General features: G+C 36.7%; 4 protein-coding genes across 5 annotated transcripts in view; 1 reads left to right on the top strand and 3 right to left on the bottom strand.

Moving 5' to 3' along the window:
* Nucleotides 1-30,178: 30,178 nt before the first annotated feature.
* LOC137708527 (O-fucosyltransferase 13) lies at nt 30,179-34,147 on the bottom strand. 2 transcript variants are annotated; one of them, XM_068447623.1, is made up of 6 exons: nt 33,894-34,147; nt 33,456-33,535; nt 33,051-33,121; nt 32,866-32,954; nt 32,371-32,592; nt 30,179-31,008 (listed from the first exon to the last, which is right to left on the bottom strand). In XM_068447623.1, the coding sequence occupies exons 1-6, from the start codon at nt 34,022-34,024 to the stop codon at nt 30,276-30,278; spliced, it is 1,326 nt and encodes a 441-aa protein (XP_068303724.1). In that variant the 5' UTR covers nt 34,025-34,147; the 3' UTR covers nt 30,179-30,275. The 2 variants fall into 2 exon arrangements, with proteins under 2 accessions (XP_068303724.1, XP_068303725.1); XM_068447624.1 differs by lacking the exon at nt 33,894-34,147 and having other exon boundaries at nt 33,051-33,144.
* Nucleotides 34,148-35,814: 1,667 nt separating this feature from the next.
* LOC137707606 (pentatricopeptide repeat-containing protein At1g52640, mitochondrial) lies at nt 35,815-37,675 on the bottom strand. The gene has a single exon (XM_068446513.1). It carries the CDS (start codon nt 37,514-37,516, stop codon nt 35,939-35,941), a length of 1,578 nt encoding a protein of 525 aa, XP_068302614.1. The 5' UTR covers nt 37,517-37,675; the 3' UTR covers nt 35,815-35,938.
* A 2,435-nt stretch (nt 37,676-40,110) lies between these two features.
* On the bottom strand, nt 40,111-42,645 carry LOC137707607 (uncharacterized protein At2g34160-like). Its single transcript, XM_068446514.1, has 5 exons — nt 42,438-42,645; nt 42,220-42,268; nt 41,203-41,265; nt 41,052-41,116; nt 40,111-40,343 (listed from the first exon to the last, which is right to left on the bottom strand). Exons 1-5 carry the CDS (start codon nt 42,558-42,560, stop codon nt 40,248-40,250), a joined length of 396 nt encoding a protein of 131 aa, XP_068302615.1. The 5' UTR covers nt 42,561-42,645; the 3' UTR covers nt 40,111-40,247.
* A 22,283-nt stretch (nt 42,646-64,928) lies between these two features.
* LOC137707921 (glyoxylase I 4-like) overlaps nt 64,929-66,368 on the top strand; it is a 1,572-nt gene continuing 132 nt past the window's right edge. Inside the window, exons 1-3 of the mRNA XM_068446864.1 lie at nt 64,929-65,225; nt 65,364-65,469; nt 66,098-66,368. The exon at nt 66,098-66,368 is cut by the window's right edge and continues 132 nt beyond it. Of these exons, the coding sequence (XP_068302965.1) occupies nt 65,071-65,225; nt 65,364-65,469; nt 66,098-66,355 (519 nt within the window). The 5' untranslated portion in view covers nt 64,929-65,070 and the 3' untranslated portion in view covers nt 66,356-66,368. The remainder of the gene's footprint in view (nt 65,226-65,363; nt 65,470-66,097) is intronic.

Here is a 66,368-nt window from a genome sequence, read left to right on the forward strand (position 1 = left end):
AAGTCAAGAGATGTGAAACCCATATCCTGCAAGTGGGTTTACAAGATAAAGCGTCGTCCAGATGGGTCAATCGAAAGGTACAAGGCACGATTGGTAGCTCGTGGTTTCTCTCAACAGTACGGACTAGACTATGATGAAACGTTTAGTCCAGTGGCGAAGCTTACAACAGTACGAGTCTTACTTGCACTTGCAGCTAACAAAGATTGGAATCTATACCAAATGGATGTGAAGAATGTTTTCTTGCATGGAGAGTTAGATCGGGAGATCTATATGATGCAGCCAATGGGCTTTAAAAGCGAAGCTCATCCTGAGTACGTGTGCAAGTTAAGGAAAGCACTCTACGGTTTGAAACAAGCACCAAGAGCGTGGTACGGTAAGATTGCAGAGTTTCTAACACAAAGTGGTTATTCAGTAACACCTGCAGATTCCAGCTTGTTTTTCAAAGCCAATGAAGGAAAGCTAGCTATTGTGCTAGTGTATATGGATGACTTAATCATAACCGGTGATGATGAGGCAGAAATTCTTCAGACGAAGGAGAATTTATCAGTCCGTTTCCAGATGAAGGAACTTGGTCAACTCAAGCATTTCTTTGGTCTAGAGGTTGATCGCACACAAGAAGGAATATTTCTCTGTCAACAGAAGTATTCCAAAGATTTATTGAAGAGGTTCGGAATGCTCGAATGCAAGCTGATCTCTACGCCGATGGAGCCAAATGTCAAAATGAGTGCACATGAAGGAAAAGATTTGGAAGATGCGACGATGTATCGACAATTGGTAGGTAGTCTGATCTACTTAACCTTGACTCGACCTGACATTTCTTATGCAGTTGGTGTGATGAGTCGGTACATGCAAAATCCAAAGAAGCCTCACTTGGAAGCAGTTCGACGAATACTAAGATATATGAAGAGTACAATTGACTATGGTCTTTTGAACAAGAAAGGTGAAGACTGCAAGTTAGTTGGTTACTGTGATGCTGACTATGCGGGAGATCATGACACCAGGAGATCAACAACTGGGTATGTGTTTAAGCTTGGTTCTGGAACCATCTCTTGGTGTAGCAAGAGACAGCCAACGATATCTTTGTCAACCACAGAAGCAAAGTATAGAGCAGCAGCAATGGCAGCTCAAGAGAATGCATGGCTGGTACAGTTGATGAGTGATCTACATCAACTAGTAGATTATCCAGTACCATTGTACTGTGATAACCAATCGGCAATTCACTTGGCGGAAAATCCAGTCTTTCATGCAAGAACTAAACATGTGGAAGTGCACTACCACTTTATCAGAGAAAAGGTTCTACAAGAAGAGATTGAGATGAGACAGGTCAAGACGAATGATCAAGTTGCGGACTTGTTCACAAAAAGTTTAAGTACAGGCAAGCTCGAAAATTTTCGCTGTCTGCTCAGCACAGTGCAAAGAATGAGAGCTGACATTGAGGGGGAGTGTTGAGAATCAATGTCAATTGTAGGTGAAGTAGGTGGATGTTGTAGGTGAAGTAAGTGTGTGAGGTTGGTGAAGTAAGTGTGTGAGGTTGGTGAAGTAAGTGGAGGTTGTAGGTGAAGTAGGTGGATGTTGTAGGTGAAGTAAGTGTGTGGTGTAGCTTTCATTTGGTTTGCTATAAATACCCAAGTCCTCAAGCATTGTATATCATCCAAGGAAAAACAAAGCCTAGAGCTAAATAAGAAAAGCTTTGCTAATTAGTTTGTTTTGTGAGCTTTCTTTAAGAGTGTGCTCTATTTTCTTCTTCTTGGGATCATTAGGGTTATCTTGGATACTCTTCTTATTCAACAGAAAATCCGTCGAAGCTCGTACACAAACTCGGCCAATCTCGACCCCATTTGATCCTATTTGTGGTAAAATCCTGTTTCCCTTATCCCTCAACATCATTTTTATGATTTTAACTTCCTGTTTTTACTTAGTTTTAGGTCCAATCGGAATCGGGACAAATCCCGATCATAATTTTCTGGCGTTCTTCTCCAATCAGCACGCGGACCTTCAGGCCGTTTAGGACACCCACGGGCTTTGGGCCCGTAGACCAAACCCAGCCCATTATATTTCTTTTTAATTGATTTTTTTTGTTATTTATTTCAATGACCCAAAGGGTCTTGGGTCTTTTTTATTTAGAAAAGGCTTAAAGCCTGGCCCCGTGTGTGAGGCCTTTGGGTTGTGCAGTGCGTGAATGTGTGCGTGTGTATGTGGAATGTGTATGTGTGCATGTCGTGCATGCGTATGCATGCTGTGCATGTGTGTGTGTTTGTGTAGTGTGTGTATGTGTGTCCGTGTGAGTGTGTGTGTGTGTGTGTGTGTGTGTGTGTGTGTGTGTGTGTGTGTATGTAAGCATGTGTGAGTGTGTGTGGTGCACGTGCGTGTGTGTGTGTGTGTTGTGCCATGCGTGTGTGTGTGTTGGTTTGGGCTTAAGCTCAAACCACCCCTTTTCACCCTAACCCCTTTTTAACCAAAAACCTTAGGACCCGAAAACCCAAAATCTCTCCTAAGCCAATTTCAATGTTCCAAATCCGTTTTTGGTGTCCATTTCCTGGAATTCTACCGTTTGGGTATAGTTTGATAAATTGTACATTTTTTTGCTTAGGTGAACTTGCTAGTGGGGATTTCCTTAATCCTTTTCCACACAACTCTGCTGCTACGGAGTATCTGTGAGTGGACCCCTTCTAAAATTACATGATTTCATAGTTTAATTACATAAATGAAAAACATGCCTTACGAGTTTATGGATTGATTTTATGTTAAGCATGTTTATTGAATGTTGATTATCGTCTCGTTATTTTGTAAGGAATTAATTGTTGGCTTATATTGAGCTATATTTTAATATATCGTATTTTCCATAAAAACCATGAACTGGTAGACTATCTGATGGATGATGATAGGATGCTAGAACATGTTTTAGAAACCCCTCTTTATAGTATAGATGATGGATGACTTTATACTATGAGGTGGTTATTTATGAGAGGCGTAACTATTTGTGCGTACCTAGTGGACACTGTACTGCCTGGGGCGAGGATCTGGTGTTGGCAGTTAAGCCGGGAGAAATAATCCCTAGCTACGGGCTGAAGGACACGGAGCAGGCATTGGGCCGGGAGTTGGTAATCTCTGGTTACGGGCGCAGAGACCACGGTGCTAGCATAGGGCCGGGAGTTATATTTATTCAGTGATCTTACTAGCAGCACACCATGCTTACGAGATGATCTGTGAGACGATTGATATTTTGATTTCCGCGATATGTCTTTTGAGATGTTTTTGGCATGCTAGGGTTTTTAGTAAACCTATCACTTATTATGCTAGTAGTTTTCTTGATATAAATTGTGGGGGTTAGTATCTTGATAACTGTTTTATTATTATTGTATATATGAACCTGGTCCACTCACCTTTATTTTGCGCCCCCATTCAAGTCTTAGAAACGAGGACTACGACACAACGTATGAGGCATTTCCCTACCAGTATCGGCCTATCATTCACTTGTGTGATATCTTGTAATGATCTTTTCTTTGTGATCTTGTTTTAGAGCTTATTCTATGCACTCTAGCTATTTTCTTAAACTCTGTTTAATTCACTTAATTTCCCCTATGATTATTTATTCATGTATATTTCCTCTTAATCATTACTCTTGTATTCAATAAATGGCTTTCGTCACCCTCGGGGGTCGGCCAACACATGCCTATCAGGGTATTTGGGAAATATCGGGGTCGGGACGTGTCACAGACAGCCTGCAAAAAGCTTGTTGGTTCTTTGAGAGGGTGAGATTAGTGGTATAAGCTTTATGGTGAGGTGAGAGAAAATCATAGGATAAATAAATGGATAGAGGATGGGAAGTACCTGACAAGGACTGGACCACTTTCGTAGAAGATGTGGGAGCAGGCCTGGACGGGAGAGAGACCTCGACATGAAAGTCCTGCAAAAAGGTAGAGGGTTTGGTAGGTCGTGTTCCACGGCGGGGTGGAGTTGGTGAGGCTGGTTGTGGTGTGGATGGAGAAGGTAGGGTTAAGGTTGGAATGGCTGGGGATGGGGAAGGCGCAAGGATATCTGAAGGTGGGGAAGGTAAGGGTAGGGTGTCGCTTCGAATCATTTTAACCTTGGTGGTGAATTGGGTTTCGACCAAATGGACAAATTGTACAAGGAGCTGTTGTGTGTTAGATTTATGTTTCATCAAATAAATCCATGTGCTCCTGGTGTAATCATCAACAATAGTGAGAAAGTATTTTGCAACAGAAAATAGAAGGAACATGATAACCCCACCCCCCCCCCCCCCCAAAGATATCAACATGTATCAATTCAAAACATGATTTAGTGGATATGGAACTCAATGAAAATGGTGTTCTTGTTTTCTTGGCTAATGGGCAAATGACACATTTATTGGAATCACAATATTTGTGTTGGAAAAAAAAGAAATAACATGGAAACAGTTTGTGATGGATGTCCTAGGCGTTGATGCCAAAGATGATGGTTGGATGTTTGAATGGTGTTGCATGTTCCTTTCTTTGGTGGATTGAGATAGTATAGTCCCTCCCGTTCAATTCCCATCCCAATCATCTTCCCTGAGCGTAGGTCCTGTATAACACAAAATTGTTTTAGGAAGATGGTAATATGGAGGGAATCATGTGCAAGCTTGCTAATGGATATCAAATTTAATTTTAAAAATGGGACACACAAAACATTATCAAGCACAAGGTTGGGAGAGAAGACAACTTGTTCAATGTGGGTGACCGTGGCAAGAGAACCAGTGGGTAGTTCAACATTATGGTTTGTAATAGGTCTTGATGTCGTGAGACAATGAGGGTTGCAAACAATGTGGTCCGTTGCACCACTATCCAAGATCCAAATATTTTTTTTATGCCATTATGCATGAAGGAAAAAGCTTTACCTGAAAGTTCTTCATTATTCGAGGAATTACCAACTTGATTTGCAAAGGAGGATCTGTTTTTGTTCAACATTGCGAGTATATACTTGCAATCTTCCTAGGAAAAAGGGAAGTTTCGCATCCCATCCTTTTTGTCGTACATGGCAACTTGGTTGCCCTTGGAAGTGGATGAGTGGCCTTGTTCAGTTTCAGCAGCTGCTTTGCATTTGTGGCAATATTCGAAGGAATGACCTTTCCACCCACAAAAGGTGCACTTGAGATGAGCACGGCAGTTTTTGGTGCTATGATTTGTCTTATTACATTTTCCACAGCAAAGACCACCATCCTCTGGTTCAATTTCTCGCCCACCATTCTTCACAGCAAAAGCTGTCGCTTCAGGTTAGGAAGGATACTTTCCACTTGAGACTTCTGCATGTCTCTCATGGCGAAGGACAAGAGAGTAGGCCTTGTTCACCGTAGGTAAAGGCTCAAGAAGGAGGGTATTACTACGAACAGTGGAATAAGAATCATTTAAACCCATGAGAAATTTCATTGTTTTCTGGGTTTCAACATAAGAGATGATTTCCTTCTTCGTATCACAACTACATGCAGGAATAGAACATAGCACGTCACGTTCATCCCACAAGCTTTTTAATTTGGTGAAATATGAACTCACCGTCATGTTACCTTGCACACGGTTATGAATCTTGTTTTCTATGTGAAACAATTGAACAATAGTCACATGAGAAAACCTTTCTTGCAAATCAAGCCACATCTGCCTTGCATCCTTGTAGCTGATGACGCTACCTGAGATTTCTTTTGACATGGATCTTAAGAGCCATGTCTTAGCCAGATTATTGCATCGATTCCATTACTGCAATTCTTCATGTTCATCTTCACTTGGCTTCTTGATTGTCCCATCAACAAGCCTTAATTTGTTCTGGACCGGTAAGGCCATGGTCATGGATTGAACCTATGTACTATAATTGTCTTCCACTAATGGCTGCGGCACAAGGACTGCACCAGGTTGGTCCGAATGGTGGAGATAAAGTGGATGATTAGGACTCTCCCACTTTGGATGCGAAGTCATGCCTAAGGAGGTTGACTTCGTGTCTGCGCTATCACCCATGGCTATGTTTTGCTAGGGTTGTTTTGGTGTCTGTGTGTTTGCTTTTTATTTTCCCAGATATTAATCGCTCTGGTACCATCATAAGAAGCATAGAATAGGATTATGATTTTCGATATATTTCATTCAACAACTAGGCTTACAGCTTTATACAATGATACAGTCAATAGGATCCTAAACTATCACCTATAAACAAGGCTTGATCAGAAACTAAACAAGCAAGTAAATAACTACAATATCAATTTACTATATTGACTAATTAATAGAGATATCTTCCTTAACAATTTCTTTTGTACGTCGGTCGAATCCGCCATTATATTGGATGCACGTCTTTTACTTTCTTGTATGGGGTGGAAAACTAGCCCTCGTTTTGAGTCATGCTGCTGAGAAGCACTTGGGCTTGCTTTATTATTGCTTTCTCCATGTTCAGCCACACCAATTGCTTGTCTGCCTCCAGCTTCATTCTGTCTAGATTTACGTTTTGCTAAACGAACGCCCCACATCAGGATGATCTACTCGTGATGGGTGTTGCCACTCAGACTGCACACCTCTGTGTTGAGAGCTTGTTAAATGCTCAATGATATCTCTGTACTTCTTCTTTTTATTCAAGCCTTCCTGATTACTTGGAAACTTAGAGTTTAAATCTGGAGAGGATGGCCTACCCGAATCAAAATTTGCCTTTCCTGCACGTTTCACTTTACTGAATTCAGAAACCCGGTTCTCTGAAGTGCTCATTTTGTTATCTGACTGCTTCAAAGAACTTTTTCTCTCAAATTGCTTATTAACTGTCGTTTCCTCAGGCAAGGGCTCACGAAGCTCGTCCAAGTCTGAAAACTCTCTTTGGAGTTTACTGCCTCTGCCATTAACGACAGTGGATGCGGCTGCACCATTTCTGCTGTTACCGTTTGGTGAAGGACCCAATAACAGGCTGGAAACTTGTGCACTTCCCTTGATCTTTCCAGCCATATCACCGTCTTTCTGATAGTGGGGATCCAAGGGCACTGACTGTTTGCCTCGGGTACCACCTTCCTTAGAATTTCTTGGAACCTTTCTCTCATTAGCATAACCATCCTCATTTTGAGTATCTCTATGAAATTTATCTTTTTGCAAGAGGAAACCGTCATGCATTTGAGAGCTCCTTTCAGAGTACTTCCCGCCATGCCCTAAACTCTCGGCATATCTATCTGGTCTTTCAAACAAAAGAATAATCCATATTTTAAAGACAAGAAAGATGAGTTAAATTGTTGTATAAAATCTCCATCTTGCCATTTAATTTATAAACATTTGTCAAATTTTCTTGAACAATCAGTTGGATTCTAAGCCTGATGGGCCAATGGTAAGGAATTGTTCTTATAAGGTTATGTTAGTTCCAACCAGCCAAAAAACATTGATTTTCTTCATCATCAAACAGCCACAAGAATATTATATTTAATTACATATTAAAATGTCAACATTCTCTAGTTTTAACTGGACAATTCCTTCCATGCAGCTTGCAATATGGCATGGAAGTCCACACCCAATCGGTTTCTGACAACTAAAAAACACCACTAACTACATTTAGCAAAAGAACATAGATCTTAGATGCTTTTTCAAGCAGTTCTGAGCACTGATTCTTCAAGCAGTTTTGAGTGCTTCAAGAACTTCAGTATGCTTCTTTAGGAAGCACTTGGTGTTTTAATAAAAACTTCAACATTTTTTAAAACACACGATATTATTTAAATTAAAGATATTAGAGTGAATTAAATTTTACAATGGGCTAGCTATAATAATTTGGTTCAAATTTGCATTTACGAGAATCGAACCTAAGACCTATATGGTATAGTAGTATTTATCTTCACATAGTGCTTATGAGTTATGAAATTCCAAACAAGCCTACATTCTCAAAGAATTTATTCCGCAAACCAAACGGAGATAGAAATGGAAAATTTTGGATAGGCAGAACACTTGGTGAGAAATCAGTGTGATAACTTAGAGCAATCAAAACAATCTTCTCATCTCCTCTGACACTCAAATTCCAGGAGCTGAAGAGAGAACTACGATTTCATGCCAAGCATACAAGCGTAATAACTTCGGAAGGACAAGATCCAGCTCATGATGCAGCAACTCCTCATCCTCTTCAGACTTTCAACTTCTATTTCTTTTCCCCGGAATGCACATAAATCAAATGATGATAAATGTATCTAGATCATAAATCTACTAAAATGAAGTTAAAATAAAAAGTCAAGATTATCCCAAAACCCAACTACTCAAAAGTCTCCAGCTGCACCCTTTCGCGTCTTTCCAATCCTATTTCCTCTCCACTTTATTCTTCTCTCTTTTCCGTTCCAGCTAACCTCTCTCCTCCAATCCTATATTTTTTTTTTTGTCAATACTCCTCTAATCTTGTTTTCCGCGACTCTCTCTTACTCGATCCTCTTCCTTCACAACCCAATTCCAATTCCCCTTCTCTGCCATGAAGAAAAAATTGCACAAAATTGCAAAAAGAATTGTAGAAAAATTGCATAGGTGAAATAGAAAAATTGCAGAGATGAAGGAAGAAGATAAAGTGTGAGAGGAAGAGGAAAAATTGCAGATATGTATGAAGTAAACATACACAACAATAAAAACAGCATGCAGATATACACAAGTGGGTAAGCAACATTTGAGCCACCATTTTTTCATTAGTGTTTGAAAAGCATATCCTATTATCTATCTTCCAAATTTAGGGTATTCTCAAGCCACTCCCCGGCAACATCAGATAAATTTTCGTTTTACCTTCCATCCATTCAGCATGTACTATGTTAATCATCAATTTTTTTTTTCTTATGCATTCTGCAGTGCAATATAAACCCTATATGTTTCTAATCTTGTGGTTCATTAAGAGCTTGAGAAAATGGTCGAGAAGACGTGGTAAGTTTGCGACATAAGAACGACACTTACTATTTCCCAGAGGTTAGTAGTTCAAAACCACCAAAGTTTCGAGTTAAGATCAACTAATGGTTGAGCACCTAAACAACAACAACAAAGTCTTATCCACTAAGTGGGGTCGGCTATCTGAATCCTTAAACGTCACTACGCTCGGTTTGTAATGGTTGAGCATCTAACTAAATAAATTATCCAATGGCAAATCTTATATTCTTATGTGTTACTCCGAAGCTGCATAAGTTATAGGCCTTCATATAATCAACGGCATCTGATAATATATGTAAAATTAATTATTAAAATACTTGTTTCATCAATATCAAATATTTTAAATTACCCATACAAGCATTTTATGACATCTAATGGGGATCACTTTGCCATTATTCCCTGACCATTCTGTTCCTCACCACCAAATCTGAAATCATTGAACAAACAATCAAAATCATAGACGCTAATTACCCAGCAGTATAAAAAAAGGGTTAACTACAGCATTAGAGGAGAACCATTGCATAATGAACTTACAACAATTTTGGGTGACAGCTGTCCATTCAAAGCTCCATTCAACTGAGGTGGTAATACAAATTATTGAACATCGATGAACCAGGATGTAACTTTCATATGATTAAAAAAATCGTGTCAATTGCTCTGCAGATTCACAATGAGTAGGTGAAAAGTGAAAAGAATACTAGCTCTTGTTGAGGATGTCACTATTTTCTTCATGTTTGACATTTGTTTTAGACATTATGCATACTTCTCACCTTTCTCCTTAGTCTATGGGTTTTCCCCATGCCTTGATAAAACCGGCGCAAACAAACCTAAACGACTGATTGTAGCATTTCTAGTGCAAAACAAAACCAAGGTATCAAAGCATGAATCGGCGAGAGGTTTAGGGCGAGACGGAATTGGTGTGGAATTGGAATTTGGAATTGGCATTGAATTGGGATTTCTAGTGCACAACAATCCTACTTATATTGCTGGACTTTAACCGGTCAACTAGTCATATATATTAGACTGGACTAACATGAGTTCTTGCAATTCAATGGAGTAATGAAATTGATTAATGTATACAAAGTAATTGATACTTCTAGTTGACAAATTAGGAAACGTGAAATGCAGCTCCAGAGCATGCATAGAAAGCAGCTTCATTTTTTAGATTTATAACCTAGGTACATTTATTGTCATTTGATTTATTTGACGGTCAAGATTTAACACTGCAAAATCTATCAAAATCCATAGAAATGTGTTACATGAATCTTCCAAAATCCATATGGATTTGTAGAAGTCTATATAATCCTATGAAATCCATCCCTTATCAAAATCTATTAAAATCCTCTCAAATCTTAAGTTGACTACATCCTCTAAATCTATAGAATTGTAAATTTAATAATCATATCAATCACACAAGAGTGTTATATATACAGATATGTTTGGTAAGGTGCAAGACAACAATACTTGTCATATAGGTATACAATCACAGAATCATAATAGGAATCTTAAATCTATGAGGGACCGGATTCTTTGGTGTCTCTTTTAACAAAATCTAGTGCATAAGGTTTAGAATATGTAAATTGGCACGTTGCAAGTGATTTTCTCACGAGTACTTTTATAAATAAGAAGGTTGAAATTTTGCTAAAGTAAAAGTTTAAGCGCTTAGTGGAAATCCACTTGCAATTGCTTGCTTCCTCTGAAAGCCCTTGTAAGTTCAACTTTTTTTGCCAAACTTGGTTAAAAGAGCTTTTGATTTATCCGAAAAGGCTTTGTATATACATCAAAGAGTCCCGTAGTCACTCACCGTTGGATTTAATTCAACGGTGGAGAAAAAAATACAAAATACAAGTCCCGTAGTCACTCACCGTTGGATTTAATTCAACGGTGGAGAAAAAAATACAAAATACAAATCTACCGTTACCATCGTATTAGCATCGAATGGTAGATGACCACAATTTTCTTTGGAGAGTAAGAAAGGTGAAGTACAACTGATTTAGGTTCTTATTGTGTGGCTCAGCCTAACTCTCCATCTCCCTGTAAAATATATGATCGTATTATAAAAAAATAAAAATAAAAAAAAAAAAAAAAAGGTGAAGTACAATACTCGTGGAACAAGAAGTCCTAACTGATTAAGAAGTCCCCATAGATATCAACTTTAAGGAAGAAGAAAATACGTTAAACACAAATCCAATTTATAATCTTTTCCCCCTTTTTGTATTTCTTTTCGGAAATTAAGTCGTTTCCTATTCAGATTTTTATATTCCCAGTTAGTTGTTTTTGTGCGTCTTTGAAACACTATATAACATAGCGTAGAGACAGGAGGGAGGTCGTAGTAGATTTAAAGATATTTGTGCCGCCATGAAAAGAAGAAGTAGATCCCAGTCGTCCGTTGGAGCACCGGTCTCTGAATATGTCCGCCCAAAACTATCAAAAACATCACCATCATCAAAAGTGATGAGTGCTACTCATATTGCTGATATCCCCGATGCTTTGTTGGCGGAAAGCGTGGAAGGAGAAGATTTACTTTCTAGACTGACACCGTCGTCATCGTCGTCATCGTCAAGGGTGCTAACTCCGATGTTTGAAAGTGTGGAAATTTTCAGGTCGACGGGCCGAGGGCCCACTCCAACAACACCGATACTGTCCCCACTTAACCACCTGCACAATCCTCAGGTGTGGGGTTTTATCACAAAAGGCCTCAGTGTTAATTAGAGAGGGGTATTTCTATTTAAAGCACTCTTCTCTTCTCCCTCTGTCCGATGTGGGACTGGGGGTTCCAACACTCCCCCGCACGTGAGACCCCACTTATGGGTCACACGTGAATTTCCACACATCGGCAACCACGTGGAGCCATGTCGGGACTCACCCAATCACGCGGGGCCAATGGGGACCCACCCAAACACGTGGCATCTTTGGCCTACGTGGACAATCACGCGGGGCCAATGGGGACCCACCCAATCACGTGGCAGTACGGGCCCGTCCCCTGGCTCTGATACCATGTGGAAATTTTCAGGTCGACGGGCCGAGGGCCCACTCCAACAACACCGATACTGTCCCCACTTAACCACCTGCACAATCCTCAGGTGTGAGGTTTTATCACAAAAGGCCTCAGTGTTAATTAGAGAGGGGTATTTCTATTTAAAGCACTCTTCTCTTCTCCCTCTGTCCGATGTGGGACTGGGGGTTCCAACAGAAAGACTCAAGAGTTTCCACGGATTGAAAGAAGGTCCATTTGTGGCAGGGACGTATAATGATTTGGTTTTGTGCTCCGACCACAAATATTTTGCTCGTTCGTACTACATATGCAATCCACACACCTTGAGCTGGGTTGCGCTTCCTCCTGCCCCTGCCCGATGCAACGAGATTGCACACGTGGGATTCGTCTGCGATGTGCCCTACTATAACTACGAGGAAGGCGATAAGGAGGGACGACATGTCGTGCAGCTTAATGCTCAGTACAGGTGCAAGGTTGTTAGAATTCTTCCTCCTAGTGATGAGGAACTTACCTCCGATAAGTTTATAATAGAGGTATTCTCTTTTGAGACGGGAGAATGGAGAGAGTCATTAATATCATGCCCGCGAAAACTTCATCATGTTATGTTTGATCGCTTTGGCTTTGCTTGCAACAGAAGGTTGTATTGGTCAAATCACGTTGAGGGCCGTCTTCTGGTTCTTGGGTTGGATCTGTTCAACGACAATAACATCACTATCACTAGTAAAGACAGCAGTGTTGATGATGAATGTCGTTTCACTGTATTTGATGAGCCTATGGATAAACACTCCATTCAGTGCTTAGGTGATCAGTGTGGAGGGCGTCTGCATCTGTATGAGTTGGACATTGTCAGGAGAACTTTGTATGTTTGGGAGTTGAAAGAAGAAGATAATCAAGGAGATGGGAAATTGTGTTTGAGTGAACACAGGGTTTGTTCCTTGGACCCCGAAATGTACCACAATAATGCGTATCCACTTATAATGGCAAGTGTGGACCCGAATAACAAGGATGTTTGGTATCTGCGTGTGAATGAAGATGTTGTTATGTGCAACATTCAAACAAGGGAGTGGTCAATGATAGCTGAAAAGAGTGAAATTATTACGAGTATATACTTCTTCCCGTATGTGCTGCCGTGGTGGCCAACACCCGTTCCTAGACTACCACAGCAGCGTGCTAATCAGCTAGCCCGTGGAGAGGAATTAGCCGCGAGCTAGTACATAGCAAGAAGAAAAGTACCGAAGTTTTTATTTATTTAGTAAAACTGATATCTGTTGGTCAGCAGTGGCAACTAGTTTCTTTCTGTGTTGTATTTTTTTCTTTATTTCGTTTTTGCTCGGCGGTCTCCTATCTGTCTGTGACCACATTTGTGAATTGAAGTTTAAGTAATAACAGCAGTTTACCACTGAAAGCAGAAAATCTCAGTATTTACCTTGAGGCTTGCTTGAGCAATTCCATATTTGCTGCTGGATCTGGATGTTTTGTATTTGTTTTTGTTTTTTTTTTTTTTCCTTCTCTTATGGCCTTTCTTGATTGGTTCCATATTCTCCGCCATAATCTTCAATTTCAGAAGAGTTTCGACACCGAATCCCAAAGAAGGAAAACAAAAAACCTCCAAGTGTACCGGATTTCTTAGCCCTCCATCCATGAAGGCGCCGGATGACCAACTTGGTGACGCTAGCTAGGCCGCAATCAATGCAGGGATGATATACAGATAAACAAGCACAAACCATTGTGACCTCAAACCCAAACAACATTCTCAGGATGTTCATGTTTGTGCACAGATAAAAGCAGGATGATGCAAACAAGTCTTGCTTCAGTTTTTTGGTCAATGGAAACTCCATTAATAGAAAAAGAGCTTAACTTGTAAGAACATAATCTTTCTGCCAACCTTCAAGGACTACTAAATCGCTCGTACTTGAATGGGTGGCTGACTGACTGTAGCAATATTCAGGATTAAAACTATGTTGGGAAGTTAAAAACATATAACACTTGATTAGTTAAGAAGGGTATATTTATGGGAACTTTAACGAAAAGCTAATATTATTCACTTTATCCTTTATTTTGTCCTCTTAGTCAAAACTTAAAATTTTCTAGCCTTTTTTTTTTTAGTATTTCTTATATTCAATTGAGTAAATTTCAGTGATTTATAAAGCCTTAAAGTTTGAAGGAGTTTAATTCAGTTTTATAAGCTCCACGTGTATTTCAAGTGAATTCTAGGTGGATTTAAATAGAGTTTGTGAGTTTTTTTATCATTGATTTTGATAGATTTCCATAAATTTTGTAAATTTCAATATTGTGATGTCGTGAAACTTCTACGGTTCAAAATCAAATTTGCATCTGATGAAGAAATTAGAGGTCGAAATCACAACCAATCAGTATTCTTTTCCAAACAGCTAAATCAGACCTTGTATCAGATCTTGTAGGAGCCCCTCTGTTCACAAAAGAAAACAAAAAAAATTACAGCAAAGGTACTTTCCCGAAGCTGCTTGATTAAAATATTCACTATTCTTAACTCCAAGTCCTCCTAAATGTTTGGGATTACACGTATTGTCCCATGAAATGAGAAGTAAATTTGAATTAGTTCGCCCATAATCACTAGTTATAGGGCAAAAATCGGGGGAAACTTGTTAAAATTTTATTGAGTTGAAATTGTAGTTTTGGAACAAGGAAATACGACCGAATATGATTTGGGTATTGAGTAGGATCACTTTCCCAATACGACAAACAAAATTAAACTTCCATCCCAATAATAGAGAAAATTAGAATGCCTTGCATTTTTTTAGTACTTTAGAGAGAAAAGCTATGATCTTTTGCCTTCTAATTTGTCGATTTAGTTTGTGGAGAGAGTTTTTTATTCGGTATTTTTCTGGGGTATATTTTTTGAATTTTAAAATTCAAAGATAAAACTGATATTTACCTCCTTAGTTTTCAAATTGCAAATAATATTAGTTTTTAGATTTTGTAGGCACTTTTTCTATTTGGAATGGCATTAAAATCCCTCCTGAAGTTGCTGATTCTTTTTTTGCAGCTACGGATATGGAAAAAGAAAAATTGGAGGAAGTCAAAGAGCAAAATTGCCCAGTTGTTTGTGATAAACCAAAGAAGTCTGAATTAACTATGCTTGTTGCTGTAGTCTCTATAAACATTAACGTGCAGTACTCACTCTATTCATTAAGTATACAAAATTATGTTCTTTAAGATATCAGACGATATATGTAATGTACCAAATATATATTTTTTTTAAATAATATAAACGTACCAAATACGTACCAAACAATATATGTCATGTACCAAATATATATATTTTTTAAATAAATATAAGCGTACCAAAAATATATATAAACGTACCAAATGCGGAGTTTATTAAATAGGTAATTTTGATTTCACAACTCAACCATCGCAATGTGGTGAAGCTGTTAGGCTGTTGTTTGGAGACGGAAGTGCCCTTACTTGTATACGAGTACATCACAAACGGGACTCTTCCAAGCCATATCCACATTAATAAATGAAATCGGTAAACTTCTTCACTTAGATTTTCATGGGAAAAGAAATACAAACGTACCAAATATGTACCAAAAAAATTATTAAAATAACGTACTAAATATATACCAAGAAGAAATATAAGTTTAATCAAAAGCACTAAACAAAGAACAAATAGAAAAGCATCCAAACGAAATAAATGGACAATTTCTTCTACTAATAATGTTTTTTATCGTTTATAGCCAAAATTGGCTACTCAATTCATAAATGTCAGTTTTTATAAAAAAATTCAATTATAGCAAAAAACTCAAGTGAATAGACTTATATACCCTCTAAATTAAATTCTAATTACCATCTAGAACCTAATACCCTTTCAATTTTTTTGCATGGTTGTTCAATGAGGAAGGGGATGGAAAAGGTCGGGCACCAGTTGCGGGCATGTAGAACAAGCCGATGAATATATGGTCAGCTGCGGCATTGAAAAATCGAAAGTTTTTACATATGAAATTTTATTTTTTATTTTTATTGGCAATCGATTAAAAAGTGTATATGCTCCATGTTAAGATCGAATTTATAAGTTCCCTTTCTTGAAAGAAAATAAACCATGGGTGAAATCATACTCCGTCATTGCCATCAAAACCTTAATATTAAAATACCAATTTTGGCTAAAAATGATAAATACTCACATGATTGAATTCAAATGCACATATTTGAAATAAACATTGAAAAAACACTGAATCACTAGCAAATATAGAAGGAAATTTATATTGAATTACGATAGAAATTTCGTTTGAAAGCATTGGTGTAAAGAAGAGCATATATCACGTTTCATGTGGTAATTTGAAAGACTCTTCACTGAAATTGAATACTACATATTTATCTACAAGATTTTAGGAGTTTTGATATAATATCTAGGAATTAAAACGTAAATTAAATATAATGGGAAGTGGGGTAATTTTCATTATAAAAAACGCTACTTCTAATACATATGTGGCACCTAAATTGTAGGAGGATGTTTAATCAAAACTTTAACACTATATATGTTTGGATGAAGAAATTTAAGATTACTAGGGAATTTCAAAATGAAGGGAGTTTATTTTCTAGAATTTGTGAATTTTCTTATTTGGTTAATCTAAAAGAATAATGAAATTGAATACGGAATTTGTTATTTTTAAACTCTTAATTATAGAAATTGAGAAATAACAATTATTTATAGGGGTGGAAGAAAAATACAAATATTCCAAACCGAATCGAAAAATTCCCAAAGCCAAAACGAAATAGTACCAAACCAAAAATCCCAAAAATTTCGGTACCCAATACTGAACCGATCCCGAATTTTCGGTATAGGAATCGGTCTCAAATTTTCGTTCATTCGGTAATCTCGAACCCGAACCGAAATAAAAAATTACATATATAATTTAATTTTAAATATATATTTGGAATTGTAACAGCCGCCGAATTCAGTTGAGATTAAAATATAAATCAAACTACTCAGAACTCGCTCACTCTCTCTCTGTCTCTCAACATACTCACTCACTCTCTCTCACCTCAAACTCAAACCTTAGTACCTCACCACCCTCCTTGCTGATTTGTCTCTCCGTTTTCGAATTCGGCCACACAAGTGACTCACCTGAGTCACCTCTCTCTCGACTATCACCTCTCAGATCTCTCTCTCAATCTCTCTCGACTTCTCATCCCTCACAGTGGAGGAGCCTTCCTTCACAAATCAAGAAATAGAGGCAGAGCCATAGCCACCGGCACCGCTCACCTCTCAGATCTCTCTCTCGACTTCTTCATCCAGATTCCAATGCATTGTGCACCGATTCTCCCCCAAATAAGGTAAATTTTGGAATTAATTTAGGGTTTGAAATTTAATTTAGGGTTGGAATTCTAGATTAGGGTTTGTGAAATTTATATTTAGCACTTGTAAGTTACAGTATATTGAGGGTTTAGGGGTTGAAATTTAATTTAGGGCTTGAAATTTAATTTAGGGTTTGAATTCTAGATTAGGGTTTGTGAAATTTAGCACTTGGGAATTTCCTATCAAATTTGATTCTTTTGGAGGTAAAATCAAAATCCCAATTCAGGGACTGAACTAAAACCCTGCCAATTTTCTCTTCTGTCACAATTGAAGCATAAATTTGATGCCTTTTGGCCTTTCTTTTTCATACATAAACAATTTATTTGTACTGAATTTCTACTCCAGGGAATGATAGTGCCTTGTTCTTGTTATAATAGTTTTTTGGTAATTGGATTGTCAATACTGTCTGTGAAGTATGGTGTTCGTTGAACTTGGATCTGGTGGCGTGAGTTTGAGTGGCTAAGTTATTTTCTAATTTGTGAGTTTAACTCATAATCTTTATTTGCTACAATGGTTGAATTCGGTATCAGTGCATTGATATTTTCGCCTATGGATAATGACAGGGCTTCGATCAAAGATAGAATATATGGAGTGCAAGTTCAGTGCAAATGGAGGCTCAAATGAGTTAGGGGTAACGATTAGAGACCAGGAAGTACCAAAGAGCGACCGATTTCGCTACCTAGGATCTATTTTGCAAAAGAACGGAGAATTAGATGGAGACCTCAACCATAGAATACAAGCTGGATGGATGAAGTGGAAGCGTGCATCCGGCGTGTTGTGTGATCGTCGTATGCCAATAAAACTCAAGGAAAAATTTTATAAGACGGAAATAAGGCCGGTGATGCTATATAGCACGGAATGTTGGGCGGTGAAGCATCAACACGTATATAAAATGGGTGTAGCGGAGATGAGGATGCTTCGTTGGATGTGTGGGCACACGAGAAAGGATAACATTAAGAATGAGGATATCCGAGGTAAAGTAAGAGTACCCGAAATTGAAGGAAAGATGAGAGAAAATCGGTTACGGTGGTTTAGACATGTGCAATGAAGGCCTACTGACGTTCCGGTTAGAAGATGCAACAACGAGACAGAGGTCCAAGGCCGAAGGGGTAGAGGAAGACCTAGGAAGACTTTGGAAGAGACTCTAAGAAAAGACTTAGAGTACTTGGATCTAACGGAGAACATGACACAGAACCGAGCGCAATGGCGTTCTAGAATTCATATAGCCGATCCCACTTAGTGGGAAAAGGCTTTATTGTTGTTGTTGTTGTTGTTGGATAATAATGACAGGGCTTAATTCATGCATGGCAGTGTATTTCCATTATTGTTGAATGTTTCTTATGGGACATTGCCTCATTATTTTCTACCTGCATTTATATCTTTTCTTATGCAGACTATGATTTACCTTTGACAGCAATTCAAACTTTTGTGGTGAGAATGCATGTTTAGGAGCTTGCATCATTTGTTCTTGTAAGGTTCTGTCTAGTTTACTTAAAAGAAAGCTAATTTGATTATAGGTGGAAGTTTCATTAACTTCAAGATTGTACAGTTCTAAATCATGGGGAAATGTATGCATTCTCAACAAGTGAGATCAGGACGCAAGTTTCATTATACTTTATAAAAGTAGTATTGATCTCCTGGAATTGATTATCTCTATAATTGTTTACAGTTTCTCACACAGAAAAACACATGAGTGTGGATGCAAATTTCCATCTTCTTCTTCTTGGACAAAATTGCACCTACAAAACAAATTGCACCTTTGGCCGAAGAACCTCCAATGCCAAAGTTAGAATTTTGAGGGAAAAGTGTTTGGAGAATTTAGAGAATTTTGCAAGAGGATCCAACTTGGGTTTTGGAGAAAACAAGGTAGTATTTATAGGGGTGTGGCCGGCCCCCTTTGGAGAAGTGGGAACCGGCCACCTTTTGTTTTTTTTTTTTTGGTGTTAATCACCATCAATTAGCTAATTAATAAATTAATTGGGTAATAAATCAATTAATTAGCTAATTAATATAATTTGAAAGGAATGATTTGGGGGTTACCTTGTGGGGAAGATTTGATGAGGATGGATGAAATAGGTTTTGAATAATTACCTATTTTGAGCACTTTTGACCTTGATTGTCCACTGCTCGCACGTAGGAGTTCTGGTATTCAACAAGGGTAATTTTATCTTTTTACCCTAGAATCCACGTGTCGACTCCATATTTATCTCGATTATTTTTGGCTCCACAATGAGCACATGCACAAACATACATTCTCTCACACTTATCTTTTGCTTTGCTTCTTACTTTTTTTGTTACTCCTTGATCAAATAAGTTGGCTTTATTGGAATCTATATTTCTTACATTGCTTTTCTAATGGATTCTGTCACCAAAACCTAGCTACTTGACTGCCTGATAGCCCAAAACTATTTCGGGCTTCCTGAAATTTGGGATTTCCAAAAATTTGGTTTGTGATCGGTCTAGAAATTAGGATTCCCGAAAACTTCAGTTTGGGAATCGGGACATGATTTTTCTGTTCGGTATCTCATACAAAACCAGCCCTACTTATTTACATGGAATTTGAGCTTGGGAATTGGAGGTCCCAAATTTCAATTTTTTTTTCATGCGTAAATTCTAAATTTCTATGGTTATGAATCCAAACAAGGGAATTGATGCATGTCAATTTATAAATTCTGACTTTTACCCAAATTTCAAGTTTAATTCTCTCATCCAAACATAATGTAAAAGGATGAACGTTTAATCTCAAAATTTTAAAAATTAGGCATCTGTATCAAAGCGCCCCATATTATTAACTTCTTTTGTAATGTTAGAGAGGTCAATTTTTTAAACCAAATTTTGAAAAGTATATGACATGGTTGTTGATGATTGGATTATTATTTAAGTATTGATTAATGTGACACATCATATGATTTACAAATTTGGAAGAGATTTGTCAATGTGTTGAATACAGGTCTGCCATATGTTATTATACAATAGTAGAAGTTGTTTTTTTGTTCAAGTGTCCCTTCACTTGTATAAGGACATACAGTGTATCTACCTATGTTCCGAGCACCCAAAAATAAAAAATAAAAATTTCTTGTTCAGGTTTGGTCTAACGTATATGGATTAGACCATCTCTAACGAATAAGAAGGCAGAACGAGCAAAATTAAGTAAACTGAAGCTCCACAGATATGCCAAATCTATGTGGATTGACAAATCTATTGTCTGTTGCCAATTTTGACATATGAAAAAAATCTCATGTCAAATTGTTTTTTAAAATGTTTTGTTGTGCGGATCCTAGTAATGCACCGATTTTTTTATAGGAAAAAAATATGCATTAAAACGAGAAACCACGCTTACAAACATTGCCTGAAGAGTTGAATAAGAAGGCAGAACGATCAAAATTGAATACAATACTCCCAATAATGACTATTGCTACTAATAAGCATCTTCTAAGCAAAGGCATCCACTAGAAAATTTGCTTCCGTGAAGGTATGCTTCCAAATCACTGACGAACAAGCCGAAGCGAACCATTTAATGTCATCTAAGCAAGTGCGAAAATTCCATGGAGGTTCGATAGTCCCTTGAAGCGTCCCAATGCTGAGCTTGGAATAAGAACATTGTTAAAGCCTTTCCTCTTCATATATGTGAGACCCTCCTCTAAAGCTCTAGCCTCCACTTCATTGATTGTTGCACCATTCAAATTGAAGGCCCCTGCTCCAATAACAAAGCCCTCTTCATTTCGAACCACAAAACTAGCTCCAGCCTTGACATTGCTGACAGAACCATCAAAGTGAAGCTTCACAAAGCCTTTGTCCGAAGGATGCCACTTGGGAAATTATCAGGGTTCTAGCAGAAAACGCCCTATAGTTAGCTTTGAAAAACTCTTGACCAATGCTTGAAGCAATGATATGTTTCCTTGTAGGATAAAGAGTCTGCTGATGAAAAATTACGTTATTAAGATCATTCTATATCTGCCAATCCAAATAGAAAAGAGAAATTAAACCAAAGACTACTACTCCTAGTAACTCACGAAGTTCAACACAAAACAAGGTCTACTTGACTAAAAAGAGAAATTAAACCAAAGACTACACTCCTAATAACTCACGAAGTTCAACATAAACAGAAAGACTCCAAATAACTAAAGAAGACTACCGTGTTTTTTTTGTTTTTTTATGTAACACAATAGAAAGAAAGAAAGAATAAAGGAAAAAAAAAAAAAGAACTACACAAACAAAAATGGAAAACGGAAAAATGAAATTAAGTAAAGCACAATTAAGATTAAGGGGCAATTCTTGGCAACAACGCTAACAACTTGATGTATATTTAAACTAACCTAAATAATAGATTAATTTAAACTAAATTAAATTGCAAGAGCACGAATCCATTGTAGTAAGATGTGCAAATACAAGGTCAATCCCACAAGGATTGCTTTAATACCAATTTAACCAACTAATCACGCTAGACTTAATTAAATAAACAAAGGATAAATTGAATTGAATAATTGAGTGATTGACTAAGACTAAAATCAACAAGAAAAAAGAAAAAGACAATTAATTAAAATAAGGGAAAATTAGGTTCACATCCTTCTTTTTGTTACTCCATTGATTAAAATCCTATTCATTTTGAATTTTTTATCAAGGTCCTTGGGTATTAATAACATCATTAATTATTTAAATAATAAAATATTTTTATTTTTAAATATATTTCTTTAGTGTTAAAAATGTTACAATTAGTATATTTATATTTATGGCTAAATTTTTTATCATACATTTTTATTTTTAGTTTGTACCTATTTTTAATTTGCAAATATTTTTTTATTTGTACCAATTTTCTTTTCATTTTTAATTTGTACCCATATATTAGTTTCTTTTTGCACTCATATTTTTTTAAAGTATTATTTGTGTTTGTAACCATGTGTATACCGTCACGTGACATTGTATATTTAACAAATGATAGAAAAATTACATATGGTATATTTATATTTTATGCCTAAACTTTGTATCATATATTTCTATTTTTAGTGTACCCACTTTTAATTTGCAACATTTTTTTTTAATTTGTAGTATTTTCTTTTTAGTTTTATTTTGTACCCATGTATTAATTTCTTTTAGTACCTATATTTTAAAAAAATCATTTGCACTCATAATTTTTAATCTTTTATCTGTACCCTAATTTGTTTATAATGTACACATTCTTCTTTATTAATGTACCACTTTGTTATATGTGAAATGTACCAATTTTTTTATTGTGACCGTTTCTAATAGTATTATAATGAGGGATTTTAAATTTATAGGATTATAAATCTTATAAAATATCAAACAATTAATGTCAAAACTATAAAAATATTAATATTAATAGTAATATAATGAGGTGTACAAAGTCAAGGGATCTTGATCAAACTTTGAATACTATTAAGGTTTTAATAAAAGAATGTTAAGGATTAAGGACCACATTCAAAATATCCCTTAAAATAAACATATACAAAACAAGAAAACCTAAGGTTATGAAAAATCCTATTTACTTTTCCTAGCATTCCCGGTAGCATCCATATAACATCATTGTAAATCACAAACTTGTAGTCATATAGCTTCTATCAACTGATAAGAACATAGAGGTAACAAACAAATGATATAGCGAACTATGGGCTCCAAAGCTCCACAGCTCCATGGCCTCATCGCTTCATGGCTTCATAAACTGATAAGAACGTAGGAGGCCTGATCAGTCGCTTTAGTTTGTTACGTACAAAGCAACAGTGTTCATGAGTCTAGAAATGATTCGCAATCCGATAAACTTTCCAAGAGTATCTGCGTGATGCGCTAAAGGAAAATGTGCACTTAAAAGGCCTTGTACCAATTAAAAAGTAACATAAAACGGTACAGAGAAGTAAATTTACTTGAATTAGTTTCGTTGTTCTCGTCAATTGATTGAATCTGTGTGTTTATATCAGGTTATAGAAGGTGGAATGATGAATGCAGTTACTATGCTTGATTACCGAGAAGGCTAAGCTATGCTAAAGGGTACATTTTAGTCTTTGAGAAGGTGACCCTGAAGAAAACTCATGATGCAGTCAGTTCCGTCACTCGAAAAGCTGCTACACGCACGTCCCAACAAGGACTACAAGTGTTGAATTTGTACATTTTTTATCTCGATATTTTTGCAACCCTGATAGTATGAACATTCACTATAATGCATGACCCAACTTTATATTTTTCAAATTTTAGATTCTACATAAATTGTGTATGCATTATATTCATAATTGTTAAATTATGTGAATTTGATATTTTCCATGAATTGCATCAAGCTCCCTTGAAACCCGACGCGTATAGTGTCCAAACCTAGAAAATCCACATCACCTAAAGCGAGACCACGACTTAGCCGTGCAATTTTCTGACCAAATCCGACATGGTATCGTAATTTTGATTTAATAGCATTGAATTTCCCAAAGAAATTTCATTGAATTTGGGTGAAATTCCAGTTTGAATTTCTTAGGTTTTTTTTCCCCGATGTTGAGGTACTCTCTCCATCCCCCAGAACTTGCTTGCCGTCAAACCTATGACCTTGTATCGAGAAATTTTTCCCAAAACACGGCCGCCTGCAGTGGCTGCACTGGCCTTCATCCCCGGTGACTGCACCCAGCTCCAACTTGGGTGTTTTTTTTTTTTTTTTTTTTTTTTTTTTTTTTGTTGAAACCTTAAGTCTCAAATCTTTGGGCTGACGTTCTCGGCCCGCAGAACAAAAAAAAAAAATTTAAGAACAGGGCTCATATGATGCGGCCCAATCCTTGGCTCGACCCAACACTGGGCCGAGGGGCCATACTGTCCTGGCGTTGTGTGCCACACCAAATCCCAGCTCTGCTGGCGCATCTATGTTCCCCTGTATCGCATCACACATGATCTGACCCCCGTTTAGGCCACCCTTTTGGCCCGAATCCTTTTATGCAACCAGTGTACTATATTACGCCAGCAGCCCACTATTAATATTAGGGCTTAACCAGTTGGCCTGAAGCCTGAAGCCTGCACTCGAGAAACATGCACCCGAGAAACCCTAGCCCAATTTTTGGGCCTGGTCACACGGACCAACTTTGCTCAGCCCCCCATGGGCTTTGGCTTATATTTTTGGGCCTCGAGCTTCATTGTTTCATACTTTTAGACAATTTGGGTTTTATATTTTTTCTTTCACCACACTTTAAATTTTGGCCCGAAGTCCAAATACTTAATCCAATTATAACTATAGACCCGAAGTTATGTTTGCATATTTTTGTTGCATCTTTTTGTGTATATATTTGTGTTTGCCTGTAGGAACATATGAACCTGAAGTTCATAATTATTTTGAAACCTGAAGTTTCTTATAAACATGCCTTATTTGAAAACCTGAAGTTTTCTTTAAAAACATCACCCATGAAAACCCGAAGTTTTTTCATGCAAAATTAAACCAATGCATGTCTATTAGAACCTGTATGTTCTACTCCTATGTGAATGGATTGATTTTTCTCCATTACACTCATCACATCTTGTCCATCTATTTTGTGATAGGAACATGTGTCTCGCCATTGAAGAAGAGACGAACAATCATGTTGGCGAAGCTGAAAAAGCCACTACTATGATCTTTATCCAAAGACATCCATGACGCCTTGCAAACTAAATACCTTGCTGAAGAGGATCCACATGCACTATGGGTCGCTTTGGCTGATCGTTTTGATCACCAAAAGGACATATTCTTGCCTAAAGCAAGAGATGACTGGCAACATTTATACTTCCAAGGCTTTAAGTCTGTGAATGAATATAATTCTAAAATTTGTCGAATCCAATCACTTCTCAAGTTTTGTAATGAAACTTTGACCGAAGAGGATCTCATGGAAAATACCTATTCGACCTTATCTGCTTCTAATATTGTCCTGTAGCAACAATATAGAGCTCAAAAGTTCACTAAGTTCTCGGATTTGATCTCTGTTTTACTTCTCGCTGAAAAGCAAAACCAACTGTTTATGAAGAATCATCAAGCTCAACCTACTGGAGCGACTATTGTGCCTGAAACACACTATAGCACAAACCAACGTCCAAAACACCAAAAGAGGTGTGGTAGGGGCGGCCAGAAGCCACCCCGCGAAGGTCAACAGAGTCAAGGCCCATCCAAATGAGGAAACAAAGCCCAGAAGCGCTCAAACCTCACTCCCAAGGCCCCGAACTTCAAGAATAAGGGCAAAGCACCTAAAACCATGGATGCGGATATGTGTTATCGCTGTGGTTCAAAGGACCATTGGTCCCTTCTTTGCCAAGCTCCCCAGAAGGTTGTAGCTGAATATCATTCTCGTCGTAAGAAGTTTGAATCAAACTTCGTGCAAGTGGACGAACCGGAGACTACAAAGATGGAGGTTTCTGACTTTCAAGAGGATACCACCCCCATGGAAGATTAGAATCTTAGACATAAACAATTTTAGTTAGTTAAAATTGCACAATCGGGCCGAATTCCACCTAATGGCTGAACTCCCCTTTGTTTTTTGGTTGATTTTTGAACAATTTTCCTTTATGTTTGGATTATTTGTTGGTGATTTGTTTTTGGATATTAAGTTTTCTTAATTACCATCCTTGAATAAATTAAATTATTTTGAATTGATATTTGTTTTTAGAACTTTTATGCATGTGACCGATTCAAATTAATTTTTCATTCTAGGTATGACTAGTGGGGAAGTTAGTTGTTTGGCAAATAGTGCAACCATGCACATAGTTTTGCGTGAACGCATCTATTTCACTAACTTCATACCTAAGAATACAACTTTGACAACCCTCTCAGGCCCATCCAACCTAATAGAAGGATACGGTAAGGCACGTATAATGTTATCCAATGGTACAATCTTGACCATTTCTGAGGCACTCTATTCTCCATGTTTCAAAAGAATGTTGTTAAGTTTGAAAGACATTAGAGATAACAATTACCATGCTGAAACCCACGTAGAAAACGGAGTTGAATTTATGTGCATAACTTTCTACGAATATGGCTAAAAGCGTATTCTAGAGAAGATGGAGCGTATCCCGAGTAGTCTATATACTACGACCATACACCCCATAGAATGCCACTATGTGGCCGACCCTACAACTGGGACCGTGCACGAAATTTACACTTTGGCATGATCGCTTGGGACATCCTGGACGAATAGCGATATGTTGTATCCTCCAATCATCACACGGGCATCCACTAACCCGAAGTTTAGGTTCGATCCAAGGAATCGCATGTTAAACATGTTTTATGGGAAAGCTTATTACTAAGCCTTCTTATGACAACATTTGTTCGAATCCTCCCATTTTTCTACAACGGATTCAGGAGGACATTTGTGGACCGATTCACCCTCCCTGTGGACCATTTAGATACTTTATTGTTTTGGTTAACGCTTTCATACGTTGGTCACACGTGTGCTTGTTGTCCACAAGAAACGCTGCATTCTCCAAACTGTTGGCTCAGGTTATCAAGCTCAAGGCTCACCACCCTGATTATCCGATCAAATCTATTCGATTAGATAATGCTGGAGAATTCACATCTAAAACGTTTGATGACTATTGCATCTCGGTTGGGGTTTAAGTTGAATATCTTGTACCCTATGTTCACACCCAGAACAGCCTGGCAAAGGCTTTCATTAAGCGCTTGTAAATGATTGCTCGATCGTTGATCATACGTACCATGTTCCCGATCCCTACTTGGGGCCATGCAATATTGCATGCCTCAAAGTTAGTATGCCTGAGGCCTGTTGCGACACAACCATGTAATGCTATTCAGTTGGTTACCAGATGCGAACATGACATATCGCATCTACGCGTTTTTGGTTGTGTGGTATATGTGCTGATTTCGCCGCCCTTACGTACAAAAATTAGGCCTCAGCGAAAGATGGGAATCTATGTCAGATATAATTCTCCTTCGATTATTCGTTACTTAGAACCTTTGACAGACGATCTGTTTACCACTCGTTTCGTGGATTGTCACTTCTATGAAACAATCTGCCCGTCGTTAGGGGGAGATAAGAACGTCAACGTTCCTGAAGAACGATGCGAATTATCGTGGACGATCCTCACTTTGTCTCATTTAGATCCCCACACCGCTTAATCTGAAACTGAAGTGCAGCGCATATTAGATCTCTAGAGCATAGCTCAGAGCATGCCAGATGTTTTCAACGATCTAGCGCGCATGACAATATCACATATTCCAGCTGCGAATACGCCTGCAAAGATAGATGTACCAAATGTATGACGAACTTCCCTCTTGGAGGCTTGGGACGCCAATCTTGGTGATCCACATCCATTAGCGGCTAGCCAATCATCTGCCCTTACACAAAAGCATGGCAGACCTCTTGGTTCAAAGGATTCACACCCCCAGAAGAGGAAATCCACGGCACAAAGTCCTGAATAGCCTATTGTGAATCTGACTATTGCTTACTCATTCTATCCAACTTATGAGGAAATTCTAGATTATGGAAGGGTCCTTGAAGAGACGAATCCTCCTCCCAAAAATCGTGAGATTTCGATCTATTATGCTAGCTTAGATGATGTATGGAGTAAAAATGAGATGATTGTTGACGATGCATTAGCATATGCAGTAGCTAATGAGATCATGTTGAGAGATGACATTGAACTGCGCTCCGTTGATGAATGTCAACGTAGAACTGATTGGTCAAACTAAAAACAAGCAATCCAAGTCGAACTCGATTCGCTTGTGAAACGTAAGGTGTTTGGACTTGTAGCTCGTACTCTTCCACATGTGAAGCCCGTTGGCTACAAGTGGGTTTTCATTCGGAAACGTAATGAGAAGAACGAATTATGTGTTACAAAGCTCATCTTGTTGCACAAGGCTTCTCACAACGCTCCGGGATTGACTATGACGAAACTTATTCAAACGTGATAGATGTGATTACTTTTTGCTACCTTATCAGTTTGGTAGTTTCCGAAAAACAGAGTATGCAGCTAATGGACATAGTAACTACGTATCTCTATGGGGATCTTGATACGGAAATTTATATGAAAGTTCCCGAAGGACTTACATTGACTGGTTCAAATATTTCCAAACCCCAGAACACACTCTCAATTCGGCTGAGATGTTCACTCTACAATTTGAAGCAATCTAAAAGAATGTGATATAACCGTTTGAGTGAGTATTTGACTAGTCATGGATATGTGAACAACGAACTATGCCCTTGTGTGTTTATTAAGAAGTCACATTCCGGATTTGCAATTGTTGCAGTATATGTCGATGACATGAATCTCATTGGAACTCTTGAAGAGCTCGCGAGAATTGCCTCGCACCTGAAGTTGAAATTTGAGATGAAATATCTAGGTAAAACTCGATACTGTCTTGATCTCGAGATAAAGCATTATTCAGATGGAATCCTAGTACATCAATCGAACTACACCCAGAAGGTGTTGCGCCGTTTTAATGAAGATAAAACGAAGCCTTCGAGTACTCTTGTGGTCATTCGACCGCTAAATGCAAAACGAGATCCCTTCCGTCCAAAAGAGGAAGATGAAGAGATTTTGAAGCCTGAAATTCCTTATCTAAGTGCGATAGGCGCTTTATTGTACTTAGCTCAATGCACTGGACCCGACATCTTATTCGCTGTTAATTTTTTGGCAAGATACAGTAATGCACCAACACGCAAACACTGGACTAGCGTGAAAGACATCTTCTGTTACCTTAAGGGTACTACGGATTTAGGCTTGTTCTATCCCTATGGATCCTCGAGTGATGTCGTACCCCTTGCTTCTTGAGTCGATTCTCACCTTGTTGGTTACGCTAACGCATGATACTTTATCTGATCCACACAAGGCGCGTTCTTAAACAGGTTATGTCTTTACCGTTGAAGGCATCGCAATCTCTTAGAGGTCAACTAAACAGACCTTAGTTGCCACTTCATCTAATCATGCTGAAATTCTCGCCTTATATGAAGCAACTTGGGAATGCTTTTGGTTAAGAGCAGTAGTGGGCAAGCTCCTACGATCTCTATCTCACCGTTGATGTCCCAACGACAATCTTTGAAGACAACGCAACATGCATTGAACAGCTCAAGAAAGGTTACATCAAAGGAGACAACACCAAGCACATTGCGCCAAAGTTCTTGTTTTCACATCAACAACAAGAGCATCAGAAGATTGAAGTCACGCAAATCCGTTCACAAGACAATATGGCCGACCTCTTCACCAAATCACTACCGAAGACGACGTTTCAGAAGCTTGTTCATAAAATTGGTATGCGTAAACTTTCTAAGTTGTAACATTGCTATTTCTCTTTGGAACTGTGTCAAACTCAAGGAGAGTATCCTGAAAATACTTGCTTAATCTTAATGTACTTTTTTTCCCTACGATTAGGAGCATTTTTTTCCCACTGGGTTTTTGCCACCTAACTAGGTTTTAACGAGGCACCCACCTTGGGCTGATCATATCCCTGATGATGTTCCGTAGACGTTCTTTTGACCTTGCAGTTCTCACGCATTTTTCCTTAGACTATGGATTTTGTCCCTACTCGGGTTTTTGCCATAGCCTTAGGGTTTTTTTAGTGAGACTTACTTCTTAATGCAAGTTCATACCTTATTGAGAATAAGCGTTGTTCCTTAGAATCAGTGTCGACAAGTCGACTTCTTCAACTTCTGCATGATGCTAAATCTACCTTGAGTATTTACACACTCAAGGGGGAGTATTGTAAACTTTCCTAGTTTAAGTGTGATTGTGTAACTCCTATATTAGATTTGATTCTAGTTATCATTTCCTATTACAACTTGTATTCCTTGGGGATGAAGGAATTTCTTCTCTCCTTTTACTACTATAAATAAAGGCACTATGTAGGAGGGATAACACACATTCCCCTACAATTCTACAAACACATCTCTCTCAATTTCTCTACCCTTGCCACCGGCCCTATTCCCTTTGTCAGATAAAATAGGCTACAACACATTTTAATTTTTTAACTTTAATAATGGGTGAGATTATAATGTGCGTGGGAAATAGAACTATGTGGTGGTCCAATAACACCCAATTATTATTAATAGCAGTTACATAAAAGAATTTAAGGGGAATAATACAATACAAGGAAAAGCAAAGATCAAATTGACATCAGAAATCATAACTTGAACTCACAAAAGCAATCCGGCAAAGCTGATCCTTTCCCCATGACAAAATCATCTCTGTGGGCCTTCCATAGAGCTTCCATCAATTCCTTCCCGCTCAAACCTTGAGAAGTGAACTCTGCAAAAGCTCTTCTGCTTAAGAAAAGTGTCTTGTACAAGCCCTTAAAAGCTCGCATTGCTGCAACCATCTTATCCATATTTCCAAAATATGTTGCGATATAGGAATCGCTATTAATCGACACGTAGTAGTCCAACGCTGCTTTCGTGTTCCCATGCATGCTTTTGAAATCCTCACCGCTAAGAAGGCTAGACTTGGTAACTACATTCGTGTAAACAGAAGTTAACCCTTCAATTTCCATTAGACCGTCCCCAGCTGCCAGATAAATATTTGTGTTCGTTGGGATGGATAGCGCTTGGAGTATGAAGGCTGTCTCATTAGGCGTAAGAGGACATTTCCCTCGTTTCCTCCAAATCTGGGCAAGCTCTCCGGTCCATGGTTTTCTATCTCCTCGCGCTGCCTCAATGGCTTCAATGGATGAAGGAGAAACGTATGGATATGCACATTGACTGTAAGCTACCATATCAGGCTCGAAACGAAGGTGAAGTGAGAGGAAAGGTTTGGGTATGGCTTCAAGAAGTTCGGAGGCCGCCTTCTCCAAGGATTTAGTGAGGCGTAATGCACTGTAGCAAGCTTGACAAAGTGAAGCTTTTGCATACTGAGGATACCTACACAAGGAGAAGACATCTTAAGTATTAGCAAACAGTAAGATCAAAATGCCAACTTTGTAGTTTTTAGTCATCAAACGTCAAAGACTTGTTTACACAGTCAAAACCATAAAAAAATAAAATAAAATAAAAAAAGGGTTTGTATGGTTAGGACCCAGAAATAACTTTTTGTTCTTAAGAAAAAAGATACAAGAAATCTACACAATAGTGTTGGCAGACTGAATCTAAAAAAGATTTCCTCATGCAATCCTGAAAACATAATAAAGACATTTTCTATAAGATCGTACCAAAGAACTTAAACACCAACATCACATACGAAGTCCCGTCCCCAAACATTGAACCTGGGCCCAAGCCCTTATGGCACACATGGACACCAGAATTGAACTCTGGTCCCCAAACACCAAGACACTGGGCAAGATGATGCACTATAGACCTGAGGCCAGAGGCCCAGACTCTGGATTTCGTTCCCGAGCCACAGAAAACTCAGTTAGGCCCGGAATCTCAGATTCCAGACCAGAGACGAGAACTCTGCCTGAGCTCGAAGGGCAGAGCCGAAACTAAACAATGTAGTACATTTATACATCCAACAATGTGTATATTAACACCCTCCAAAATTAACTGACATCCAAGCCTGAGACCTCAACTCCCAGCTCCTACCCCTGTGACACGTCCTACCTAGGCACCGAGTCCTCCAGGTCCAAATTTGGACCCATTTTTCAAGCCCCACAAACCAAAGCTAGTTCCATGCTATGTGGGACTCTAGACCTAGTCCTCGAGCCCCAGATGCAAACTTCAGCTCTAGACTTAAAACCCGAGTCGCAAACTACTGTCCGAAACAGCCACAAACTAAGTCTTCAGTCAAAGTCTTTGGACCCGCGCCTTGAATCTCAAACCTTTGACCTTGGACCGGGCACCAAATTCTATGCCTCAAGCTCCAAGGCTCAGCCCTATGGTTGAAGCTCATAACAACTACATTTTATAGTTTTGAAATCCCAAAAAATATTTTTTTATGCAATACAAAACTTGTTTCTAGATGTTAAAAATCAAGATTTCTGGACCGTGTCTTAGTTTTTGAAACTTCATTTGTGATCATGAAACCAAATAAGCTTAACAAATTCACATAACTAATCAACATTTAATTCCAAATCTTGAACGGCAAGATACTAAACAAGAAATAAAACCTAATTTTCTAACAACCCTAGGTTAACAAACTAAGGTAGACTTGGTAAACTTTTACACCTTCATGACAAGCTTTTGGCCACATATATTGGCCTTCACCAAAAGGGTGGTAGATATTCACAGTAATAAGTACTCAATTGTAATCCCAAACTCCCAGAGAGAACAAAGAGCATATTTAAATACCTATCCCGTCTTTGGCTCATTGCTGGTGTAATTGAAATATAATGATGCTCTAACAGGGCTGGAAGAACACTTTCAATGTAATCAAATTGGCCCTTTCGTTTGCTACAATCTACATGGACAGGTTCTTTTGACGAAATCTCTGATGGCAGCTCTTTGACAACTTTGATGAATCCATTCAACTGTTGAATGAAGTAATCGACATCAAAGACATCTGCAAAACCACTGAGGTGAAACCAAAGAGTTAAATGAAGTTATTGTTTGCACAAACAAAAAATAAAAATGAAAAAGATGCCAAATCTTCCAATGAGTGGAGTAGCCATTTAGTCTTAGCAAGGGGTCACGACCAGAAACATCATAACGTTGTTTGAGTACAGCAAAATTTGTTTGGTTGCTTCAAAAAAAATATTAAGGGATGTCCTCATTCAAAATTTTGAGAATCACAGGAGGTTATATTCCAGAAGTCACACGGTAAATGATATGTAAAACACCGATTACCTAGATTCGTTCCAATAAGCAGCCACCTCAAACTTTGGCAGAACCAGGGTTGCATTTAAAAGACGGGCAATACCAACACCATCACATAACTGCACTCCACATAAATAATTTTTCAGGCTTAGCAAAGTGGCAACGTAAAATCGAGCATATATACAAGCAATCAAAAAGTTGCTTCAATCACTCACATCTCTCCGCATCTGATTAAGGCCCCCATAGCAATCCACTCGAATGAATCCATTACTCTTTGATGGCAGAGCTGCAGAAAACCAATGCAATTGTCTGCAATGATAGTTAATTAAGATTGACTCAGAATATCAAAAAACTACGCAGTAACCTCACCTCAATCCTAATTCTATTCCCATCAATCACAGTCAAATATCATAACTATTTGAAAATCTTGTCATGTCCACATTTTAACATAACAAACAAAACCCATACAAAGTCCACAAAACCATCATAGAGATACTACTTGCTAACTCTAGTTTCTCATTGTTAATCCAAGATTCTAAATAACCCAATGGCGGGCGGGCTGAATGAATCTATAGCTAGAAAAGCCAAATGCAATGGAAGCAAAATAAGTTGGCATGTACCAGTGAGGTGTCCTTGTAGCCACCACTTGCAAGGTCTCCAATCTACCATCCTCCCAACACTCCATATATCCAATTTGCTCCTGCATTCACAAAGTCAATCAGAAACTCATACTTTTTGCAATTTTTGGTCCCAAAGTAACCGCAAATCCACACTTCAAACGAGTCCCGAATCACATCGTGATTCTCGTTTCTCATATTTTAACAGCAACCCAAATCAGACACCATCAAATATACCAAACCCAAGAAAAAAAAATCACCCTTTAATACAACAAAAACATGGAAGATCTTTGACTCTATTTCTTTTCTCATACATACAATACGAAGACTCTTCAAGATCTAAACTTTCCTGCAACTTCTGAACCAATAAAACCAGTCGAAAATTTAAAGATAAAAAAAGTAAAAGAATAAGTCGTTGCAGAAGAGCTAACGAACACATACATGGGTGAATTGAGAAAGAGAGGGGTTCTGTAGAAAGGGGAAGTGGGGGACGATAAGAGGAGGACGGCGAGGACGAGAGAGAGTGTGAGGACTCCTACGATGAAGGCGGGCTTCACTGAAATCGCCACCATCTCATTTCTCAACTCTGCCGATTCGATTTGGATATCTCTTTAATGGCACTCAGAAATACGAGCGGAGAAGAAGAAGCAGCACTGTGGAATCTGCCTGTTTCGTGTTGTGCTATAAAATCGAGAGAGGATGTCAGTGACGGTGATTTGGAACGTGAACCGGACCAGACCGGATTGCGCACCGGTTTTCTTTATGCTTTTTTATTCTTTATTTTTATGTTTTATTGTTTATTTATTTTAAAAAGCAGTAGTCTACTTTAATTTATACATTTTCTAAAAACCTGCCTTGCTTTTAGAGTTAAGCACGATAATCTGTTTTTAAAAACTGTCTTTAAGTTGCTTGAAAAGTTACTTGAAAAGAAGCAAAGTAACAAAACACAAAAGGACCAACAAAAATTTCTCTACACGAACTCAAGTTTTGGTTTTTATGGTTTTCAAACTAAAGATTTCTACTTTTGTTGGTGTGCTATTTTTTCCCCCTTCGTGGTAATGTTTGTTCTATAAAATGACTCAAATAATAGTTCTATCGTCAAAAAAATTTGGATCAACGTGTCATATTTGCCTTAAATTTTTAATGAGATTTTTAAGTTTTTAACTGCTCTTGTCTAGCCATGTGTCATTATCTATTAATAATATATATTCATATTTTTGATAAAATTATCGACCATTCATATAGTGTCATGTGTCCTTATCCAATCTTCTGATCCTTTATTTCTCCATAAAAACCCTTCAAATCACCACATCTACTCACACCAAACCTCCTCCATCCTCCCTACTCATCTCAGTTCATCCATTTTAAGGAAAGAAAGTTATTTCAACAATCTCTAACCGTGACCAGGTTGACTAAAATGCATCCAAGCCTCAAGCAAAGCAACGTCTTCCCCGATCGACCAAATTGCCTTCTCACTCATTTAAATAAAATAAAAAAGGATTTGGAAAGTGAAAACAAATATAAAGGAACGGGAATGTGCTGAATTTGACTGGATTCATAAGCATAAGCAATCACCAAACTGTAACGAGCAACAAAAGGTTACTTTTTAGATAAAGACATCTGCTGTTGAAGTATAAGCTCCATCTCAAAGAAGAGTTCCTTGATCCTGGTGTATTGGAGCACCTAAAGTCTGAAATAGTCCACAATCAAAGGAATGTCAAACACCCAAGATAGGTTTAAGTTCTCACTACTCCAAAGAAGGTTGTACAAAAAAATGGCTCGACAAATTAGTAAACATTCTCTTTCCACCTAATGCAGATAATAACAAATAGACACAAAACAGCAAGTCATGTTAGCTTGTACAGAAACTAGTAGCTCAACTTGTCGAATTGAGTGAACGCAATCGAACATGTATACAAACAAATTACACTAAATTTCAGTTATCTTCCAGTACGTAGTTAGGAACCTCAATGTTTCCATGATTCAGAGTAATGTCCAACCAGATACATTGATATGGCACACAACACCCAGATATCTTCACACAGAGACTTATAAGTTCAATGAATAATGGATGGAAGCAGCGGAAATGTCATACCCATTCCCAAAGCAGAGAGTTCCACCTCATTGTACTGTTGCATATAACTCTGCAAATCAATAAAATGCCATACACATGCACCTTCAGATAGAGCCGCATAATCCTTTCAAGAGTTTTGCAATGATTATACCCAGGGGATTCAAATTATATACAAATTTTTAGGTAGCAAAATATCATGGAAGATTCGTAACTGCCAGCAGGCTGTAAGACTGACCACCAAAGCATAACAGCAACACTAGTTTACATACCAAGTAACAAAAGTTTCATTGAGCATGCCTATACAAAAAGACATGCAAGAGAAAGATAACTATATTAATTGACAAATCAAGATGTGGTAGCTTGAGGACGGGACTACACCTTACAATTTATCCGATACTCGACCTTTGGTTCATCAGTCACTTTCAAAGTCACTCTCTACACTTCTCGATGCTACATAAGCTTTATTACCTCTCATCAAGTTTGCCAACTCTTGTATTGAGCAAGAAGTGCTTTGTTCCATCTTACTTGCAAGTATCTCAATATGGTCGAGGAGCCCTAAGCCCCTAATCCGGTTACTCAGCATCTCAACAGTAGAAGAGTATGGCGGTATACCTTCATCGATCATTATCTCAAAGTATTTACAAGCCTCCTCTAGTTTACGTTTCTTCTTGCATAAGCCATGAATCATGACAGAGTATGTTGAAACAGAAGGATAAAATCCTCTCTTCCCCATACTCTCCCAAACTTCAGTTGCCCTATCAAATCTTCCTATCCTGATTAGCAACTTAAGCACCATATTGTAAGTATGTCGATCGGGCATGCAGTTGTCTTTTTCCATTCTAGATAACAGCCTGAGAGACCCATTAACCTCGCAGTGATCACAATGATAAGCCTGGATTGCATTGTAACTCCACGTATCCGGCATAACACTCCTCTCAATCATTTCATCCAAAAGTTGGTAAGCCTCTTCCACCTTTTCGTTCTTACACAATTTCTTGATAACACAATTGTAAGTATACACATTGGGCAAAAGATTATATCTCCTCATCCTATCAAGCACCCTAAAAACTGAATGAATATCATCCACCTCACAATAAGCACGAATGAAAATCGAATAGGTACAAGCATCCGGTACAACTCCATTCGACCCCATCTCCCGAAATATCTTATACGCCTCGTCAACTTTCCCACCTTTACACAGAGCCTCCAAATAACTATTATACGCAGGCACATCAACCAAACATCCTCGTTCAGTCATTTCATCAAACAGCTTACGTGCTTCATCCGAATCACCAACGTCTCCCCAACCTCTCATCAAAATACTATAAGTTTTCGCATTCAACTCAAACCCACTCTTAACTTTATCAAAAAATTCATGGGCATACTTGACATGCTTTCTTTTACATAATGTGTAAAGAAGCTGATCAAGATCATGAACACTGGGCTTAATTCCAAACTCAACCATTCGATTTAAAGCTCGAATGGCGTCGCGAGGCAAATTAGCTCTACTATAAACCCGAAAAATAAGCCAGAAAATTTCCGGGCCAATCTCACAACACTTGGACTCTCTCACTTCTATGAGGAAATCCCACAACACAGCATATTGCTTGCTACTTCCTAAAATGTCAATCAAAATGTGATAGCTTTCAGCGCTATGTCGAAAACCCGGAATTGTTTTAGCCCAAAGAAAGAATCTGTGTGCAGAAAGCCCGAGATTTTTGCAGCGTTTCAGAACTTGCTCAACCAAGTCTGTGGAGATTTGGGTAGACAGAGCGTTGAGGGAGAGCTCCAAGTCGTGGTGAGGGTTCCTGTGGTCGCTGAGGATGCGGGAGAACTCGCTTACCAGGTGCGGTGATGGTGGAGATGGCGGGTTGTGGTGGGTGAGAGAAGAGAAGGGGTGGCGGTGAGTGTTGCGTTTGGAGGGTGAGAGAAGAGAGTGGAAGATAGAGTGAAGGGTTTTGGGTTTAGAGGGTAGAGATCTCAGGGACATTTTGGTGAGTGGGTAAAGAAGAAGAAGAAGAAGAAGAAGCAGCAGTGTCACTGTGGATTTTGCTTGTCTTCGTGTTGCCGTAAGATCGACAGACCGGAACGGATTGCAACCCCGGCTTTCTTTTAAGCTAAATTGCGATATTGGCGCTTTTGCTTGGAATATTTACACGGTTTCTACAGTTTCTGTTTTGCCAATTGTGACTGTTTTTGGAGCCCAATATTAACAAAAAGTAGAACCATTCATTATAGACCTTGTCCTACTACTAGTACTCATGTGATCTCTTTTGAGAGATCACCTGCACTATAGAGAATAACAATTCGGTTACAAGAATTTTTGACTTTATATCCTTGTATTCTCTTTGTTATGCATGTAAATAATCAACCTCTAACAAGTCTATTTATAGTACATAGACTGATGATTATATGCCTTATGAGTATATGATTCTTAAATCTTTTTAGAATAAGAAAAACCAGCACATTTCCTAATCCTAAAATGATTGGAATTACGAAGAAAAAAACTATTTCCCAATTCATGTGAGATATAACATGTGCACACTCATTTTCTCCTTTCTCAACACTAATTGTAAACTTTAATCTGTTTGGCCTTGATATTTGATGAGCCAAATCACAACAATCTTTGACCTGGTGAGTCAAAACTAAGAGATGACTACTGCATCCCATAATATCTTCAAACCTATTGAAGCAACTCCTAAAACTTCAAGAACTTTCACCTTGGCAAAATTATTCTTGCCTCAATGCACCTTAAGTGAGAAGGTGCTATGTCCAATCTTTTGCATGTTGTAAAATCTAAGCGAGTTCAAGCAATACTTGAACTTGTCTACTGTAGTTGGTTAAGTAATTTGAAGCATACTCCGCTGTATGAACCTTCTCGATGTAACTTCCTTCGATTCTACCTAGTACTTAATCCGGTGACAACGATCTTCTACATGATTCGATGTCCCATGAAACACTTGATTCTTTGCTAAGTAAATAGCACTATGACTGTCACATCTAATCACCATGAAATTTTACTAATTCCAAACTCTCTTGTTAAACCGTTAAGCCAAATTGCTTCCTTTCTAGCTTCTGCTAGCGTAATATACTCCGCTTCAGTAGTAGACAATGCTATAATTAACCAAACAGTAGCTCTCCAATTGATCGTTCCTCCACCACAAACCAAAACGTAACATGTAGTGGACCTTTTTTTTTTTTGTCAAAGTCTCCTTCGTAGTTAGCATCCACATAATCTAGCACACGTGCTTCATTTTCTTGTTTTTCAAACAAGATTCCTAGACTCTTTGTACCTTTCAAGTAACGAAGAATCCATTTAACAGCAAACCAATGCTCCTTTCCTGAATTCGCCACATACTTTGAAACAATACTTAATCCTTGGCCTAGGTCAGGTTTTGTACATATCATTGCATACCTGAGGCATCCTACTGCACTTGCATAAGGCACTTTTCTATCTCTTCCAACTCTTTTTTCTGTTGTTGGACATTTTCGCGCACTCAACTGATCATGAGCTGCTAATGGAGTGGACACTGGCTTCGCTCCGTCCATATTGAAATGCTCCAATATAATCTGAATATATTTTGTTTGTGACAACCATATTTTTCCCCTTCTCTGTCTCTCCTGATTCGCATTCCAATCTTTTGTGCAGCCTCTAGATCCTTCATGTTGAATTCCTTACTCAGTTGCATCTTTAACTCTTGAATTCTAGACATATCCTAAAATACAATCAATGTGTCATCTGCATAAAGTAGAAATGGGTATAATAAATTATATAACGACCGAATTTCAGGTTCGATTTGAGAAAGATAATAGATTAATATAAAATATTGAGTTGGTGTGTCAAATGTTGACGTGGACAAAAGTCAAAGGATTTTGATAAAAATTTGAAAACACATAAGATTTGAGTTAAAGAACACTGTAAACAAGGGATGAGATCCTAATTTTTTTTTCTAAAAAAATAATATTATCCCTTGTACATAGAACACCAATTGTTGTCCATTAAACATTTGCAAGCAATGTTCTAAAAATCAATCTAGGTGACGCCTAAGCGTTGGACCGTCAATTACGTGCATATTACTCTTTTTAAAAACTAACATATTATTCAATGTTTTTATATATTACGTAGTAAATTTAATTAATTTATATAATTTATAATAAAATTATTTAAATCCGCCTAAATTCTCACCTAAGCCCTAGACCCCAGCCTGACGAGTGTCTTGCACCTTTTAAAACTTTATTAGGAGGCATAAATTGCTCGACTCATGCAACAATTCATGTAATTCAGATGGATCATAATTTCTGACCAAAAATTTGATTGATCATAAAACATGCATTTATTTTACTAAAACCAAATTTTTTTTAAGCCAGTTTGGTCCGCAAGCCGATTTTCTTGGCCACCCCAGGAAATGCATTTCAATCAATCCAACCGAAATGCAAGTAAATCAAAGATTACCTGTTAATGCAGTTATTCTAGCTTGCTTATGCGTCTTTGATTAGATTTTTAAAAATACTAATCTCATTAACGAGCAGCTTAGCCTACAGATATAAAGCAATCAAACGAACAAATATCGACGAAAAGAGCTATATAGAAAATGCCTTTTCCATAACATATTCTATGCTTGAATAATATACTTAAACAAAATTTATTTCCAGATCCAACTTTAGAGTACATAATTCAAGCCAAACACACTGTAAGCGAAGCCCCGAACAAGGAACCTTTTTCAGCTTTGCTCCTCCGCAGCTGCAATCAACCTCTCCTCAGCTGCAGCGGCCATCAAGTCATCAAAGTCTTCCGACTTCCCAAGTACTATCTCAATCTAAAACCAAAAGAATAAATCAATATGGAATACTTGGTAGGGGACAGGAAGAAGTCCAATCTCTTGTCATGAATGTGACCGTAAAGTGCTCTACGACTTGATCTAGAAGCCCTCACAAATAAGGTACCACTCTTCTGAAGAAGTCAGAAAACAAACTATAGGTCCTATACTAAATAGATACCAAGATACAATTTGATAAAAAGGTTTTTGCTATAAGGTCATAAATAACTGCAAATAACCAGACAGAAGATATGAAATGATATCCCTATTGGTAGAATGAAACTCAAAATACACGTAGAATGGACAAGTTTTTCCCTTAAATCTCACACAATTGCACATTGCCAACAGATAAATACATGATCGATTACAAAGTAAACATTCCTTATTCAAATTAGCAATCACCAAAAAAGTGCATCAACTTATGAGCCGCATAATTTTGCCGTTCATGCCACATCTGCTTTTCTAAAAACCAATACAGTCTGGCATGTACAGATAACAACTCTAACATGACAGATAGCCCAACAATATAAGTGCACACTGATGTTTATGAAAAACAAATCCAAAGGGGCAACAATAAGTGCAAAAGGATCTCTCCACTCAACACTCCATTCTTTCACTGCTATACATCTGACTTATTCTTTAAGAATATCGAAATAGACATGTTTCAAATGGGATTCAAAACTCATTCTAAATATCATATTGACATACCTTGGCCTTTTGCACCGGTCTTCCCCTAGAATCATCCTTTATGTCAACAGTCGATGTCATGATTTCTGCATTTACATTCCATAATATAAGTAAATTTAATAATTTGATAGTTTCTTTTCTGAAAGGTGGAAAAGGAAAATAGAAGTCTCACTCTTCTCAACAGCCAGTCCATTGTTTTTCAGAATTTCTGCGATTGTGACAACTGTGGCAATAGCTGCAATGGTACATGAGAAATTAGTCCTTGCATCAGCATTAATACTAAACAAATCAAACCTTTAGTCAAGAACTCCAACATCCATGATAAAAACATCTCCGTTCCAAATATTGCAAAATAATGGGATGGGAATGCAACATTTGGCCGGATTCATAATCCCCTGTTTCGGGAGTGGGTAGGGGAGTTGGAAATCACATTCTGCAACATAAACTCTAACTTAGAAGTAACCATTCTAGTTGGCATAGCTTTACTTCAGATAACTTGTTCACTAAACACTTCCATTTTTCCCTTGCAACTACCAACTAAATAGATTTACCAGAAGCGTTGTCTAGGTCCCAATCAGAAGTAGTTCTGTTTCTAAGTATATGTTGAAATGGTAAAGAGTTATTTCCTTGATAACCATGGTATAAACATGAGCAAGGAAACCAAAGGATAAGCAACCACCAAACTGGAAGGAGCCAAAAGACTACTTTTCCAGATAAAGACATCTAGTGAAATATAAGCTCCACCTCAAAGGAAAGAATTCCTTCAACCTGGTGTATTGGAGCATGTACAATCTGAAAGAGTAGTCTAAGGAATGTCAAACACTCCAATGTTTCTATTCAACTTCTCGCTACTTGAAAGAAGGTTATTACTGACAGAATGGCTCAACAAATTAATAAACATTCTCTTTCCACCTTAACCAGACAAAAAAAAAAGCAAATAATGTTGGATTGTGCAGAAACTAATAGCTCAACTCGTCAAATGGAGTGAACCCAACCAACACTTTTACAAACAAATTAGGCTACATTCCAGTTATCTTCCACAACTTGATTAGGAACCTGAATGTTTCCTTGATTTCAGAGTAACGTCCACAGCCAGTACATTGATACATCACACAACACACAGATATCGACACAAATAGAGTTATAAGTTCAACAGCATAACGAGATGGAAACAGCTGAAATGTCATACCCATTCCCAAAGCAGAGAGCTCCACCTCATTGAACTGTTGCATATACCTCTGCAAATCAATAAAGTGCCATAAGCATATGATTTATAGAAATAAATGAACTATAATTCCGGAAAGCAAATTAGCCATACAAGCATATGTATACATAGATGTATGTATTCGTATGTAAATATCCGTACATAAGCAGAGAATTACGAACAGGGTAGAGAATAGGGTTTACCTTGGCAAGATTTACATAGAAGAATAGTGGCTTCTTGGTATTCGATACCTGAATTCGGTTCTTCTTGTGCGAATCGGAGGCATTGACGGTGATATTGTTCACGCCTTCAGTTATCTCCTCCATCGCAACTGAGTGAACAGCTTCAAAAAACCCTAACCCTAAATCCCCTTCTGACTACTCTCTCTATCTCCGGCTTCTCTTTCTACAATTGTTTTCTCTTAATAAGTTTTGTTTGGGTTTCTCTTATATATGGGCCTAAATGGACCAAACTGTACACGGTCCGAAGAGATAAGGGTGCAAGCATCCGTGCAATTAATATTTTTTTTTTTTTTAACAAACGATATTATCCATTACGGAAAAGACAGATTGAGCTTAATCTCATAATGTGTTAGCAATAATATAGTTCAAATTCGTCTTTAACCAGAATCGAACTTAAAATCTCTCACTTATAAATGGAAATACTCTGCCATGCCAAATTTATATGACTCATTGTTTCACACTAACAATAAAAAATAAAACTGCATTTCTTACAATATCATCATGCAATAACATTAATGCACAAAAAGTACCCGAAAAAATATTTAGAAATGTTTACAACCTTATGACTTACCTTTTTATTTCAACCTTCTCATTGTTGAAGTTTTTAAGTAGAAACTTCATTCCATCTCATTGTCCCACATTGCTTACCACCAAAAATTTCTCACATTTTTTAACACTTTGTTCTTCTTACCAAGTAGGGCTGGAAAAAAATCCCAAAAATCCCAAACCAAACCGAAAAAATCCCGGTCCCAAACCAAAATTCCCGAAATTTTCGGTATGGGATTCGATTTTGCATCTTCATTTTTTCGGTATTCCCATACCGAACCGAAATAAATATTATATATATATATATTATTTTTTAATTATAAGAGAATTATTTCAACCGTTCATTGTTTTAGATTTAATCTGTGCCATTCATTTGTTTTTAGGTCGGATCCCCCATTTCACTTTCGTTCCATTGATTCCAATTCCATTGAACTTGAAGCGCAGGCACCGTCAGCCATCCTTCACCACACAGCCTTCCTTCGAATCGTCTTGACTCTCCAACGGCCCATCCTTCCTTCACGAATCACCACCCAGCCACCACCACGCCAAAGCATCAAGGACAGAACTCTCCAACCTTCCTTCACGAATCATCTCTGACTCTTGTGATCTCTCTCTCGTGGGCGATTTTCTCTCATAGACAGAACTCTCGATCCAACACTGAGTCTGAGTCTCACTCTCACCCAAATTAGGTAATTAATTTAGTGTTTTGACAGTAGGGATTGTTGAAGGGCTCGAGGCCGGTTATAGACTCGCTGATGGCCTAATTTATTCATGCCATTGGCAATTTTTTTTTTGTGTGTTAATAACTTATACATTTCTTCCATTTCATCTATTTGTTAGTAGTCATTCAAATAATTAAAATGATGTTTGATTGAGTTTATCACATTCTTTTTTAAAAATCGTTTCTTTTATTGATGATGCACTGCAGCACCATGTGTGATGCTATGTATTTGGTTTTGGCGGGTTGTAGGGGGATTAAAGTTGTGGGAAGGTTCTCTTGATCTAGTTAAAGCTCTAAGATCTAAATTTCAAAATGGACATTTATCATTTGCCAGTAAACGTGTTTTAGAGGTGGGCATCCTAATATTTTCAGGTGAATGTATTGTATACTGTCCCACGATGCCTTCACCTGTTAACCTTTCACATCTTAACATTTTTCCTGCTACTTTAGCTTATATGATTCCTGCCTGGTAGTCTAATTCTCGAGTGTAACTGTTCTTAGTCATAAGTTCATAAAATGAGACATGCAAGCTTCTTTGCCTTGAAATGTATTATATCCTTACAAACAGAAACTAATTTTGTTTCTGGTTGCATCCTGCTCGCTTCGTTCAGAATGTTGGTATTAGGTTTCCCCACTGTGTTAGTCCATTAATTTCATGTTCACAGAATAGATACAGGGAAACTCTTCAACTTTCTAGATGGCTAGTTCGAATTGTTAGGCTCTAATATCATAGCTTGGAAGTGGAGAATTTCAACTCAATTCTTAATGAACTGCACTTTCGTTGCGATACCTTAACTAACAAAGGGTTTAATGAGAATAATACCCCTGAGTTTACACTCTGGAGAAATAGATTGAAGTTATTCTTTTTTCTTGGAGTCTTACTTGCGACAATAAGTAAATCTCTTCACACCTGCACACACATCATTGAATTAAGCGTTCACTGGTGCACCTTTACACGTAATAAATTAAACCGCTATCATTGATCATTAATCAATAAAGAAAATTATTAAGCACTACTACAAGTGATTATCTATGCTGACTGATTTCCTGGTTGTCTTTAGGGAGAAGTGTTAGCAGGTTTAGCACTGCTGTAGCAACTGAGGAGTTAATCATTCCACCTGTTCAAACTTCAAATTAGTCACACATTGCGTCAAGTAATATTTTTGTTTTGGCTATAGAATCTTAGATACATGGTCTTGCTTTAATGTTTGATAGCAAATCAAGTTTTGTAATTCTATGCACATATTGGCATATTCTAGGCAGATACTTAACTGGGCCTTGCCATTTAATTGGCATATTTGTGCACAGATTAGCAGAAACAAGACATGATTGGCAGATTTTTGAATATATTTCTATGTTGAATGCTCAGATTTTTGAATGCTATTGTGCTCAAATTTTTTAATGCTATTGTGCACAGATTTGTGCACATACAGATTGGCAGATTGCTTTTGAATAGGCAGATGCTATGAAAGTATGAAATTATGAAATTATGTCAAATTGGCAGATTGGGCAAATGCCATGAAAGTATTGAATAGGCAGATTTCGTTTGATTTCTGTTATATATTTTGAGTTCTTTTTCTCACAACCATATATTTTCTATGTTGAATGCTCAGATTTTTGAACCATTTATTTTATTTATTTATTGGAATTTGGATATATGTTGAACTGTGGTTGTGATATATTAATGTGCATTGTTATTTATTTGTTAGGATGGACGGGTTTAGTAGCCAATTTAGTACACCTATGGACTCGGTATTAGAAAAACGAAAACAAACCCAACCTAGTGGTACCCTTCAACTAGGCACTCCCTCACCTCAAGCTTATTTGCATAATGATTATTATGAAGATTGTTGGGATGATGATCCGGATATGGAGGAGGATATTGCATTAGAACAAATAGAATAAGAGGGGGGAAGAGGAAGTAGAAGAAGTAGTGAGACAATGGGAGGGTCCTCCTCGAAAAAAAGGGCAATAGGAGAAAAGGTCCAAGTCTGGCGTGGAATGTTGCTAAGAGGGTAACGATCACCGATAATAATAGGGAGAAATCTTTCATGGCCGAATGCAAACATTGCAAACTCTTAGTACCGACACACCCTATAATTCATGGAATGACGGGAATTCTTAAGCATTTGAGGAAATGCCTGGGTTCTAGTCTCTTTGAGAATGTGGATCTGAAGCAACCTACATTGACACAAGCAAGGATGGGAGGTTCGGTTGTCACTCACACTTTCAATCAAAAAAGACTTGATAGGAGATGTGTGAGGTGGATTATAATAGCGGAGATGCCTTTTAAGGTGGTTGATCAAGAAGACTTTCGATATTTTATTCGTGACTTTAATCCAAAGTACAAACTTCCTAATAGGCATAAGGTGGCGGCGACGGTTTTGGAGTTGTATGTTGAAGAGAAGGCTAAAATAAAAAGTGTGATTGAGGGGTTGAGAGTGAGTATTATGGTGCAAAAATTAACTTAACACACAAATTAACCCTCTTTTGACAATTGTAGCATATAAATAAGTAGGGATCGTTCTTACACCGGGGATTAGGAGGGATTGCTAAACACTCTAAACTGACTCAAATAAATAAAACTAACCTTTAAAGCACTTAAACTCACTTAAAAAGACTCAAACACGTTCACAAGACTCAAAATAGGCTAAAAACACTCAAAACTGCCTTAAAAACACAATCTGGGCAGTTTTGAGCCTAAACACAAACTTGGACGAAAATTGGTTCTAACTTGACTCAAAACTCTTAAAAATACAATCTAAAACATATTTGGACCAATTAGACACTCTAAGACAATTGGGGATTTGATTTTTGACGAAAATCAAACAAACAAAACAAATATGTAAACTAGGCAGATTTGGACGAAATTGATAGAATTAAGTGGATGGTGAGATGGCTAGGAGGTTTTTCTCCACACATGGCATAGTTGCATATAACACAATTTCCAGTTGCTTATTCAATGAATTTATGAACCTCAACACCCCAAGTTAATTAGGTACGCTTAAATTAACTCTCAGATTTCCCTTAGACCATTGAATTGAATGGAATTAGCGCATTGCAATCAAATTATTCCTTAAAAGTTTTCTATATGAAAGCGCATAAAAGAAAGACAATCAAAGATCATTAGGTTCTATGGAAATCATAGGTGTTGACGAGGCATTCGTAACTATGAAAGCGCATGATATTTATGCCAAGAATTTACTTAACATAATTGTGACCAACAATCTTAACTACTCATGAATATAAGTTCCCAACGATTAGGTGAAGTTCCCTCATACCCTAGCATCATGTTTATGCATGCAAATTAAGCGTGCACTCTCAATTCATATACATAAACAAGTTTTAATTAAAACAGATAAGTAAATTGAATTCATCATTCATGAAATCACAACTGAAAGTAATCAAATCATCATGCAAATATAACCATGGTTTCGAAATTCCCCCTAGCCAAAAGGGGATTAGTTCCTCATGCTTGCACAACAAAAAGTATTGAATTTAAACATTAAAATCATAAGAAAGATTACACCTAAACGCTCAGCGATTCCAAGATGGATTCGATGCACATATTGGCTCATCTTCCTCCTCCTTGCTGCCGCACAAAGTGTGTGTGGTGGAATTGGGGGTTTTGGATGGTGTTTCCTTGTTTAGAGGGACGGATGATGGTTGATTATGGTGGGAAAGGTGCGGCAGATGTGTATGGATGTGTAGGGAGGTGTATGGAGGTCAAGAATGGAGAATGGAGGTTGCGGCACAAGGGTTTTCTGTATAGCATAGGGGGTGTACGAGTTTTTGGCTGAATTTAAGTTTATATAGTCCTAGGGTTAAGTAGATTAGGGTTAGGCTTAACAAATTTAGTGGACTAGGGCCCTAGGGTTCGGCTATGGTTAATCAAATCCACTTAGGAGGAGGTTTTGGCCCACATAGTCTCATAATAGGCTTGTGTAACCCAAATCCAAAAGGGATTAGGCCTTGGAAATCAGAATCCAAAGGGAATTAGGGCCTAGGAAGGTGCGGCACAATAGGGAAAGGTTGGCTTGGTTTGCAAGGCAAGGCAAAGCCTTCTAGAAAGGTTTGGGGCGTCACTTTTCTAGGGTTTCTAGAAAGAATGGGTTTTGTGACAGATTTGGGCCTTCTAGAATAGGATGCTTCTAGAAATAGGTTCTAGAATTATCCATTTAGGTCCCCTTGCAATTAGGATTAAGACATGATAAGGTTTGGATAGGATAAGATGAGATAAGGTTTGGATAATGTTTTGGATAATGTTGGATAAGGTTAGATAAGGTTTTGGATAATGTTTCCTCTTTTGAGCTCCTACCTTATCCACTTTGTCCCTAGCTTAGTTCCTTCCTCTTCTTCTCACATTTCTAGCCTCTTGAAGTCCAAATTCGTCCATCCATGTTGGCCCATATGTAAGCTATCCACATAGTGTCCAAAATTGCTCCAAAATGCACCAAAATGCCCTTTCTTGATACTTTAACCCATAGGACCTACAAACACACGAAATTGAGTTGTAATACGACATTAACTAAGAAATAATAGCACAAATGCACAAGAATAAGCTAGCTAAGTCGCCTAAATATGCTCCTATCATATTACAACCGACACTTGGACCTCAATTCAAATGATAAACTACATGGTCATCACGGCCCCTTTTTTGGACACTAATTGAGGGTTGCATAAGAGGATCCTAAACTTTGTCCAAGTTACTTCTCATAAGGGTGATGATATTGGAAGATGTCTAGAGGTTTGCTTGAATGATTGGGGCATAGACAAGGTGTTTAGTATTTAGTATTACCGTTGACAATGCTAGTGCAAATGACACCGCTAATGCATACATGAAAAGAAGACTCAAGTCAAATGGTACTCTTTTACTTGACGGGGCTCGCTTGCACATGAGGTGCGCTTGTCACATCCTCAATTTGATAGTTAAGGATGGAATGATGGAGCTTAGTTGTGAGATTGATGCCATAAGAAATTGTGTGAAGTTTATACACTCATCCGCGGCAAGGTTGAAGTCTTTTAAGGAATATTGTGTCTTGTTGAGATTTGATAGGATGTCAAGTATCCCTTTTGATGTTGTCACAGGTGGAATGCCACATATGAGATGCTTAATAGTGCTTTCAAGTTTAAAGAAGTGTTCTCTGAGATGGCCTTTGAGTATGACTCTTTTATTGCTTACTTTAAAGAGAAGGTCTCGAAAGAGGTTGATGGGGTGACAACAAAGGCCAAGCAGGTGGGTCATCCGGAGGTGGATGATTGGGAAAGGTCAATGAGTTTTGCTCACTTTCTTAAAAAGTTTTATGATGCCACCTTGACATTGAGTGCAACCCTTACTCCAACGTCACACTTAATACTTAGCACGATGATTGCCTTGCAAGTGGAGATACAAGAACAAATTTTAAACGCCTCTAATGCCACTTTGCAAAGTGTGGCTACCTCAATGAAGCTCAAGTTTGACAAATATTAGGGTCACATTGAAAAGGTGAATCATATTCTCTTTGTAGCCCAAGCACTTGACCCTAGGTACAAATTTGATATGTTAGAGACAAATCTAGAAGAGCTCGGCTATGGATGGAACAAAATAAGGGAGAAGAAAGTAAGGGTTAAAGGCTATGTAACTGAGTTGTATAATGCACACAAGGAGGGAGTGGTCCTTAGTATTAGTAGTAGTACTAGTAGTAGTGCTACCTTAAATGTGGAGCAAAGATTAAGTGTTGTACTAGATGATGTTGGGGGGGGGGGGGTGTGATCATAGCTATTGATGTTGCTTCAAGGATGACAAAGAAGATCCAACAAAAAAGAGCGGAGGCACAACAAAATGAGATAGCCAATGAAGTGGATATGTACTTCAATGATCCACATCAAAGCCTAACATATGAGGGTTTCAATCTTTTGGATTGGTGGAAAGGAAATTGTGCTCAATATCCAACTCTTAGTAAAGTTGCTAAGAATGTTTTGGCCCTTCCTAGTAGCACCGTTGCTAGTGAGAATGCCTTTAGTCTTGGTGGGAGAGTTGTTGATCCTTTTAGAACTTCCTTAACACCTAAAACGGTTGAGGCTTTAGTGTTTACTAGTGATTGACTTAGAGGAAAGGAATTTTGTTTCTACAAGGAGCCTACACTTGACGAATTCCATTTCTACAAAGAGCTTGAACGCTTAGAAAGAAGTAAGTAAACAATTTAATTTCCTCTTTTATTTTCTTAGTATTTATTATCTATTAGACTATAATTCAATGTAAATGATTTGTGGTTTATTGTTTTAGGCACGGCTAATTTGGGAGGTGAGGAGAATACAACATAAGAAAATGAAATGCCACCTCCACCTCCTCGACCACCTCAAGTTGAAGTTCAACAACATCAAAATCAATCACTACCTCCACGACCACCCATTGTAAGGGGAAGGGCTCAACCATCAACATCAAGGGGAAGAGTGCAAGTACCAACAAGAAGGGAGCAACCACAAGCATCAACAAGATTTAGGGGACGAAAGGGCCGAAGAGGCCAACAATATTTATAAACTTTAAGCTTTGCTTTTTTGCTTTTGGTTTGTAACTTAATTATTGAAACTTTGGCTCATAACTATTTTTTTTTATTTTGGGTTTGTTACTTTATTTATTTTAAAATCTTGGCTTGTAACCCTTATTTTTGCTTTTGGATTTGGTACTTAATTTATTTTTATTGCATGCATGTGTAGTGGGCATATTGAAACTTTGTGCACAGATGGGCAGTGGGCAGTGGGCAGATTGAAACTTAATTTATGAAACTATGTCAAATTTGTGCAGTGGGCAGTGGACAAATTAGTAGAAACATGCCTTGCCATTTGATTGGCAGATTAGTAGAAACAACAAATTGGCAAATTAGGCCCAAAAGCATAATATGTCAAATTTTAGTCCAAAAGCCCAAAAGCATTTCGGGATTCCCGAAAATTGGGATTCTCGAAAATTTGGTTTGGGATCGGTATTGAATTTGGAATTCCCGAAAATTTCGGTTTGGGAATCGGGACAAGAATTTCGGTATGGGATCCCATACCGAACCACCCCTATTACCAAGTGATTAAAAAGATGGACTATAGATAGCAAATTTGGACTTGAATCTTGGGTTTGAGCTTTGGGGTGTGATAATTATATATATTATTAAAATATATTTAATTATCAAAAGATGGGCTCTTGGGCTCCGATTTTAGTATTAAATTCAATAATTAGTTTTTAATTTATTAAATTATTTTCGGATTTTAATTAATCCGTTTTTTTTTTTTTCAACGGACTAATTCTTTCAAAGAAATCTAAGAACGTTTGGAAAAGTCTAAGGAAAGGATGAAGCCACACACCCTTTATGTTGAACAGTTGCCTCCCAAAATCATATATGTTGTGAACATGTATATGACTTCTATAAATACATGCATCTGCATATCATTCAAATCACAAATCACTCTTCCTTCTAATACTAAGCATACTAAGAGAACCATAAAGAATTATGCCAAAAACTAAGTTTTCCAGTGCTGGAATCTTAGTTTGTATTGTTGAATCCTAGTGAAGCAGACGCTTATAGAACTACAAGTACAAAGTAGAGGTGAATTTTTGTTTCAAGAACCTTGCGGATACGCAAGTCTCGATCTTCATTTTATATGTTTGATATTAATTTTGTTTATTCATACTTTGTCAATATATTTAGTTGCAATTTATTGTTTATTAGCATAGTTGAATTTATATATATATATATATATGTATATATATCTCTGTGTGTGTGTGTGTTGGGAAATACTAAGGAGACTCTCAAAAGTGAGACTTTACATAGACTCTTCGTCACCTCATGTTTAGGGCACAATTTCTGTGTCAAAATTATAAAACATTGTGCCAACAACATATGTGGCAGAGAGTTTATAGAGAGCTTCACTTTGAGATAGTCTTCTTAGCATTTCTCATATATATTTGTCATTGATGATTGATAAATATCTAACACTCATTTCTCCTGAAACTAAAAATTTAATTATATTAAAATCCCACTATTCTTCTTCCTTTGTTAGGGTAACTAAAGTTTTAGTTTGTCAACCAAAAGTAACTAAAAATTATAATAACCGCTACATAGAGAATTGTGCAACAAGAAAGGTAAAGAGAAGTCAATTAGTACAGAGAAAATGACCTAAAATTTCATCTCATAATGAAGTAAATGCTTGACAAAAAGCCAACACTAGTAATATTTCAAAATCATCACCCAGAAGTGTTCAACAATTGAACTACAACACATTACCAGCATCAAAATGATATGAAAAATATTTATAAATATCTATTCTGTCAAAGAGTACCAATAAGATAAGGATACTCGAAACCAAACTAAGACATACATGCGAAGCAAAAAAACTAGAAACAACAAACACACCAATTTAATTTAACAATGACAGTGAAAAGACTAACCCTATAGACCCAGATATCCTAAATTTAAACCATGTAACACGAGTATTACTGTTAGATAGTTGGTAGAGAGGTTTGCTTAATGCTTAGGCGGAGTGTTACTATTTATATATGCTTGTACTGTACCTCGTATTGGACTGATTTCAATATCATTAAATAAGAATGCAATTTTCCTTTTTCTTGCTCTCTCTACATATCTACTTCAATCCCTCTCTATAAACCTCTTCATTTCTTCATTCTTTTGGATTTATTCATATGGTGTTGACTTTTCCACAACAGAACAAGAAATGTCATGTGTGATATTCATCAAAATCGACTTCGAAAAATGAATTTTCAGACACTAACAGCAATTACTGACTTTACCTCTTTGAAAACTAGATTTGTGCAACTTAAATAGTTGTATTTTGTATTTGCATTGCATGTTTGTTTATAATTTTTTTTAGTTTTACTAGTTTCTATCTATATGTACTAGAAACATTTGTGGGGCAAGGTTTAGTATGTCTTCCCTAATCACCTACATCTAATTAGGTGTAACTAATATTCTCAACAACGAAAAGATCGAAAAACAATAAAATTCACTCGTACCATCATACTTTCTAAGGTTAATCTAGTCCATGCCATGTTGAAATCATAACAACCAGCAGCCTTGGGGCGAACAACTTTTTTGTTCATTCTTTTTTCTGGCTTTGTTTCCAAGTGTTTTTATTTTTCAGTTGCTTTGTTTCTAATTTGATGATATATTTTTCCTTGCAACAAGCCTACCAGCTGGTTTGCACTTAATTAAAGAAAACTTACCATTTTCTATTAGTTGCTTGCGCATGCACTTGGTCAATAGGAATTTGTTTGAATCACTACTGGCTTGAACGGTAGTGCAGGTTGACAAGGACTCCAAAACTTGATCTTTTTATTTGTCATAGAAACACCGAAGCATACACTTTCATTCCCTCGTTAGTCTTTAGCTTTTCGTTTTTGTTTAACAAAAATGAAGAAAATCCACATACATCGCTAAGCTAGGTTCACGTTGAATGAAACGATACCTTGCGAGATAAAATATATTAAGATTGTTTCTTAGTGGTGAGGTTTATGTATGAACTTTAATTATCACCAGGTCTCATTTCTCAACATTGAAAATGCTATGTGTACTGTGCAGAGGAACAAAACAGTCCCATGTGTGCAAAGGAACCGATTTAAATTTAAAAGCTTTCTAAAGTGGCTGTGTGATGCACTTACACACCAAGTTTAAATCTCCTGCCAACAGTTTTAATGTTTTATATAGTTTAAAATAGAAAGCCTCATCCTGAACGATTGGTTTTCGACATCACATCCCAGTGACCTGTTTTGAAACTTTGCACTAGTCATCTGCGGAAGTTTAACTTATCGCCTATATATTGTACCGACCTTTACGTAATCTTTACCATATCTTAATTCCAAAATAATTTACTACTAATTGATCCGGGTACCATACTATATTCAGAGTAAAGTCCTACCTTGTGTAGCATCAAGCCACAACTCTTGACTGAAGGTTGATACTTGTTTAAGAAAAGAAAAAAAAAGTAAAGTGTCTTGTTTGTGTGTCTGCATATATATTTAAAAACTCTTAAGTCATGATCATAAGCAATAGTATATGATTTTACATCATGCCAAAACGTACTAGAGCTACTTCAATGTTCAATTAAAAAATGCTACTAAAGCTATTTCATTGTTTTAGTGACATTATAATTTATATTTTTCTGTTTATTTTGTTCACTAAGATTATACATCGTAGCCTTTTTCATACTTATAGCCCCCAATATTATTTCTATTGATTTCATGTAAGCACGTGGATTGGATAAACTCTACATACTCACTCATAACCACACAACATATATCAGTCGCAAAAGTGTCATTGCCCATTTTCTTTACAAAATGAGACTAGCTGGTGATTTCATCATGATAGTCCTTTTTTCGAAGGTTGAAAAGACCCACAAAGACATTTTAGCATCATTCTAGCCACTACTGACACGCCCCGACCAAAATCAACGCGTGCTGGCCGTCACACAATGCCTTATATGTATATTCCCATCTCTACCTAGCACGAGGCCTTTTGGAAGCTCATTGGCTTCGGGTTCCATCGGAACTCCGAAGTTAAGTGAGTTCGCGCAAGAGCAATCCTAGGATGGGTGATCCACTAGGAAGTTCTCGTGTGAGTTCCTAGAAACAAAACCGTGAGGGCGTGGCCGGGGCCCAAAGCGGACAATATCGTGCTACGGTAGAGTCGAGCCCGGGATGTGGTGGAGGCCTGGGTCGGGATGTGACAACTATCATATAATTCACCAGTGTCAAAAATTAAACTCAGAACATAACGTGTAAAATTCGGATTTGAAATTCGTTCCTAACCACTGAATCACCTTGTAATGGTTATCACAAAAGTGTTATTGCACTGCCTATTAGTGAAGCAAAACAAAACAAACATATAAATTAAGGATAATAAATGTAGATAATCTTCTTCAAGCTTTTATGTATGATTACAAAATTAACTTAGGTCACTTTTATCTTTATGCAACGCACTCGCATTGTCGCATGCAATTGCTCATATTTTACTAACGTAGAGGACAGTACGTAGGCCACATGCATTTTATATGGCCCGCGTGCCCATGTCGCTCCAAAGGTGAATGAGGAGGGGCGGCTGCCTTGTCTCTACTGTAAAATTTTAGGTGCAAAAGTTTAGAAAACACGATTACTCAAAGATCTTTCGAGCAATAAGCAGATCGATAGTACGTTAAGTGATCGAACAATAAGCAGATCGATTGTACGTTAAGTGATCGAGATCGAATGAGATTGCAGAGTTATTATTGGTAAATACATAAAAAGGTGTAGACAGCCCTAATTCTCGAGAATGATCGATGTGATAACATACGAATATAATATTATATGAATTAAAATTGAAATTCAGAAATTTTTGAGAGAAATTGATGTTTTTCCTAATCCGATTAATTAATACAAGTCTCACTTTACTCCCAAGACATTATATATGTTTTTTTTTTAACAAGGTACTAAAATAATCTAATTTATGTGGAGGGCGGTTTCAACTTCAGAACTCATAGTCTTGATTGACTGGCGTAGGCGTAACTCTACATCTACAAAATCATACATAATTGTCAAGTTAATTTTCCTATATTTAGATATGGCATAATATGAATCCATGTAAAGTTAGTTATCTGTTTTTTCCTAGGGTTGCGCCAGTAATCATCCCCTAAAAAACCATATTTGTGCAGGGTTTAGAGTTGTGCTTGTAACGTTAATTCTAAGTTTCTTTGTTATGCAAACACGTTATTCTGACTAATTAGCTTTATGACACTTTAATTATATTTTTTAATCTTTAATTGAAGATCATATCTACAAAAAATCATGAGAATCAGAAATCATTTATGCATCTAAATATATGGATAAATCAACATTATGAATACTAAGTAACATATTGATATGAATCGTCTATTTATGTAGTAGAAATCTCTCTCTTCCAAATCTCCTCCCTTGCCCTCTCCTCCCACTCTCATGATCTCATTTTTGTCTTTCTCTTTTATAAGAAAGTCAATACAAGATGTTGACGGACTTAATCGTCACTGTTAAAATAGGAAAAACTAAATAAGAAGGGAATTTGAAGGGAATAAAATCCTATTCTTTTCCGAAGATGCAAGTAATATTCAAAATAAAATAAAAAGCCTACAGAATGTGGATCAATGACTTCAATGAATACATTTTCCCATAAAAGATGCAAGTAGTAGGTACTTGCAATCAACAGCTAGGTACTTTCAACTTAAAAGTAAAATACGAATCTTCTTTTTCATTCTTTGTGTAAATTTTTATTAATATAAAAGTCCATGTACTCATTTACTGTGAACTTATTGCTAATTTTACGATTAGGTATGATTTGCACGGAAAGGGATCCACCTAATCCATCAAGTTTGAGATCCGGATCGTTGAAATATGATCAAATAGTTACAGTTATTATAATTTTTAAAAGGACCTCTTGTTTGTAGCTGTTGAATTAAATTTCAACCGTCCGAATCACGAACTTAATGGATTAGGTGGAAAGAGATCCGGAGAGGATCCCTTTCCGATTTGCACATGGATACTTAAATTAACTAATCGACTTACTGTACATGTAGCTCAGTTGCTTTCTTTAATTTGGGTTCACCATCCACACTCTTCACTCTTCAGCGCGGCAATGCCAGCAAATATAATACCTGTTATAATAATTACGGGCCCCGCCCCGTTTTACAATAAGTTTAGCCACTCTCTTCTTCAAACATTAATTAATAATATGATTACAGATCATAAAAGACAATGCTTGCTTTCCTCTCTCATTCCCCCCATTTATTTAAAAATGAATTTTAACGAAAAGTTTTCGATATTGTTAATGATGCGGGAGGTAGACTTAGAGAAAACAATTTTAAACCATTAACATGCTTTGGAATAACAAAGGTTTTGTATTTTAATTACTTATGAATTTGTTAAGTTATTTTGGGAATTGTAAGGGTGTCATGAAAACTTAAAGTCTATTAATTGGTAAACGCTTATAAATATTATACTAGAAAGCCTTGAATGACATACTTGAATGAATTAAAATTGTATTTGCCTTGTGCATTTGAAGAGAGTGATTTCTCCTTATAAAATCAAGCATTTGGCTTGGTCGTGTGAGCGAATCCACAATTTGTGACGTGAGCGAGCCGCCGTTGCCCCTGGTTGAGCGAATCGCAGGCTATCATCACCCGTCTCCCCGAGACTCCCTTGGTTTCTTTTGCATTAGTGCACTTAACGAAGAATCACATTTTTACACTAAGAAGTTAATCCTGATACTATTCACTTTACCCTTTATTTTGTCCATGTCGTTAAAACTCAAAGTTTTCAAGCCCTTTTCATTAGCTTTCCTTATTTATACTGTATATTTATCGTTGTTTTATATGATATATTTGGAGGAATGATGATATCACATTCCAATGATTTTTTGTAGACATGATTTTCAATGTGGATTAAGATTTTGAATGGTTCTTATTATGAAATTTCTATTGTAAAGATATATTATTTGCAAGTAGGAGTCCTTAAAGAAGAATACAATTATATTATCCAGTCTTTAATTAGTGTCATGAGGCATTAATTTGTCCAAGTTCTTTCGTCTTGAAGAAATATTAAATCAGGTAGTATATATTACATCAACTTTCAGTCAATAATTTGGCAAGGCACAAAATTAGCTTATTATCTTAAGAGACACTTTGTATGCAATCCCTAACCATCAATCTTCTTGGACTGAAACCTTATTAATTTTCAGTTTTTTATGAAGGTCCTTGATTTTTGTACACCTCAGCATACTAGTTGTAAATGTATTTCCATGTCACCTATTTTATTTTATTTTTAATTTAAAAATCATAATTTGCAATTGCCTATATTTATGAAATATTAAATAAAACACATAATTGGTGGGATTTTAAATGTTAAAGATAGATTAGAAACTTAAAAATCATCATGATCAGAATCTTCACCATCTTCAATACAGCCTCACAACCCAGAACCTCAGAAATCATGCTAGCGCAATTAACCACTAGCCTAGGAAGAACGCTGGTCCACAACTTAGAAGTCACTACAAGATCATGGTCTGCCATACAAAAATTATGTACATATAAGACAAACTATTGATACATTTGGGTACATTCATCAAATCACCGAAAAAAGTAATGTACCACAAAATATTGATACTCTTCAAACCCAAAAACATGGATACATTCTTAAAAAAATAAAAAATAAAAAAATAAATAAAATAAAAAATAAAATAAAAAAGGAATGAACATAATAACAAACTCCACATAGATACATTCTCAAATCAACCAAAAAGAATGTACCACAAAACATTGATAAATTCTTCAAACCCAAAAACATGGAGACATTCTTAATAAAAAAAAATTAAAAAAAGAATGAACCTAATAGCAAACTCCACATGAATACATTCTCATATCAATGAAAAAAAATTTACCCATATACATTCCAACAAATATAGTGCCTATGAAAATATGCGTAAGCTACCTATAATCCTCATAAAATATGGATAAAATGTACCAAAAGTGATCTATTGACAAATGGATGCATTTTACAACCAAAAACAATACACATATAATGATATGTAGGGATATGGGTACATAAAATGCAACAACCAAATGAAATGTACCTATATTATGTGGAACATATACTAAAACAACCCAAAAATATTGTACACATAGAATATATATAATGAAATTTAACCAATAAAAGAAAATTGCACCCAAAGAAATTTGTGTAGAAAAACTTAATTGTACCTGTGATATATAAGTGTAGACAACCACATATTAAACAACAAATATTAATATCAGTTTTTTTTTTTTTTTTAAAAAGCTAAAAAGAAGAAAAAAATTGATGACTGTACTAAGTGGAGACGTTGCACAACACAGGGAGTTGGAACTATGGGGAAGACAAAGAAACAAGAATAGATAGATGTTGCACAACACAGGGAGTTGGAACTATGGGGAAGACAAAGAAACAAGAATAGATAGAGATGATTTCAGAAAGAAAGTGAGAAATAGAATGTAACATTTAAGAATATAATAAATTTAGATTGATTAATTAATTGCCTTAAATTTAGGAGATAAACACTCAATTTTAGGTTGTTTTATTTAAAAAAATGATATAAAATGTTGAGTTGGCAAATTAAATAGTGACGTGGACAAAGTCAAAGGACTTTGATAAAAATTTGAAAACCAATAAGGTTTCAATTAAATAACATTGTGAGGAAAGGATGAAATCCTAATTTTTTTTTTTCTTTTCTTAATTACCATTCCCTTGAGTCCAAGAAATTCTTAGGCCCGACTACTCCACTTTCTGGTCCTACCCCTCTTTGGCCCTAATTCATTTTGTTGAGAATGATATGGGAGAATGAACCTTGCATGAGTTTATAAGACATTGATGTACTCTTTATATTTAATTTGTTTTATGGTAGAACCTCAACGCTTTATGGTATCAGATCAAGTTGATCTGCATGTGAAGCCAAACGGCCACACATGCTCCACGTCATTCCATTGTGTTGTCCACGTGTTAGGCTTGAAAATTCGTCACACATGAGAGGGCATGTTGAGAATGAGTTCCACATTGATAAGAGGAGGGACCTTGCCTGAGTTTATAAAAGATTAAATTACTCTCCATATTGCCAAGTAATCTATGGTGAAACATATATTTTCCTCACGTTTTCAGGCAGAAGAACCTCTGCTTGAGTCATCCCTTTTTTATATGTTCCCCGTGCTTCAATTGAAACAGTACGTACAATCCCTCCTGCCCTTCTATGATGCATGCATGCATCCTTTCTCAACATAGCGAGATGATTTTGCTTTGTTTGATTTCGGCACTTAGATTCATCATTCATAGTCTACACTTTGTACAAAGTATGGCCAACTAGATAGTTCTTAAAAGCCTTAAGGCATCTGATCAATCGAGTATTTTGATAATATACTTCTATAAAGCATATTTATATTTTGCACTCCAACTGTCCATCATGTTCCATTGAAAAATGTGTATAATGGATGCCAGGTCAACCAAAAGTAAACGGGAGCTAACCTAATTTCCTTTTGTATAAAGAAAATGTGAGAGAAAATTACCTAATTGGTAGCAAATTTTAGTCTTGTATTGTATTGTATTAGATAAATATAGATGTACCATATATAATATGGTTTCAAGTAATTTTAATCTTCATATTCTCAACTCAATACAGTAATATGATTCAACCAACATGAAGAGCTGAATTTTAAGTTTAGATTCCATGGAACTTGTATAAATAAGTGAGAATGTGAAGTGTTGTTGAAAAATTATGTAACTTGTATATTCTTATAACGAGCTACATGTTCTTATTGAGAATTAGTTTTATGACGTAACTTCAATTTTTTTCATAATAATCAGGCAAAGTAATTCGCATGAAAAAAATTCTAACTGCCATTTGTGTTGCATATCACTCATATGTGTTGTCCCTGTGCTCCATTTAAGTATCCTTCCGTAGTGTGTAAGAATCTGAAGTGTCATTCCACAATCGAAAACAGATACTTTGCATTCGTTTATTTGGAAAAGATATAACATAAAAACAAAGTGTTGTTCACTTGGGAAGCCCTACGTACACATAAAACCATTTGAGTGAAAAGTTTATGGTTATATTATATATGCCATGTAATTAATATGGTTGTAAAAATACAACATGATAAATCAAATAATACTATTTTTACCACCTATTCGTGTCACAAATTTTTTTGTGACAGCGAAGTGAAAATCTACATAATTTGAAATAAGGTGATTTTTTTTATCAATTAAAAGAATTATAAAAATAGAAAAGAACGAAAAAAATAGAAAACCCTAAAAACCTCCGTCGCTCTCCTCGCTCCCCTACTCCTCCGTAGCCACCGTCTCCCCATCACCCTCGAATCAAAGTTCTTCGCTATATTTACTGGTGATTAAGAGCATCTGTCATTATTTTTTCGTCATGAACAACAGTTTGGTTTGAAAATTGAACAACATACACTTTTTCTGTTGATTAGTCTGCAACAAAGGATACACAGCAACAAAGAAAGGAATTCAATGGTAGATGCACTTTTATAATGCAAAGGAAGGAATTTCAATGGTAAAAAATAATGGGTTAATACGATTGAAAGGGTTGTGGGGAGACGGTGGCTACGGATGAGTAGGGGGAGGGAGGAGAGGTTCAGAAGCTTCACGTTTGCTAGGTTTTTGGGTCTTTTTCTTTAATTTTTTAATTTTTTTTAATTGAAAAAAAATCAGATTAAATTAAATGACGTGGCTGTCCACCCTAGGCGTTGGTAACACAGTTTGTTTCCTCTTAAGCCAGTCGTAATTATGGACTTCATTACCCTCGAGTCCTTGACTCCAGTTTGGAGCTCTAGGGGAAAGGACACTGAACGGCATGCAGCAAAAATTGAAATTAATTCTTGTTCATGACCAAGTTCAACCTCAAAACCTAATTTGTTAGTCAAAAGTTGGAAACTTTCGTCTTTCACAATTGTAAGTTGTCAAACAAGGGGAAATATTACTTGGCTGCGTAAGCAATGTGAAGACTGTGTTCATGGTCCACTTCTGAATCTAAACCAATGGTTAAGTTCCAGTCACATTCAAATAAATGTGACATGTTTACAAGTTATCAAAGAGTTTAGGTTAGCTTTCCAGTTGTTGATGATTGTGGATACAAATTTCTACCGTTCTCTCATTTGAAGAAAATGTACTTGCAAAATAATAACACATAATATTAAGGCCAAAAGCCTCATGCGCCCATGATGAATGGGGGGCTTTGGCCGAAGAATCTTCAATGCCAAAGTTAGCATTTTGAAAAGAATGTGCTTAGGAGTTTGTGGGTCGCAAATAACTTAGCTTTTTAGTGGGAGAATAAGACTATTTATAGGGGAGCGGCCGACCCTATTTGGAGAATAGTGGCGGGCCATATATGGTGGATTTGTGTAAATAATTGCAAGATTTTATGTGAAATAATATTTTGCAATTAACATGGTAATTAATTAATCCTAAATTAAATAAGAAAATTGGGAGTTGCCTTTTGAATAAGGATTTGATGAGGAGTGATGAGAGAGATTTGAATAAATACCATTTTGATCACCTTTGACTCTTCCTTGATTGAGCCGTTATTGTTCGTTGCATGCGCATGGGAATCCCGGTATGCCTCGAGGATAATTTTGTTATTTTCACCCAAAAGTCTACGTGTTACCTCTATAATTTTCTTGATTATTTTTTGCTCCACAATGATCACTCCACTTTATTTGAGGCAGGAAGGTATGGATATGGCTCTAAATTTGGTCATAAATCCTTTTAGACCACTCAAAATTTAATCATGTCCATTTCAAACTGGCAGAATACCTTGATTTTTTCGTGACCAACATGAAATATTAAAGTTGTGAGTAATATTAAAGTTATGGGTGAAAAACAGTCACATCGATAGCTCCGAAAGTGTCGGTACATGGGTATCTATAAGGATCATTTTAGACCCTTCATGCGCCAATTGTGCTAGTTTGGCAAACCAAGTTGCAAGCTATTTCATCCCAATCCCTTTTCTAATTGTATCAAACAATTATTTTTATTTCATTTGGAATATGGCAAATTCAAACTGGAGACGTCCTCTAACATTAGAAATACTAGTTATATGGTCCAAATAATGAACCAATGTTACATGAAGCAAGGTCCGCCTTAAGATTTTGGGGACTCTGTGCAAAAGTTAAACGTAAGTGAGAGGTTTTAGGTTTGATTATTACTAAAACCGAATTTGAACCACATTATTGCTAACCCATTGTGAGGTTTAGCCTACTCCTCCACCCCATTAATGTAGATAATATCGTTTATAATAAAAAATAAATAAAAATAAAAATAAAAAAAAATAAAAAAAAAGTACGAATTGTTGCATGAATTTTTTTTAATTTTTATTTTTCAAGATTAAACCTGTGCATATAAATACAAACTTACGAACTGTGTTTACAAATTTTACTTAGCATAGTGGTATTAGTTTTATTTGTAATAGTAAGGATGGTTCGAACTTGATTGTGAACATAAACAGCTCCAAGAATCGAACACCACGGCGCATGGTAAAAAATACGAAAGCCACTACGCTGCAAATCCGTTCAATGATATGTACACAACAAATATTTATATATTTTTTTACAAACAGGAAGAAAAACAAAATCTGAAACCCTGTGAGGTGGCACCACTTGCATCCCCTCAAGGTCGACTCTGACCCGAAGGTCTCAAATTGAAATTCTCCCCTCCCTTTTACTCGTTCAATTCACCCGTTTTAATTTTTAACTTGTCATAAATACGTAAAAACCAGATAAGGTGAGTAAACAAAATGAGAATAATAACACATATCTAACAAAAATGCTACTTTTATTATGTTTTTCATATCATATGTGTACCACCTCTTTAATAGTAACCGTATAAGGTCTCAAATTGGTAAGTGTAACATTATGCACTTATGATTCCTATAATTTAGTTGAAATTCACTTTTGGTTCATGTGTTTTTTTTTTTTTTTTTTTTGGACAAGAAGCGATATAGTAGTTCTTGTAATTTTAATTTTCTCTATTTCATTTTTTGTAGTTTAACAAATGATGTAATTACATTTTTCATCCATTTAATTAACGAAAAAAAAATGCAAAAAATAACATGTTGCATCGTTGTTTAATCATAAAATTAAAATTGGGACAATTGAAATCGTAAAGATATTAAAAGTGAACTCCCACCAAATTATAACAACGGAAGACAACAAGGCCCCAGTGGAAGATCGATTTTTGTCACCTATTTATGAACTGATTGGTTTACACTTTCTTTTTTTTCATCGATCAAAAATTGACAGTGACACCCATGCGAAGGAAGACTCTAGAAAGCTATTTCAAATTTCCACCATGTTTATCTTGCCTGAAAAACACCTACTTTGTGCACCGAAGAGTAGGATCTCTACAAAAGCTCGTAACTAATTTTACATTATAGGTGACGTTAACACCCGTGAATTCTGCACCAACAGACAGAAAAATAATAAAAATTTTGTGCTGCTTACGTGGCGGGGACTCCGGCCTCAGATATTTGTTTTGAAATTCTCATTGTACTAAGCAACAATTTACGTAGTATATCATTTTATCGAGTGTAATAACGGCAAACAAAATGGTTGATGTATGTTGGTGCTAAATAACAACATAACACTATTTTGACAAATGATGAGATAATTTATATTAAGTTGTAAATCATTTTATCTTGTGTAATAACGGTAGAGGTGGCGTTGAGGGAAAGCGAAAAGTGCAATGGCACAAGGCCTCCAAATTTAAAGGGCTCCAAAAAAATTTTGGTATCTTATATTTATATGTTATAATGTTATATATTAAAAAAAAAAAATTATTAGCACTTTAAAATCTTATAGTGCACTTTTATTAAAAAACAAATTTCTTTCTAAATGTAAAAATTTGGAGTGCACAATGAGATATTAGGAGTGTCAACAATAACAACACCTTAAAAAACGATTTTCTTTTCAATTTTATTATATAATAATGCTATATATTCAAGTGAAACTTTAAAGAGAGTTTTTTAAACTTTTTTTTTCTTTATTTGGTTGCGTAAAATTGAATTTTTTTAATTATTTAGTGAAGATTATGTTTGTAACTATTTTTACTTATTTAATGACACTTGTAAACTTACTTACAATCAGTGAGTCCTAGAGGTTGTTTTGATTTAAATTATTAGTTTTTAATACCAATATATTGTCGTACTTTAATATATATATATATATATATATATATATATATAAATAACTATCTAAAAAAAAGGGCTCTTTTATAAATGTCAAACAAAATGGTTGATGTATTTTGGAGCTAAATAACGGCATAACATTATTTTAACAAACGAAAAGATAATTTATATTAAGTTGTAAAAAGAGAGATTCGAACATAGAATTTTAAATATAAACACAAACACTCGTAATCATATAAGTTATAGATAACTTACACATGAACATTGTTTTCAAAAAGTACATTAAAAAAAAAAAATTGATAGTCGCTGGTGCTCGCGCTCCTAGTCATCAGCAACGTCGAATCTACGTGTCAGAGTCATAACCATCCGACACGTTACATGAGAGGGCCACATGGCAGCCATGAAGCTCTATCAGCTCTCTATATAGAGAGCTTCCCATTTCTTCCTATAAACATCGTCCAGTGTTTTTGCCGTGACAGCCTCGACAACTTCCTCCTCATATATTTTCCAAATTCCTGTGCTCCCTCCAGCTCTCCACTTCAACCTTTGCATCCTGTTCAGTTCTTTCGCTTTTTGATTCATTTTCTGATTTCGTAGCTTGAAGCCACGTTGATCAGCAGCATCGATCATGAAGGAAACCATGGCAAACCCTCTACATCTGAAATCTTTGAACCACATCTCCCTCATCTGCCGATCAGTTGAGGAATCAATAAATTTTTACCAGAATGTCCTCGGCTTTGTACCAATTAGGAGGCCTGGCTCCTTTGATTTTGATGGGGCATGGTACTTTTCCTAAAAAATAAAAAATAGAAAATTAATTAATTCCCACTTTGAATAAGAATGGTTTCTTGGGAATTTTCTTTCAAGAAATTAATATTTTTATGAGGTTATGATGAATGTGCTGCATATGATGTGTTGTAGGTTATTTGGGTATGGAATTGGAATACATCTTTTGCAATCTGAGGATCCACAGAACATGCCCAAGAAAACTGAGATTAATCCTAAGGATAATCATATTTCTTTTCAGGTAATTAATTTTGAATTAGATTCTATTGTCTCTCCTCTTTATGCTTTGAATTCTTCTTGGATTGAATTGTTCTCCTCTTTATGCTTTGAATTCTTCTTGGATTGAATTGTTCTTGCTGCTTAATTTTTTTTTTCTTCCGATTTTCACTTTGTTGCTTAATTTGCTTGCTAATCTTTGGATGTGGAGGTTATCCTTTTCAAATAGTTCAAGAAGAATAGAAGATTACTGATTTTTTTGGGCTAATGAAATTTTCAAATTTAAGCCTCATCATATCTTAACGAGAAGCAGGAATTAAAAGATGTAGACAAAGATAAGAAAGCTAAGCTAGTTATACCTAACAAGTAAAATCTGCAGTATAACGTTACTAATATGTCTGACGTCGAAATAAAATAAGTTAATCTTTGTCCAATTGACAGTTCAACAATGTAATAATTATAAAAAAAATTATCAAGAAATTTAATTAAATAACAAAGAAATTACAAAGGTAAGAAGTTATAAAGAGGTTGCCTAGGACTTTGGTAGAATGAGAGAAGAAAAGGCAAATTGAAATTGACTCCTTCCTTTCTTATCTTACTGTATAAGTTGGTGGCTAAAGTTTGTAACTTTTTTCTTGGGTCTTGGCGTTTAGTGTGAGAGCATGGGAGCCGTTGAGAAGAAGCTGAAGGAGATGGAACTGAAATACAAGCGATCCATGGTGGAAGAAGGTGGCATTCACGTTGATCAGTTGTTCTTCCATGACCCGGATGGCTTCATGATTGAAATATGTGACTGCGACAATCTCCCCGTGGTTCCTATCGCCGGCGGGATGGCTCGGGCATGTTCCCTTGTAAACCTGCCTATGTTGCAGCAACCGCAGCAGCCGCAGATAAGAGTGATTCAGCAGTAAGTAATTGTGTGGC

The sequence above is a fragment of the Pyrus communis genome, chromosome 11 (genome assembly GCF_963583255.1).
Source record: "Pyrus communis chromosome 11, drPyrComm1.1, whole genome shotgun sequence".
NCBI classification, from domain to species: Eukaryota; Viridiplantae; Streptophyta; class Magnoliopsida; order Rosales; family Rosaceae; genus Pyrus; species Pyrus communis.

What these genes read in the sequence shown, in the direction of transcription:
- LOC137707606 (XM_068446513.1), bottom strand. Translation starts at nt 37,516, where the DNA reads ATGTCCCTGAGATCTCTACCCTCTAAACCCAAAACCCTTCACTCTATC.
- LOC137707607 (XM_068446514.1), bottom strand. Translation starts at nt 42,560, where the DNA reads ATGGAGGAGATAACTGAAGGCGTGAACAATATCACCGTCAATGCCTCC. An exon ending in TCTATGTAAATCTTGCCAAG is followed by an intron (nt 42,269 to 42,437) that starts GTAAACCCTATT and finishes ATTGATTTGCAG; the next exon opens with AGGTATATGCAACAGTTCAA. An exon ending in GCTCTCTGCTTTGGGAATGG is followed by an intron (nt 41,266 to 42,219) that starts GTATGACATTTC and finishes GTACCATTGCAG; the next exon opens with CTATTGCCACAGTTGTCACA.
- LOC137708527 (XM_068447623.1), bottom strand. Translation starts at nt 34,024, where the DNA reads ATGGTGGCGATTTCAGTGAAGCCCGCCTTCATCGTAGGAGTCCTCACA. An exon ending in CTCTTTCTCAATTCACCCAT is followed by an intron (nt 33,536 to 33,893) that starts GTATGTGTTCGT and finishes TTGTGAATGCAG; the next exon opens with GAGCAAATTGGATATATGGA. An exon ending in TTAATCAGATGCGGAGAGAT is followed by an intron (nt 32,955 to 33,050) that starts GTGAGTGATTGA and finishes TGTGGAGTGCAG; the next exon opens with TTATGTGATGGTGTTGGTAT.